Genomic DNA, 72,089 nt, shown 5'->3' with positions numbered 1-72,089 from the left:
CCTGGGCGGCTGGGGCACAAGTACTTGGGTCATCTTCCACTGCTTTTGCAAGGCCTTTAGCAAAGTGTTGGATTGGAAGTGCAGCAGCCAAGACTAAAACCAGTACTCATATGGGATGCTGGAGTCATAGTTGGCAATTTTACCTGTTACACCACAACAGCAGCTGCTGTAGGTGTTTCTTTAAGAAACAACTCCCTAGTTCTGGGTTTAGCTGTAGTGATCTTCTGCATAAATAGAAGGTTACACAGCCAGTTTCTGCATAGCTTTATCTTGCAGGTGCATCACCATTCTACAGTAGTAATAAAAGCAACATGCTAAAAAGATCTCTGTGAGTGAGATCCCAGTGGAAAGAACAGGTCTTCAAAGAGGGAGGTGCCTTTCTCTGAAGGGAGGAGAGAACCTCCACTTTGACTATGACCTTGTCTAAACAAGATAAGAGTCGGAGAACTCAAGGGGCTTCCATAGCCTTGGAAACTCATGACTGGTGCATAGGGAGATTATTGATGCCATAAACAGGAGTGTCAATTTGTAAAGTCAACAACAGGAGTCACTGTGCACTTACTCCTCATGTAGGATCTCTGTCCTTAATGTGCTGTACACTGAGGCTTAATGCTATAACGAGTACTCAAACAGTATATTTCACTTTGTGTTTCTATGGGGGTGCAAACGATTGAAATCTTTACTTAATGTACACTAAACTGATCTTCTGTAAAAAAAAAAAAAAAAGAAATTATCAATTCCCAACTTGACTCTCACTGGGATTAAACATGACAATAGGTCTGATCTGATTTCATCATCATTTAAATAAAATCATCTATTATTTTTCACTTTATGTTTCTGTGTGGGAACAAACTGTTGAAATCCTTACTTAAGGTATACTAAGCTGATCTTCTGTATATTAAGATAATCGAAAATGAATCTTGATGTGAATGGAAGGGGAGAGGGAGTGGGAAAGGGGAGGGTTGTGGGTGGGAGGGACGGTATGGGGGGGAAAGCCATTGTAACTCATGAGTCATACTTTGGAAATTTATATTCATTAAATAAAAGATAAAAAAAAAAAAAGCAACATGCTAGTATTTCTGTACCTCAAATGAAACCAGAGAAATTAGTGATTTTTCTGCCTGAAAATTTTCAGTTTAAAACCAGGAAGAGGGCCATGCCACAGCTCAGCAGGCTAATCCTCCACCTTGCGGCGCCAGCACACCGGGTTCTAGTCCCGGTCGGGGCACCGGATTCTGTCCCGGTTGCCCCTCTTCCAGGCCAGCTCTCTGCAGTGGCCCAGGAGGGCAGTGGAGGATGGCCCAAGTGCTTGGGCCCTGCACCCCATGGGAGACCAGGAGAAGCACCTGGCTCCTGCCTTCGGATCAGCACGGTGCGCCAGCCACAGTGCGCCAGCTGCAGCGGCCATTGGAGGGCGAACCAACGGTAAAAGGAAGACCTTTCTCTCTGTCTCTCTCTCTCTCACTGTCCACTCTGCCTGTTAAAAAAAAAAACAGGAAGAGTCACTGATTAAGACTTTGTGTGCATGAGGCTTCCACTTTAATGTAGAGGATAAAGCCACCGCCTGCCTTGGCAGCATCATATGGGCATGGGTTTGAGTCCCAGATGCTCCACTTCTGATCCATCTTTGATAATGCACCTGGGAAATGAGCAGAGGATAGCCCAAGTCCTGGGCTCCTGCAACCATTTGGGAGACCTGGAAGAAGCTCTTGGCTCTTGACTTGGGTGGGCCCATCTCTGGCTGTTGCAGCAATTTGGGGAGTGAACCAGCAGATGGAAGATCTCTCTGTCTCTCCCTCTCTCTCTTTGTAAGGCCATCTTGCAAATAAATAAATAAATATTTAGCAAAAATAAACAAGACTTAGAATGAGGTCAGACATTGCATTCTAAGACATGTTGAGTTCGGAAGCAGTCCACACAGCAGACTCATAGAATGACAATCATTTTAAATAGCATATAGATGTAGCATTAGGTGTGAGAATATTAAGTATCATATCTAGTTCTCATCTCTTTTTCAAAATGGGAGGGCACTCTAGAGATTGTAGTTCTAGCAGAGTCTTTTTGTGCCAGTTACTATCCATCATTCATTAAAAATCTTTATTTCTAACTTCTTTGCTTTATCTAATTTGCTTTAGAGTTCACACCAGTGACTCACTACATCTTGACTTTTGTTTCTTCCATGTGATCAAGATCTATTTCTGAAATCACAGCTGATCAATCATGTTCCCTCTGTCTCTTGTTGCAAAGTTGTATTTGACCTGGTTTTTCATGCAGACCCATGTCAAGATAGAAACATTTGATGAGAAGAAGTCAGTGTAAATATGTTTTTAGTCACATTTGATTAACAAGGAAGATTTAGGAGTGGTCTTCAGGCTAACTTTATCTGTAGTCCATTGTTAAACTTAGATCTATCTGTTCTGTATACAGAAGACGTTGCCCCAAAGTACCTAGCCAGGATTCTTTTGCTGGGAATTGTACTTCTGTAGAAGTATGCCATTGAATAGGCCCAAAGTTCAAAATAAAAGTGTTTAACAAAACCAACAAGATGATAACAAATTGAGTTACATCTATGCATATAAGCTATACAGGTTATATGTTAAAACAATGAACAAGGTTACAAGCGAATAGCAGAATACCATAATTAACATCATATAAGTACACAGGAAATGCTTATTAACCTCAGTGAAAGTTTTCAGGCCCATGAACATGGGCTGGTATTGTGGCCCAGTGGTTCAGCTGCCATCTTTGATGCCTACATCCCATACGAGTGCCAATTTGAGTCACTTCTTATTTGGCTCCATGCTAATGGGCCTGGGAAAGCAGTAGAAGATGACATAAGTGCTTGGACCCCTGTCACCCATGGGGAAGACTCAGATGAAGTTCCTGATTCCTGGCTTCAGCCTTGCCCCATTCCATATATTGCAGCCATTTGTGGAGTATACCATGGATGGAAGACCTCTCTTTCTCTGTCTCTCCCTCTTTGTCTGTAATTCTGCCTTTCAAATAAATGAAAAACTAAATCTTTGAAATAAAACAAAAACAATGAACAGAGTTGTGATCTGAAAGAAGGAGTATTACAGCGTGCTAACACTTACATTAAATGTGTATAATGTCTGATCCAAAAATTCTGAAAGTTAAAAATCGAATCCAAGACAGGCTTATATTTTCTTTTTTAACAGCAATATCTGGTATTTTCAAGTTTTGGGGTTCACTAAGAAGTGACAACTCTATTCACTAATTGCTAGGCTAGGAGTTCATGATGCCAGATATTCTGTGCATAATTTTTGTGTCTGCTAATGTTTTCAAGGATATTGTGGTATGATGATAATAGATTCTTCTTTTTTTAAATTTATTCATTTTTACTTGAAAGCCAGAATTACAAGAGGCAGAGGTAAGAGAGAGAGAAAGATGTCTTCCATCTGCTTGTTCACTCTTCCAAATGGCCACAATGGCCAGAGCTGGGCTGATCTGAAGCCAGGAGCTTCTTCTGGTTCTCCCACACTGGTGCAGGGGCCCAAGGGCTTGAGCCATCTTCCATTGCTTTCTCAGGCCATAGCAGATGGCCAGATCAGAAGTGGAGCAGTCGGGACCTGAATCATTGCCCATATGGGATGCCAGCACTGCAGGTAGCGACTTTGCTTGCTATGCCACAGTGCCGGCCCTGATAATGGATTCTTACTGAGCTCATACAATAACGTTGCCACAAGAAATCAAAAAAGTTTTGCATTTTAGAGGTAAACATTTCCATCTATTTACAAAACTATACTAAAGTATAATAACCTATAGAAATTGTAGAAATCTTCCTGAATCTAGATGAAACACTGAAATGCAGAACCAAAAAAATTTAAATAAAAGCATAGAAATCCATAAATATGATTAATTCAATCTCATGTAACTAATTCTATGTATTTGAAAGACAGTTACAGAGAGAGACAGAGACACACAGAGAGAGAGAGAGCACTTGCATTTGCTGGTTCACTCCCCAAGTGGCTGAAACAGTTGGAGCTGAGCTGATCTGAAGCTAGGATCCAGGAACTTCTCCTGGGTCTCCCATGTGGATGTAGAGGCCCAAGGACCTGAGCCATCCTCTGTTGCTTTCTCAGGAACATGAATAGGGAGCTGGATCAACAGTGGAACTCCCAGGACTCAAACTGGTGCCCACATGGAATGCTGGAGTGTCAAGCCAGGGCTTTAACCCACTGTGCCACAGCACTGGCCCCTCTACTAGCAGTTTAATGCGATTTTTAGTTTTTTTTCTTTCCCTCAGAATTCTGGAAATTAGTGTCTAAAGTAGCCTAAGATCTGTATTTAAGAATATTTTCTGTTAAACTGATTTCAAGTGTTTTTAGAGAATACAAAATTATGGATGGCACAAGTCTTTAAATATACATGGTTAAAATGAAATTGATTAATTGACATGAGCCATTTACATTCATCCCATACAGCATGTTACACAGCAACTAAAGAGGGGGCCAGCATTGTGGCATAGCATGTTAAGCTGCCACCTCTGATGCCGGCATCCCATATGGGATATACTGTGAGTCCTGGTTACTCTACTCTGATCCAGCTCCCTGCTAATGCACCTGGGAAAGCAGCAGAGGATGGCCAAGTGTTTGGGCTCCTGCACCCTTTTGGGAGATATGGGTGATCCTGTCAGACTGCCTGCCTTGCCCATGCAGGAGGTTGAAAGGGCATGGTGCACCATGCCTCCCGGGAGGGACCCCACGGCCTCCCTCCTGGCAGGCAATGGGATCCCTGGGTGCATTTCCCCCAACCACCACCAATCAGCTAAACTGCTCCTGGGTGTGGCCCAGGCCCACCTGGAAATCTACTCTTCAAGCTGAATGGAGAAGCATAGCAGTGCCAATGTCAGCTTCATCCTATAGAATTAGTATTGCCCTGAATTAGTTATGCTCCCGCTGCCTGCCCTCTCAAAAGTATACATGGTTGTTAATAAAGTAGACATGATCACTGAAGCCTGGCCCATCCTTGGCTATTGTGTCCCTTTGGGGTGTGAACCAACAGAAGATCTCTCTCCCTCTGTCTTTTCTTCTCTGGAATTCTGCCTCTCAAATAAATAGATAAATCTTTTTAAAAGGAAAGAAAGAAATGGAATGATTTTACAAACCTATTGTCTTCCTTAGTCCTCTGGGTCTCCTTTTTATCAAGATAACCATCATGACTGATAACAACACAACAGAACTATTAGATTTTAAAACTTATATAACTTTTAGGAAATTTATATATCAATGGTATATCTATATTAATATAATTTAAAACTGAGCATAATTTCATGACAGTACTTTACATACAATCTAAATTGCATAATCAAGTATTACTCTACAAGATAGGATATATCCTTTGAAACATCAAGGGTTCCTGTTGGAAATCTCAAAGTGAAAAAATTTAGAACCTTGATTCTGAGAAATCTGTTAAGGATGCCAAAGGGGCTTAAAATATTTGGTCAGCCAGCGCCACGGCTCACTAGGCTAATCCTCCGCCTAGCGGCGCCGGCACACCGGGTTCTAGTCCCAGTTGGGGCGCTGGATTCTGTCCCGGTTGCCCCTCTTCCAGGCCAGCTCTTTGCTGTGGCCAGGGAGTGCAGTGGAGGATGGCCCAAGTCCTTGGGTCCTACACCTCATGGGAGACCAGGAAAAGCACCTGGCTCCTGGCTCCTGCCATCGGATCAGCGCAGTGCACCGGCCGCAGTGCACTGGCCGCGGCGTCCATTGGAGGGTGAACCAACGGCAAAGGAAGACCTTTCTCTCTGTCTCTCTCTCTCACTATCCACTCTGTCTGTCCAAAAAAAAAAAAAAAAAAAAAAATTTGGTCAAAATAAACTCCCTATTAATTTTGAAATAGCATTCATCCACTTAGAGTGATCCAACCAGTTATAAATCAGATTTATTCTATCTGATGATTTTATAAATTTGTATAAATTATAAATCTGATGATTTTTATTTTATAAATTTGATAAATCTTCATTAGGTGATCAGTCAGATATTCTGAAATAAGTATACACACAACTCTTTTTTTTTTTTAAGATGTATTAATTGAAAGAGTTACACAGAGAGAGAAGAAAAGGCAGAGAGAGAAGGCTTCCACCTGTTGGTTCACTCCCCAATTGGCCACAATGACCAGAGCTGTGCTGATCTGAATCCAGGAGCCAAAAGCTTCCTCCCACTTGGATGCAGAGGCCTAAAAACTTGGGCCATCTTCCATTGCTTTCCAAGGCCATTAGCAGGGAGCTGGATCAGAAGTGGAACAGTTGTGACTCAAATCAGCACTATATGGGATGCTGAGTCACAGATGGCAGTTGTACCTGGTACACCATAACACCATCCCTGTAGGCATTTCTTTAAATAAAGTTCCTAGTCTTGGGTTTAGCTGTAGAGATCCTCTGCATTTTTTTCAGCTGGTACTAAGCAATTCAGCTTTTATTAATTTATATCTTGCATCTTAAAAAGGAAACAAAAAATAGATGAGTTAGCAGAGCCAGGTGAGCTCCCTGCACAAATGCAGACAGAGGCAGACAGGATTCATGAAGCTGGATGAGTACAAGGAGGCAGCACCCTCTGGGAGTGGGCCTGGGCCCAGGGGTGCCTCAGGATCTGGGCCAGGGGCAGTCACTCTGATGGCTGGTATCTCAGAAACCTGGATATCCAGTCTCGGGCTCCCAAAGACATTGTTACAGGAAACTTCACATCCACCTTCAGGATGCGTCTGTATGTCTCAGTGTGAGAGACGCTCTCGAAGGGTGGATTTCTCACTAGTTTTCATATGAATGGAACAGATTTCTGTATATCTTTTCCATCTTTCTTGAACCCAGGGAAGGCCAAAAATATGTCTTTAATCAATATTCAGACCATCAACATCCCTCTTTCCTAACTCAAGTCAGTGTGAATTGTGACTCTTACTTTCTCTTAGACATAGGCATGGGTGAGGGCTTTGAGTTTAGCATTCTGTGCTAAGATACCTTGTAGCAATGCTGCTCCTTCCAAAGTTTCCTGGGGAGTTACTGCTGCATATTCAGCATGTGATTCTTGTCTGTGAAGCTGTTTCCACCCATGATTGTTTCTGGTCTGTAGTTTCTAAGGCAAAGGACGTTTCTTCCAAGGGCCATCTGTATATCTATACCATTATTCACAGGCCATACCAAATTATCAATGTAAGATTTAGCCTGGGGGCCAGCACTGTGGTGTAGTGGGTAAAGCTGCTGCCTAAAGTGCTAACATCCCATATGGTCACTGGTTCAAGTCTTGGCTGCTCCACTTCTGACTCAGCTCTCTGCTATGGCCTGGGAAAGCAGTAAATGATGATCCAAATCCCTGGGCCCCTGCACCTGCTCAGGAGACCCAAAAGAAGCTCCTGGCTTCTGACATTGGATTGGCCCAGCTCCTACCATTGTGGCCATGTGGGGAGTAAAACAGTGGATGGAAGACCTCTCTCTCTCTCTCTCTCTCTCTCTTGCTTTCTCTCCCTCCCTCTGCCTTTCAAATAAATAAATAAATCTTTTAAAAAAAGATTTAGCCTGCTATAGGTTTATTGAATTTCAAATCCCATTTGCAGTAGCCTTAGCACTGTCAGACCAAGTGATTTCATGCGCTTTTTATGGCCTACACTATGGATGTTCCCTACTCCTGCTGAAGGGACATTTGTTAGACCCAGCCTGCTAGTACACACTTGTTGAATGTCATGATTATTCACATATATGTGTCCAGAGAGGTCTCATGGCAAGATGAGTGGACCATCTTCTACTGCTTTCCCAGGCAATAGCAGAGAGCTGAATCAGAAGTGGAGCAGCTGGGACTCAAACCTGTGCCCATATGGGATGCTGGCACTGCAGGCAGTGGCTTCACCTGCTATGCCACATTGCCAGCCCACTTTTATATAATTTCTATGATATTTATATCAATAACATATCCATATTAATATAGCAACATTTAGCATGATTTTGTATAACAGAACTTTATATAAAATCCAAAGAGACTAAGTAGCTATTACCTCTATAAGATGAGATGCATATCCTTTGACATATCCAAGGGTCCAGCTAGAAATCTCAAGGTCAAAATGCTTAGAACCTTGATCCTGAGAAATCCTATCAAGAATGCAAAAAGGGCTTCACATGTTTGGTCAAAACTTCTCTTGTCATGATCTGTATGGAATCCTCTCTGGATTTGGGGGACCAAAAATTGGGAATTTCTTACACCCAGCATGGCTCTAAGGCAATCACCATGTTGAAAAATGACTATGTTGACTCCTCAGGTACCCTAGTCTCTACTGTGGACCACGTATTGATTGTCAGAGTGCTTTGCTTGCACACTAGAGTTTCTCGTCTGATTTCACTCAGATTTAAAAGCTGTAGGAAATCATGGAAGTAGCCATTAGGAGTTTAGGTCTCCAGACATCACCAGTCACTGGGTTCCACATTCCCCTTCCTTCCCACAACTAAGTTCAGCTCAGTCAAAGAAAAAGGGTAGCTCTTTGTATTTCCTTTCTGAAAACATCAATGCTAAAAACATTTAAGTGAAATCTTCTTTAGAAATTTCAAGTTGGATGGGCCAGCGCCGTGGCTCACTTGGTTAATCCTCTGTCTGTGGTGCTGGCATCCCCTATGGGCACCAGGTTCTAGTCCCAGCTGCTCCCCTTCTAGTCTAGCTCTGCTGTGGCCTGGGAGGGCAGTGGAGGATGACCCAAGTGCTTGGGTCCCTGAACCCACATGGGAGACCAGGAAGAAACACCTGGTTCCTGGCTGCAGATTGGTGCAGCTCTGGCCATTGCGGCCAGTTGGGGAGTGAACCAACAGAAGGAAGACCTTTCTCTCTGTCTCTCTCTCTCTCTCTTTCTCACTGTCTATAACTCTACCTATCAAATAAAAAAGAAAAGAAATTTCAAGTTGGAGAGAACATTTACCCAAGGTCTATGATCTAGATAGCTGATTATTTTTAGCATCTTTGAGCAAGAATTGTTAATGAGCTTTTCATCTTAGATCACCAAAGTGTTCCAAGTTTCAGTGAAGCACCACAGAATTCAAAGGAAATCTCATCAATCTCTTCCTAGCAGTTTATTTCCTGACAGTCACCTCCCAATAAAAGCAGCCAAAAGAACTTCTAAGATCACAGACACACATTAATGGAGCCACATTTCCAAGTCCATGTTTATAAGTTAGCTTTTAAATGGTTGGGGATTGGGGTAGTAATCTTAAATCTCCATGCACAAGTCCACAAAACAAGACAAGCTGTGTGCCAAGAAAGAGGAGACAGAGCATGGAGCCACAGGCAGACCAGGTTTATTCAGAAGGTTGATTCACTCCAAGGTGAATGCGTGGCAGAGAGTTCCCAGCAAACACAGCAAAGAGAGAACCCCCTGTCTTACAGACTGGTGCTTTATATAGCACAAAGTGGTGGGAAGGAGCTTGGAGGTCTGAGCTAAAGCAGGGCTGCTGAGATAGAGAAGAGCTTGGGCTAGATTTAAAGGTCCTTTGAGGTCACAGTGTGAGCTGGGAGGGGTTTGGGCTGAGGCTGGGCTCTGAGGCTGAGCACTGAGATAGAGGGAGACAGCTTGGGAGGAGTGGGGGAGATCTCAGGCTGATAGCAGAGTTTTCACATAGTGTTGTGTCTAAAAGTTGAGGCAGAGCAAGGCTGGTCAAGGCAGGGGGGAGAGGCTGTATTAGCAAGACAGAGAAACAGGGGACTGCTTGTTGTGTAGGTGAGAGATCAACATGGACATAAGGGTTTTGTCCTTTCTCCATCACTGTGTATGACAAAGTCAGAATAAAGCAGACTTTGGGGGAAATTTTCTGATATAAATTCTATAATAAAATTTAGCCAATCACAATCTTTTGCAGTTTGGATAGATTTCTGTGGGTGATCCCATGGGACTGCCTGCCCTGCCCATGCAGGAGGTTGAGAGGGCATGGTGTGCTATGCCTCCCAGGAGGGACCCCACAGCCTGGCTGCTGGCAAGTGGCAGGAGCTCCAGGCCCATTTCCTCCATCCCCTCTTCCTGTTGGAAGCCTTGTGGCTGTGCTTTTGTGGTTCATAAACAGAGAGCTGATAAGCAACTCCCAGATGTGGACTGGTTGCCCAAAGGAGCCCAGGGGCCTATGTGTGCTACATGACCTATAACTCAATTAGTTAGAGGCCTTTTGGCATGTTGCCCCTTCTGCTCTATAGACTTGCTGTTGCCACCCAAGGTTTTTTCTTCCCCTCTTCCCCTATAAATTCTGAGCCTGATTGCTAAAAAACAGACAGGCTCATCAGGCCTGTCTCCAGTGTTTCTTGTGGAGAGACGCTGTTGCTCTTCCAGCCCGACAGCTGAGGGTCTCACGCAAAGAGACCACAGATGCCAGTCTTTAGATAATGGGATTCATGTTTGGCTGCCTTTCAGCTGGGAACCTGAGGAAATGTCTAGCAAGGGTGAATGCCATAGGAGTTGTCAGAGACCTGGTAGAGAAAATGATGTGCACCACCAAAGGCAAAATCCAGCTGTAATGACAGAACTCCCAATCCCCAATGTGGGGCCACACATTTAGCATCTTTCAAGTCAGCAAGGAGTACTTATATTTTGCAAGAACTCTCAGTCAAGTCTCAAGCTATGTGCATGCCTCTATTTGTTTTAAGAAAATATCATTTGTTGGGCCATTTGTAGGAAAGACAAGCAGAATATTAGCGACATTTGTCCCTATATTCACAAGTTCCTACATCATTACTGGCCCCAATTCAGATTTAAGAGGAGGGCAATTGCTAACCTTGGGTGTGCATCTTGGGGGAGGGGCAAAAGAGATGTAGTATTTCCTATCTCTGCTCATTTTCTAGTCTGAAAACCTCGCTTCCCCTTCTCTAGTAGCCCCAGGTAAGAAATCAGCCTGCTTCACTTGCTCACAGGTCCTTCTTGAAAATCCCATGGCCCACTCTCCCTCTGTCAGACCCTCACTCATATCAGGCATGTGGGTGAACACATGGGACAGCACCCAATATTGCACATATGGTTGTCGTTATGACCCACAACCTGCATACATTAACCAGAATCTCACCTGGTGGTCTCTCAGCATCACCCACCCAGGTTGTTGTGCTCAACTCAGGCTCATCTAAGTTCAGAGGAGCGTAAGGGGAAGGACATGTAGTCAGGAGGCCACCCTGCCTTGCAGGGCTACCCCTGCCACATCACCTTCTGAAAATATTGTTGCTATGGCAAGTTTTCAACCTTGAGGCCAGTGCTGCATACTTCCTCTGACTGTAGGTCTACACACATCCCTTGGCCTCATCAGGCACTCCAGGAGCAGACTCACTCCATGCATACTGCAGTGCTCACCAGGCAGAGGCTGGATTAGCTCTTCTGAAGTGTGAATAGGATTTTCTTTGTTTTCTTTTCTTTTCTCTCTCTCTCTCTCTCTCTCTCTTTTTTTTTTTTTTTGGCTTTGTAAGGAGGACTCTATGGTTGAACATGACCAAAGTCCCCTGCCTCAGTTTTCTCACCTTCAAGTACACCCATAAGGTGAGAATAGATTCATGAGTCTTCCATTTATATGACACCTCAAAATTCAGTTCATTCAGCTATTTGTTATCATGTGCCCTGTGATGTGGGTCTATGGGAAGTCTGGTGGCATGAGAGGTTTATGCTAAGAAGACAAGGCCAGAGAAGCCTTCCTATGAAAGAGGGAATCTCAGGGTTAAAAAGATTCTGGCTTCAAATATGGGGAGCTCCCACAGTCCCCTCAGCCAAGGCCAGAGATGATTTTCTCTTTCTTGGTTATGCCTCTCTGCCAAGACATGGGCACTAGAATAAAAAATGTTGGGAGATCCCAGCCTTGTCCAGGTTAATGATTGGTTTGACAGCCTGCCAGTCAAGATCCATGTGCTGATCACAGCTTCAGTTACCAAGCTTCTACCTACCATCTGCCAATTTTCATTTCATACAGTGGTGTCATTTCTGGGCTCTGCTACCACTGAGATCTGACCCTTTTTTTTAAAAAAAAAAAAAGATTTATTTATTTGAAAGTCGGAGTTACACAGAGATAGAAGGAGAGGCAGAGAGAGAAGAGGTCTTCCATACACTGGTTCACTTCACAGTTGGTGGCTGCAATACCTGGAGCTGCACTGCTCAGAACCCAGGAGCCAGGAGATTCCTCCAGGTCTTCCCATGAGGGTGCAGGGGCCCAAGGGCTTGTGCCATCTGCTTTCCCAGTCCACAGCAGAGAGCTGGACCAGAAGTGGAGCAGCTGGGAATTGAACCAGTGCCCATATGGGATGCTGGCACTGCTGGGGGTGGCTTTACCCTCTACACCACAATGCCAGCCTGAGATCTGACCTTAACCTGATGGTTCCTGCCTGATGGGCATGGCATCCACAAATGATGTAGGTGATTGTATAGTGCACCTACAACTTTTGTCACATTGTTTTTAATTATCTATGTCCTTGTCATCCATCCACCAGGACTGAAATTGCCTTTAGGGTAATCATGATATTCACATTATTCATGTTGCATCAGTTATACCCAGGAGAGTACCAGGCATAATGCAGACAAGTCACCCATGTCTCCATTCATCCTCGGCTCCTCATTCCCACAGTGCTAGGGGCTCTTGCTCTTCTCCTCCTCCACCCCTCCCTCTGCACAGCTACCACCACCACGAGACTCACACACCATGCTCCTCTACTCCCTCTGACCCCATACACTCTCCAGTTCCAGTGGATCCTAACAGGATGACATATCAAGTGTGGAGGTTTAGTTGTACTCATGAAGCGAAGCTACAGAGCTCCACTATCACTAAGTGAATTGTGGATGTTGGCCTTGAAAGCTCCGATTCTTGTGCTCAGTTCCATGGTCCTATGACAACTGAGGACATCGCAGGAATTAAGGAGATGCCTGCCTGCATATCCCATTCAGTTAGGAGCCACAGAGCTCTGCAGCATTGTTGTTGGAGCCCTTTCCATTTATTCACTGCTCAAACCTATTGCTTTCTTTTCTGTTTTGTGTCCATCCACTCATATCAGAGTAGCCAAGACAGAGTGAGTTTTTTGTGAGTCATGATGGTGAGCCAGTGGCTAGACACCTTACTTGGACTTTATAATGTGCATTTTGGCTATTCCAGGAAATTGTTTTTTGTTTTTTAAGATTTATTTATTTATTTGAAATAGTTACAGAGAGAGAAGGAGAGGAAGAAAGAGAGAGAAAAGTCCTCCATCTATTGGTTCATTCCCAATTGGCTGCAATGGCCAGAGCTGTGTCAATCTGAAGCCAGGAGCCAGGAGCCTCTTCCGGGTCTCCCACAGGGGTGCAGGGACCCAAGGCCTTGGGCCACCTTCTACTGCTTTCCCAGGCCATAGCAGAGAGCCTGATCAGAAGTGGAGCAGCCAGGACTTGAACCGATGCCTATATGGGATGCTGGCACTGCAGGTGGCAGTTTTACTCACTATGCCATAGTGCTGGCCCCTCCCTAGGGAAAATTTTTTTTACTTCTTTCCTGCTTAATTGTGCTTTAGTTACCTAAGGTTGGTGAATACATAAATTGTGAATTAGTGAGGTATTCCAAATTTAGCTTGAATTATATGATTTTGTGGGTTTTTTAACTTAACCTTGTTTATAAATATTGACCATTACTACTCTTTTTAAAAATATTTATTCATTCATTCATTTATTTATTTGAAAATCAGAGTTACACAGAGAGAGGGGAGGCAGAGAGAGAGTGATAGGGAGAGGTCTTCCATCTGATTGTTCACTCCCCAATTGTCCACAATGGCCAGTGGTGTGCTGATTTGAAGCCAGCAGCCAGGAGCTTCCTCTGGGTCTCCCGTGAGGGTGCAGCGGACCAAGTATCCTCTACTGCTTTCCCAGGCCACAGCAGAGAGCTGGATTGAACGTGGAGCAGCATCCACGTTCCCCCATATGGGATGCTGCACTTCAGGCCTGGGTGTTAACCTGCTGTGCCACAGCACCAGCCCCTGAATTTTATTTTTTTATTTAGACCTCTCTTATAGACATGGATTATGTCTTCTAGTTTCTAAGTAACTGCATCATAATGAGGACCATTGTAGATTGTAGCAGTTAAAAATATTTGGCTTGATGATCAACATAAGGCTTATAGATAGTAGCTACCCATGAGATTGTGTCTTGGATTTAGGGGAAGTTTATAAGTCAGTTGGAGGTAGCCTTTTATTACTGATGAACATTAATGTACTGAGAACACCTTGTCCATTAAATAATAAAACCCAAATGAAGATTTACACATGAGTTCCCTCCTGCCTTCTTCTACCACTGAAATCCTGTTGTTTCTGCCTTTTAGATCTCCCTGTAATCTGTTGCCTCTTCTTCATTCCCACTACCACCATACCTTGGTTCAGGTCCTACTAAATTACCTTTGATATACTTTTTAATTGACCTCTCTGCTTTTTGTTTTTCTTACCATTGTGTAAAGCCTCTTAGTTCATCCCAACCGTTTTCTGATTGCTCAGGTTCTCTTATTCCAATATCTAGGAAAATCATGTGGCTGGTAGTTCTTTCAACACACCACACAAAAGAATGCTCAGTAAATGCTTACTAAATAGTGAATGGAAAGCCTTACAAAGCTAGGGTGAACATTTAACCTGCTTGGCCTTGGATGGTTTCTGTTTATACATTTCAGCCCTGTGTCATTATTAATATATCTCTTTTATTATCAAAGTTATCTCTGAACAACAAATTATATATTCATCTAATTGTGTGTGTTATCAAATAGATATATATTTCATTATCTCTTCAACTAGGTAGTTATTGGGGACCAGAAATTGTATTTGTTTAATTTTTATATCCTCATTTATTCATTCAAATAAAAGAATGACTCTATCAAGATGCTGAGTTTCAATGTCAAAGCAAACATGTTTCTTGCCCTCCTGAATTTTCAATCTGGCAAGAAAAAGCAGTCTACACAAAGAATATTACCTGACATAATAAACATTAGTGTGAAATGAATGGATACATTAAAGCATTTCTAATCCAGTAATTCAAATCCCATGAATTATAGTTGACAGAAGTAATCACAAACAGAACTCCATGTCATCCTGCTTCCATTTACATTTCTACTTAAAATCTTAAAAATCAAACACCACACATATACCTAAGAATGCATACTATTTATATTCTATCTTGATATTAAACAGGAGAAAAATAACCATACAGCAATAGCAACTTTGAATCTCCTTTCTTTTTTCGATAAATTATAATCCTATGTGTTTCTCTACAATGAAGATTAGGATTGTAGATACTCTTCCTCTCCTTCACTTTTTATTTTAGAGATGAGAAATCTGGGGTTTTAGAAACTGAGCCCCAAGATAAAAGAAATATTTCTTTTTTAAAAGAAGATTTATTTTTTTATTGGAAAGGCAGAGTTACAGAGAGGCAGAGGCAGAGAGAGAGAGAAGTCTTCCATGCACTGGTTCACTCCCCAAATGGCTGCAATAGCCATAGTTAAGCTGATCCAAAGCCAGGAGCCAGGAAATTCTGGGTCTCCGATGTGGATACAGGGTCCCAGGCAATTGGGCCATCTCCTACTGCTTTCCCAGGCTAGACCAGAAAGATGGATTGGAAGTGGAGTAGCAGGGACTTGAACCAGCCCCCATATAGAATTTCGGTGCTGAAGGAAGAGGCTTAGTCCACTATGCCACAGTGCTGGTCCTGAAAGATTTCTTAAACCAATATTTCACTTTGGTTGGCCTTTAACCTAGACTTTTTTACCATACTTCCATGGGCAAATTCAATTCTAATCTCTTTCCACCTCAGATTTCTCTTTGTAAATTGAGACTACTGTCTCCAGAATTAACCCAAGGTATAATTGATACAATGTAAGGCATTTACTCTGTTAGTCTGGCCCCTAGAAGATACTTGGCAATGTTAGTCCTGTATCCAGTTCTCTTTTTTGTTTGTTTGTTTTTTGTACTTGGTGAATTATAGGGTGGTGTAAAATACTTTGAAAAGAACCACAAATAAAAGACACAAATAAAAATTGTATTCTCAAATCTAGATGTTAAACTATGCCGTGTACACCTGTGCTAAGAGTTACATTGAAATCCTTGTCATTCGTTACTTGAGAGAAGCTGTCCAGGAATAAAGCAGCAGGGGATTTTCCTGAGGGAAACAGCGTGTGTGAGGGAACTGGGATTTGGGACTCAGCAGCAGTGGCTGTCACTTCTTAAGATTTTGTTCAAGAAAGGAAGAACAGCAGCTGACCCTTGAGATCTGGGGTGGGAAGGAAGGGAAGGAGGGATGTAAACAAAAGCAAACGCTCTCTGGTTCCCAGCCTGTCTCCACCCACCCCGCACTGAAGCCCTAGGAGAGGGCCAGTAAGTCTATCCAGGAATGCCCTGGCCTGGACTCCATTTCCCAGAGTCACCCGGTGCTCTAACATTTTCCTCTCTGAACGCCAGTACGTGTGCATGTGGGAGAACGTGCGCATGCGTGCCTTTCCCTGTGGCTCGGGGCTGGGAACAGAAGTTCTTTTACTGATCAGAGAGGTCCCTGAGAGGCCGTGCTGCTCCTTCTCCCACATTCACTGGGGAGTCTTGCTCTGCGAGTGCAATTGCAGGCGGTTCGGGAGCACACACCCCGGACCTGCCGCCCGCTGCTTCTGTGCCTCTGCATCTGCCACCGTGGGCCCCAAGTTCCAGCGACTTCTGTCCCACACTCTCCGCTTTGCTCCCCGTGTGTCCTGAAGGAAGGGGATGTGCTCCCGAGATTTTCCACAGCAAGTATGGAGAACAGGAGGGGCACAGATGTGTGTGTGGGAGAGGGGTGGGTGCGATGGCGGGTGGCGGCTCCCAGACCTCAATCACTTGCTTCTCAGTGATGCTGGGAGCTTCTCCGGCCGAGTCAAGTCTGGGGCCCAGGTGTTGTGTCTCCCACCACCACTTCCCAGTCTCCCGATGCACGGCCAGTCCCACGGGCTGCCTCGCTCAAATTCTCCTTAAAGTACACTGGACGAGGAACAGCACCAGCAGGGCAGTTGAGAGCACACTGAAGGAAGGAGTCCCATTCCCTAGATTTAAATAAGCCCAGTTCTCACTTGGGTGGGTCAGAGAATGCCTTGTGGCTGGCCTCCGGCTATATCCCCTGGTAGTTCCAGCTGGGCGGGGCTCGGTGGCCCTGAGCCAGAGCCTGAGGCAGTAGAGAGGTGGAGATGGAAGATCAGAGTAGGCTCTGGCTCCTGGCCCCCATGCTGGACCCCGCGGACACATTTTCAGCTGGGGCGCTGTGTGTTCGGCTGACTTTCCCAGCAGCACGTGAAGCTTGTGCAGTAGCTTTGTGGATTGATCGCTCCTCCGTGTTTAATTAACAGACTCTTTTTCAATCTGGAGCTTGAGGCCATGGAAACCTACCTGATTTATTTTCCTGCTTTTCGATTTCTGTCTTCAACCCTTCTTTCTTCTCATGTAATTAGGGATGTCAACTTTTATTACCTGCTGCTAATCCCTTTGCAAAGTGAGAAGTGAACTGAAATTAATGCAAGTCTACCGTGTGAGTTAATAATGAGCTACTTCAATCTGCATTTTCATAGTGGAGAGCAACGAAAACATAAATACAGAAAAGTATCAGTTTTTCTTGTCTAGTTCTTTACAGTCACTCAATGCTCCACCAAGCTGATTATCTTACAGTCCATATGGTTTTAATTAAGAGGGCCAGTTACTTTTTTTTTTAATTTGGCACAGTTAGATAGTGAGACAGAGAGACAGACAGAAAGGTCTTCCTTCCATTGGTTCACCCCCCAGATGGCCACTATGGCTGGAGTGCTGTGTGGATGCAAAGCCAGGAGCCAGGTGCTTCCTCCTGGTCTCCCTTGTGGGTGAAAGGGCTCAAGGCTTTGGGCCATCCTCCATTGCCTTCCTGGGCCACAGCAGAGAGCTGGACTGGAAGAGGAGCAACCAAGACAGAATCCAGTGCGCATATGGGATGCTGGTGCTGCAGGCAGAGGATTAACCAAGTGGGCCATGGCGCTGGCCCATTACTTTTAAAAAAAAAATTATTTATTTATTTACTTGAAAGGCAGAGTTACAGAGAGGCAAAGACACACACACACACACACACACACACACAGAGAGAGAGAGCTCCCATCTGCTGGTTCACTCCCCAGATGGTCACAATGCCCAGAACATTGGATTTGAAGCCAGAAGCCAGGACCTTCTTCCAGGTCTCCCACACAGATGCAGGGGACCAAGCACTTGGGCCATTTTCCACTGCTTTCCCCGGCCATAGCAGAGAGCTGGTTCTGAAGTGGAGCAGCCAGGTCTTGAACCGGCACCCATATGATTTTACCCACTCAGCCACAACACCAGCTTCAAGTTACTTTTCTTATTCTTGGTTCTGTGTTTAACCCCAGGACATTTTCAACATGGGAAGATATTAGTGGTAGATTTTCAAAATGACTGCTCTGTGGAAGCCTTTGTACAAGGTGTTGATGTGAAGAGGAGTAAGGAAGAAAAGAGAAAATATGCCCCTCTCCCCCCTACAGAGATGCCCACACAGCACGGTAAAAGATGTGGCTTTGGGCTGGCACTCTGGCTCTCAGTAGGTTAATCCTCTGCCTGTGGTGCCAGCATCCCATATGGGCACCCGTTTGAGTCCCAGCTGCTCCTCCTCTGATCCATCTCTCTGCTATGGCCTGGGAAGGCACATGGGAGGTCTCCATGTGGGAGACCCAGAAGAAGCTCCTGGCTCCTGGCTTTAGATCAGTGCAGTTCTTCTGGCCATTTTGGCCAACTGGGGAATGAACCAGCAGATGGAAGACCTTTCTGTCTGCCTCATTATCTGTATTTCTACCTCTCAAATAAATAAATAAAACATCTTTTAAAAAAAGAGAGATGTGGTCCTAAAAACTCTTGCTATAGACTAACTTTCAGTATAATGAAGTTATCACTTGATTGACTGATTATAGATTCTGTTAGAGTCCTGCTGTCACCAGATTACTAATCTGTGAAAGTCATTTAGCATAGTAAGGTTACCTAGGAAGTAAAAATAGAAAGTGACTCCTGGATAGAGGTTGCTAGGGTGACAGCATTCTTCCTCTGAAACCCAGTGTGTTTTTGACCTTTTCTCGCATGTACTCCCTATCACAGTGCTTTCGAGTGGACAAGCAGTTATGTGTTTCTGCTGAAAAGAGCTGCTTCACACCCAGGAAACAACTGTAAGACACTTTCTCAGCAACTATGTTGTGTGTACATTAATACAAACTTGAAAACAGCCAAGAACAGGATTCCTGGACTACTCAGGCTAACTCACTGTCCTTGGCACATCATTCCCTGCTCTGCAATAAGTTTCTGGCAAGTTCTTTAAAATTTTTAGGAGAGACATATTTCATACAAGAGACATAATCTGGTAATGCAGCAGTGATGTCTTTAAGGAAAGGTGCCATATGCGGAAGCAGTCTTATGGTGTCCATTCATTTTCCCATTTTTTTTTTTCTGACAGGCAGAGTTAGACAGTGAGAGAGAGAGAGACAGACAGAAAGGTCTTCCTTCCATTGGTTTACCCCCCAAATGGCCGCTACAGCCAGCACGCTGCACTGATTCAAAGCCAGGAGCCAGGTGCTTCCTCCTGGTCTCCCATGTGGGTGCAGGGCCCAAGCACTTGGGCCATCCTCCATTGCCTTCCTGGGCCACAGCAGAGAGCTGGACTGGAAGAGGGGCAACCAGGACAGAATCCAGTGCCCCAACTGGGACTAGAACCTGGAGTACCGGCACCACAGGCAGAAGATTAGCCTAGTGAGCCAAGGCACCGGCCCATTTATCTTCCCATTAATAACTTTCATTGATGTCTACCACAGGGTGGCAGAAGCAATCCTCCTTCTGAATTGCATCAAGCCAGGAGGATTCATCTACTGTTTATCTGAGCTTTCTTTGTATGAGGGAATAACCAAAATACTACATTGTATACAGTGTATTTTCTTTTAGATTCATTTTATTTACTTGAAAGGCAGATTTACAGAGAGATTGAAAGAGAGGTCTTCCATCCATTGGTTCACTCCTCAGTGGCCACAATGACTTGGGCTGGGCCAGGTAAACCCAGGAGCTAGGAGCTTCTTCTGGTTCTCACACTTGATTTCAGGGGCCCAAACACTTGGACCATCATCCTCTGCTTTCCCAGGTGAATTAGTAGGGAGCTATATTGGAAATGGAGCAGCCAGGTCTTGAACCAGTGCCCATGTGGGGTGCTGGCACTGCCAGGGTCTGTTTAACTTACCATACCAGTCCCATGTGCATTTTTTCAATGGGGGAGGGGTCAATTTTTTTCTAATATGACTCTCAAAGATTATAATGTGTAGTAGATGATGATTTTGGTTATATTTTGAGTTTCATTAAATTTCTATATTTTTGAAGTTAATGAGTACTAGTAGTTATCTTTTTTAAAGATTTTACTTGAAAGTCAGAGTTACAGAGAGGAGAGGCAGAGAGAGAAAAGTCTTCCATCTGCTGGTTCACTCCCCAGTTGGCTACAGTGGTTGGAGCTGTGCTTATCCAAAGCCAGGAGCCAGGAGCTGTTTCAGTGTAGTAGTTATGTTATGTTATCCTTGCTTTGGATCAACAAACTCTCTCCCATCCCTCATTTAAAATAGGCTTATTTTGAGGACTGGCACTGTGGCATGGCAGGTGAGGCTGCCACCTACAGTGCTGCCATCACATATGTGTGCTTGTTTGAGATCCAGCTTCCTGCCATGGCCTGGGAAAGCAGTGAAAGATGGCCCAAGTTCTTGGGTTCTGCACCCACATGGGAGACCTGACAGAAGCTTCTGGCTCCTGGCTTCAGATAAATCCAGCTCTGGCTATTGCAGCCATTTTCAGAGTGAATCAATGCATGGAAGTCTTCTCTCTGTGCCTCTGCCTCTCTGTAACTCTGCCTTTTAAATAAATAAATAAATTTTTACATGCTACACCATGGAGCTGGCCCCAAGACCTAACAGGTTTTCTGGGTGCTTATCCTGGGGTTCACTTTGTGCACTAATCACAGTTATTCTGTATGACTGAATATTTCATGTTCCTTCTTATGGAAAAGTTTTTCTCATGTTCTGAGTGATTGGGCTACATCTGCCCATAGTGGAAACTAAAACTTAATTTGGCATTTGAACACCCAGAATGCTGATTCCTGTAATCTTCTGAATTTAACCAGAAAATGTGTTTTGAAACATTTGGTCTATGGGTAGGCAGGGCAGTTTTCCTGGATCCCTGTGAGAATTGATGAACTGATGGTGTTTTTCTACCCCACATTATATTCTGAAATTTACTTCATTTTATTTTCTTAAAATAACTATATTTGAAATTTGCTACCCCCTTCTGAAATGTTTGTGCTTCTGTCCTCCTTATAACCATGGACATGAGTAGCCCTTTTCCTTCTCTTTATGATGTTACAGGAGCAGTGGGACATTGCAGCTCTCTCCGCTGGCAGCACATCTCCCTCAGTACATCTCTTTGAATTAGACCCTGGGTTAACTTGGCTGCACAAAAGGCATATACCTAAAACCAGTGTACCTACTGAATGAAAGTAATCATAAAGTCAATATGCCTTGTAAACCTCTCATCTTTTGTTTTGAAATATGTTGTGAATGTGTCTTTTATGTCAGTGTCTGTAAGCCAGAGACTTCCCACTTAAGGCAGAAGGCTGCTGAGGGACAGCACAACTGTAGCTTTGCTCTGTTACTTTACTGTGGCTACTCTCTCACCTTTTCTCTTTACTTTATTAAGATTTAAAATTTTTATTTTAAAGCAGAGTTACACAGAAAGAGGCAGAGACAGAAGGAAGGGGATCGTGCATCTGCTGGTTCACTCAGGAGACTGCAATGAATAATGCTGGCCCAGCCTGGAAGTTCAACCCAGTGTCCCATGTTGGTGCAAGGACCCAAGTTCTTGTGCCATCTGTTTCTGCTTCCCCAGTTGAGTTAGCAGGGAGCTGGATCAGAAGTGGAACAGCTATGACTCAAACTGGCACTCATGGGGCTGGCATTGTGGCACAATGGGGAAAGCCACCATCTGCAATGCCAGCTTCCCAGATGACCAGTAGTTCATTTCCCAGTTGCTCCACTTCTAACCTAGCTCCCTGCTGATGGCCTGAGAAAAGCATCAGAGGATGACTCAAGTGTTTGGGCCATTGTAACCCGTGTGTGAGACCCAGATGAAGTGCCTGGCTCCTGGTTTCTGTGTGCTTCAGCCCTGGCCATTGCAGCCATTTCAGATGGGAGATCTCTCTTTTTTAGCATTTATTTATTTATTTGCAAGGCAGAGATAGAGAAAGGGAGGGAATGAGAAAGAGATTTTCCATCTGCTGGTCTACTTCCTAGATGGATGCAATGACTAGAACTGGGCCAGGCCCAAGCCAGGCACCAAGAGCTTCATTCAGGTCTCCCACTTGGGTGTCAAGGACCCAGGTATTGGACCATCTTCTACTTTTCCAGGGCCATTAGAAGAGAGCTGGATCAGAAGTGGAGTAGCCAGGACATGAACTGGTGCCTATACCAGATGCCAGCACTGCAGGCAGCAGCTTTACCTGCTAGTCCACAATGCCATCCCATCTGACTCTCCCTCCTCTCCATAACTCTGACTTTTTTTTAAGATGTATTTTATTTATTTGACAGAGTTACTGATAGAGATAGAGACAGATAGAGAGGTCTTCAGTCTGCTGGTTCACTCCCCAAATGGCCACAGTGACCAGATCTGAGCTGATCTGAAACCAGGAGCTATTAGCTTCTGGATCTCCCACATGGATATAGGGGACCAAGGACTTGGGCCATACTGTGCCACTTTCCCAAGCACATTAGCAGGCAGCTGGATTGGAGTGGAGCAGCCAAGACCCAAACTGGTAACCATATGGGATGTAGGCCAGGGCCTCAACCAGCTGTGCCACAGCACTGGCCCCCAAAACTCTGACTTTCAAATAAATAAATCTTTTTTAAAGGATGGACACACATATTGGATCCCAGCATTTTATTTGGTGGTGGTTTAATCTACTGTGCCACAAAGCCAGACCCACCCTTTATCCTGGTGACTTGTGTGTCAAGATCTGGGTAATATCTGCTGAACAAATGTTGGTATTATGGTAGACTCTTCTGTTTTATTTTGGTTCTCATTTGTTGAGTTTATTTTGACTGTCACTTTTGGGGAGCAAGCTGTGATGTCATCAGTGGCTAAAGCTGCTGTGTGTTAGGCTGGCACTGATTCTACCTTTCCATTTCTTCAAGCAGAAGTGGAAAATGAAATCCTCTCAAAACTAACATGCTACAAAGTAACAACTGGAAATCAAGCTTCCTTTCTTCTCACCTAACAGACCCAGCTGGTCTCTGTGTTTCTCATTTTAGCCCAAACCTACATCAGATTCCTAGAGCAGAAGGAAGCTTATTTTTTAATGCAGAATTCATAGATGTGGTTGTCCATTCACCTCTGAGAATTAAAGCCATCACTCTGCTTTTTGACTGGTTTTCAATTTGTGGTGGTGCCCTCTCTCACAGGAGGACAGATTCCTCACAGAAGAATACACCTAGGAGGAGAAAACTTCAAGGAGTGGGCTTTCCAAAGTGAAATGGAATTCTGGCCTGGACATCCTTGAGATCATGATCAGCAGAGTGGGGAAATTCTTGGCTATGTCCATTCACATCCTTTCCTTTTTGTTCATTGTATTCCTCCCTTACATAGTGCTCTGTGCTCTCCTTCTGTTGTACACATACAAGGCATGTCTGTGATTGAGGCTGTTTGTGGACCACTGCAGTATCTGGACTTGCCTTTGTCTCCATCTCTAACCAGAAACTCAGATGCAGAGTGAGGAGGGGACTGTCACCCTGCCACACAGGGTTTGGGCCCCTTGCTTCTTTACTTTTCTTCAGTGCAGGAGCAGCCTTAAACAGAGTTGTACTGGGTAGTATTATTTCTTTTGGATTTGTGTGCTTGGATAGCAAAAGAAATATATATATTTTCTTATAGAATGGATTGAGAAGGCACTACATAAAGTCAGCAGCAACTTTCTTGGCTCTTGTTACATATTCAGGGCCATTTGTTAATTTTTTTAAATTAAAGATATTTATTTATCTGAAAGAGTTACAAAGAGAGAGAGAGAAATGTAAATCATTTATCCACTGTTTCACACCCCTAATGGCGGCAGCACCTGGGGTTGAATCTGGATTAAAGTCAGGAGCAAGTATCATCTTCCACATTTCCCATGTGGGAGTAGGAGCATAGGCACCAAACTTTGTAGCTTTCCTAGGCACATGAGAGAGCTGGATCAGAAGTAGAGCAGCTGGGACATGAACTCATGCACAACATGGAATACCAGGATCACAGGCAACAGCTTTCCCACTATGCTCTACTGTCTGTTTATTATTATTATTATTATTATTATTATTATTATTATTTGAGAGAGAGAGAGAGGGAGAAAGGCCTTCCATCTTCTTGTTTACTCCCAGATGGCTGCAATGGCTGGAGCTACCCTGAACTGAAGCCAAGAGCCGGGAGCCTCTTCCAGTTATCCCACATGGGTGCAAGGGCCCAAGGACTTGGGCCATCTTCTACTGCTTCCCCAGACCTCAGAAGAGAGCTGGATCAGAAATGGAGCAGCTGAGACTCAAAGCAGTGCCCACATGGGATGCCAGCAGTGCAGGCAGCAGCTTTCCCTGCTGGGACACAGTACCAGCCCCTCTATCATCTGTTTTATGGAAATATGTATTTAAGGGATGTTAGAAGGCCATTCAGGCCCTCCCTACAAAACATTTTGAAATAATGATTGACAGTCTACAAGACTGCTTCCAAAGGGAGAGAGCTGCAAGGAGTGAGGAAGGCCGGAAGAAATCTTGAAAAGTATTCCAAAGGATAAAGTAATAGGACACAGGTCATTTGTGCAGGTTTCTATTATAGGGTTTTCCTTTTTTTTTTTTTTTAGAGATAATTTCTAACATAATTTGTGATATACTTGACTCACTTTTCAGTTTTCTTCTTACAGATAAGATGTGCTTGTAAGATGTAGAGGGGTGGTACTGTGGCTTTGTAGTTTAATCCTCTGCCTGTAGCACTGGCATCCTATATGGGCACTGTTCTAGTCCCAGATGCTCCTCTTCTGATCCAGCTCTCTGCTATCACATGGGAAAGTAGTAGAAGATGGCTCAAGTGCTTAGGCCCCTGTACCCAAGGACGAACAGAGAAGAAACTCCAAGCTCCTGGCTTCAGATCAGTGCAGCTTCATCTGTTATAGCCATTTGGGGAGTGAACCAGCAGACAGAAGACCTTTATCTCTGTCTCTTCCTCTCACTGTCTATAATTTGACCCCTCAAATAAATAAAATCTTAAAAAAATAAGATGTAGAGAGGTACTGGAATTAAATGCAATAGTACACTCTTAAATATGCAGTTATAATTAAATTTTTGTTGAGAAAAGGATGAGCTTGACTTTATGTGTGTCTTGCTTAGAGCAGAATTTTTATGACTGAATTTGAGATAATTAAAAATCAGTTTTATATTTGAAACATTGACCATTTTTACTGCTGCAGCCTCCCCCTCACTCTGTATCCCTATGCAGATAGTCCACATGAGAGTACAACAGAAAGAGAGGCCTGCATATCTGGAGTAATGCAAATATGCCCTTTGCTTAAACCAGGGGATTGATCGACTGGAGTTCTTTGTGGTTCTGTTTGCATTTTTCTGTAGGGTGAATTATAGTGATTTGGGTAAAGTATCTTGTCTTCTAGTAGATGATTCCAATGGCTTTGTTATCCACCTACCTGGCATCACAGGTGATTCCCAAGAGAGGTATTGGGCTCTATGGAAAAAAAAAGTAGCCTCTTCAGAGTTGATGTATTTCTCCTGGAAAATTGGAGAAATATTTTGTAAGAAGCAGTTCATGGAGGAAGTGTACTTCCCTAGAAATGAGACTGAAGTGATTCTCTTTACTTGCCCCTCCCTGAGCTAGTTCCTGAGGCTGATTGATCAGGGCAAGAATGCTAATATTTATAGGCCAATTATGAATGATGCATGTTTGTCTTACACATGAGATGTCTACAGATCTGTTTCTCAAGGCCTTTAGATAAAATAAGAAAACTTTGCAACAAAAGAGAAGGTTGGCATTGCCTATTGCCTTGGTCTAGGATCTGTGCATTTATTACCCACTTAGTACTCTGACTCCTATTGTGCACATCTCCTTATGATTCTTTTTTGGCCATTCCTGTGTCCAGATTCCTTAATGGGTGACAATCTTTGGCCAGACTGCCAGTCTGATAACTCAGCCCAAATTGGAGTTGACTAGATTGTGTACCCTCTTCCAGATTAAGGTGGTCCAAAACTGCCAGTGCCCAATGACTGGGCTGCCTTTATGCTCACTCAAGAGATGAGACTCTGGACACAGGTCCCAAGTGGCTTTGCTTGGTCCTCTTCCCTTGATCTCCCTGGTGACTAGGCTGATTCTCAGATAGGCAGGGAACTTGTTGGCTCACAGAAGTCTCCAGATTTCTGCTTTGCACTCATTTGCAAAATATTTGAGTTTTCTCTTGGATCTCAAAAGTCCTGAGTAGGGAGTTTTATTTTGTATTGAGATGTGTCTTTATAAAGACAGGTGTCACTGAAGACTGTGTGTCCTCAGAATCAACTGAACTCACCCAGGCCTGCATGTAGTCCTGGGATCCTGGCTTCAGGCTGAACATTGCCTGCTGTTGTGACCATTTGAGTGTGTACCAAAAATGGAAGAAATCTCTCTCCCTCTCCATCTTCCCCTGCCTTTCAAATAAAATGAAAAACAGATAAAAATTGGAAAAAGTGTGTTTTGCCTTGTGTCCTAAGGAAAAAGTAATTACTGTTGTTAGAGGTAGAACTCATTTGTACACTTAACAAATACTCACAAATCTCAGGTTAAAGGCTTGGTGGTCACTACTGGCTGGGCTGCCTACTCAGCTCCCATTCTGTAATGCATCCCCTTCTTCATCTGAAGTTCACTTTGGGTGCTCATAAAACACCAAACTGCCTCCTGATTTTGCAGCCCTGTGTTCTTTATACATAGCTTGGCAACAATCTCATTTTCTTTAGCAGCATGCTAATTTTTATGAGTACTTCATAGGCAAAGAATAATGGGGACATTGATTTTTTCTGAGCTTTAGCCCTAAGTGGTTTATTTTATGAAGCTGATTCTGGGTACTGTATAGAACTTTGCTGGATCAGAAGTTGGGGTGCAGAGGTTGACATTAGAGAAATAGAGCTAGCACTGTCACTTCCACCCTGCAACCCATGCCTGCCTTTGGTTTCTGCTTTTATAGAGTGTTGGAATGAGGCAGTAATGATGCAATAAAGGAATGAACTTTCAGTTGTTAAACATTTTTATTTGTATTAATACAAAGAGAAAAGATTGCATAAGATTGTAATTCCAGAATAACATAACCATACTTCTCTATTTCCTACTCCTTTCTTCCTTTCTCTTTTTAAGGATTTAATAAGCTGGCTTTTTTCCCTAACCTAGTCTTTACCCCTTCACCTCTAGTCTTCCTGTCCATTTGTTCCTACTTTACAATCTAGTACTTTAAGCTTTTTCCCCCTTCTTTCATGCATGTTTTTGCCTACTCCTACCCCAATTCCAAAAAAGGAAAAATGAATAAAAATCATGAGATATTGATTCAAAGACAGGAATCCTATCCAGAAATACGGAAAAAAAGTTACCTCCTTTTTCTTTTTATTAACAATTTATTTATTGATTTACCTTTCTGGAAGAGGCAGCTGGAAGTTCTCCGAGGTCTGTCCTTAGAATGTGAGGAGAGCCAGAGATATTGGATAGACTCTTTACAGTCTGTTTTACTGTGAGAGATGTTGTTCCACTTGCCTGTGGCAGAAAAAAATGAGATTTCAATGAATTTTTTCTGCATTTCTAATTTTTATGATGAGTCTCTTCTTTATCAATGGATAGAGACCTGTCAAATTTGCCAAGAGCAAAAAATTTCACAGACACAACTGCTTCCAGAGGAGATGCATGCCTCTCCATTCCCACGTGACCTTCCCCTGAGATCTCCAGGTGGCTTCCCTTAGTCTCCTGGAAGCAAAGAGAAGATTCCAACCACAGAAAAAAGCTCACTATGACTGTGGTGTTGTTTCTTGGAAGTTCCTGTCCAAAAAGTAATCATTTAAGAACACCAGGGGCATTTTATTAATTTCACATGACTCTCTTCTTCCTGGCTTCAGTGGAGAGGAAAAATAACCACAGTTGAAGCATGATTCTAGGCAAAGCACAATTATTTATCTGCATAACAAAAATCCTCATGTTTTTCTGCACATTGTTAGTCTTACATGGGTTAGAAAAAAATGCCATTTAATGTCTTAGAACTCTCTAATGTTAAAAAGTGCAAGAATTAAAAATTGCTATTATTTTATGCTCTTATAAAGCTGCAAAAGCATAAACATTGTGCATTTCTGGGTGATTTGAAAATTATAAATTTGAAATCAATTGCATTGACTGGCTCTGCAGAGTAGGAAGAAAATAACTGGCTTATTAATTATTTATAAAGAGAGACTATGAAAGAAGCTATTCATTGGTACCAATTGTCTAAGCTTTAGTATTTATGAAACTATGATTATTTATTTGTTTATTTATATTTGACTGGTAGAGTTATAGACAGTGAGAGAGAGACAGAGAGAAAGGTCTTCCTTCCATTGGTTCACTCCCCTAATGGCCACTACAGCCAGTGCTCTGCCAATCTGAAGCCCGGAGCCGAGTACTTCTTCCAGGTATCCCATGCAGGTGCAGAGACCCAAGCACTTGGGCCATCCTCCAGTGCCCTCCTGGGCCCAGCAGAGAGCTGGATTGGAAGAGGAGCAAACAAGACTAGTACCCAGCGCCCCAACTGGGACTAGAATCCAGGGTGCTGGTGCCACAGGCAGAGGATTAGCCAAGTGAGCCATGGCATCAGCCTATGATTTATTTTATTTTGTGAGCTATGTCCACTTGAAGTTGTGAAAGAAAACATACAATGGTGGTTGTAATTCACTTTAACAGACTTTTTGAAAGATTTTATTTATTTCTTTGAGAGGCAGAGTTACAGACAGTGAGAGGTAGAGACAGAGAGAAAGGTCTTCCATCCACTGGTTCACTCCCCAAATGGCCACAACAGCTGGAGCTGCTTGATCCAAAGCCAGGAGCCAGTGCCTCTTCCTAGTTGCCCATGGGTACAGGGGCCCAAGCACTTGGGCCATATTTTACTGCTTTCCCAGGCCATAGCAGAGAGCTGTAGTGAAAGAGGAGTAGTTGGGACTAGAACCAGTGCCCATAGGCGATGCCAGTGCCACAGGTGGAAGATTAACCTACTGCGCCATGGTGCCAGCCCCACAATTCTCTTGAAAACAGAAACATTTATTCCTGAGGCTTTTGATGAGTTAGGCCAATGAAGTCCTGACAGGGAACATATGTCTCTAGAATTAGAGGAGTGCTCATCATTCTCATACTGTGTTCTGTTGCTGTTCAGCCTGTGACAGTGAGACATGTAAATAAAAAAACAGATATTCAGCATGTGGTTACCCCACAAGGAGTCTTATCTTGTCTGCATCTGAATAATTTTGATAGCCAGGTGTTTTAAAGTTGCTAAATATTCTCCTAATTTGCATTTATTTAAATACTATTAACTCAGTACTACAATTTTTGTTATAATAATGTGATTGCCGATAAGGAATTTACAAATTCATACCTTGACTAGAAGTTTTACTTTGTAACAATCACAGACTAGCAGAAGTCATAAACCATTAACCCTCATTTTTTCTAAAATAAGAGGTTGTAATTAATATGAATATATAATGAATATATTTTTTAAGATTTTATTTATTTATTTGAGAGGTAGAATTACAGAGAGAGAGGGAGAGACAGAAAGGTCTTCCTTCCATTGGTTCACTCCCCAGATGACTGCAATGGCCAGAGCTGCACGGATCTAAAGTCAGGAGCCAGCTGCTTTCTCCTGGTCTCCCATGCCAGTGCAGGGGCCCAAGCACCTGGGCCATCTTCCACTGCTTTTCCAGGCCATAGCAGAGAACTGGACTGGAAGAGGGGCAACGGGGACTAGAACTGGCACTCATAAAGGATGTCAGCACCACAGGCAGAGGATTAATCTCTGCATCACATCACCAGCCCCAAGTACATGAAGAATTTAGAACAGAAAATCTACCAACCCCATGGAGTTTATCTCCCTTTCAAAACTTTTAATAACCTTTGGGATGGAGAATGCTAATTTAAGGTACTATAATTAAATTCACACAAACAAAAGATGTTTTAGGATGTTTTACTTCATTATTTAAGTTAGATACTGTAGGAAATTCTAGATTATTTTGTGGGTAAATTGTAATTTATTTTCACAAGTGTATTTGAGTAGAAACACAAGCTTTTATAATCAATTATTTATGTTTAAAACATATGCTTATGTATGTTTTGTATTAAAATAACAGCATTTTATGAAGTTTAGAAACATCTTGTTCAATACAAACCTTAAACTTAAAAAACTTAAAAAAAACTTAAAAAAGTTTTTTTTACAAAGAATCTTTGTATTTATTTTTTTAACACAACAAATTCGGTGACACATAAGTCCATAATTTCCAACAAAATTCATAAACTTAACAACTGAGAACCTTAAGGCTTGTAAGTCTTCTGAATCATTCATAGTTATGCACTCGATGGAACGTACTCCTCAGCAGCTGAGAAGAATCTTTACTTAAAAGCACCAACTCTTCAGGCATCTCTACAGGTGTCTATTTTTCATTCTCTAAGACATGCAGTCAGACTGCTGATGCAGCAAATACCAATTCGCCTTAAGCTTCAATGTATAAGAAAAAGCATTTGGGAAACCAACATTATTAATATTAAGTCTGAAAGCATTTCTACCTCTTTACTGAATGACTTTCCCTTCTGTCAATGTTAAACTCTAATGAATAAAAATTGTGTTTTGAACATAAGTTTTTCAGGTTAATCTAGCACTTTAGGACATTTGTATTTGTTTTATAAGCCTTAAGGAAAACAAAAAGATAATCTCTAATCTAGACAATTCTGGAATCTTTTATTAGATTTAGAATTTTACAGCAAAGTAATATGATCTATTTGTCCAAATAGTATGGCTTTTAAAAAATTCTCTTCATGTATGTAAATTAATAAAGCTTATTTCCAATATATATTTTCTGTGTTTTCATTTGCTGAAGCAGGGTTCAAAGGTGTTTTTAGAATCTTACCAACATCAGCCCTATGTACCCATAAATTATCAAAGCCATTAAATGGACAATAAAAACTGGTTGAGGCTACTGATGAATGCTTCAAAAGGAATCTGATACACACAGATTTTATCATCATATTCAACTCAACTGAAGTCTTTCTTGAAACTGTACTCTTGATAGGCTGAAGATAGGGTAATGGAGTTAGTTCTTTATGCCAAAGATACATGGATCTGTTGTATAAAGGCTTCATTCTCTGTCAGTCATCAGTAACTTGAGGTCTTTCTGTAGATTCTGAATGGCAGTGCTTACATCTTCATATTGCAAAGCACTGGCAGCATATTTGCAGTATTTCTGAGCTCTCACAAACTCCTCAGGGGTGAGGTGGATATGGCCTTGGGAAACCATACTGAAAAGTGCAGGATCAATGGCTGGAATAGTCTATAGAGTAGGTTGGATGGTATTCCTTGTTACACCCATGCTATGAGGCACTTTCGCTGGTGTGTTGGCTGGGGCATGTGCACCCAGAGGAATCTGTATTCAACTATAGCTGTCTGATGGCATGCTGCCTGGGTCAACTGCTGAAGATGATGATGGCTGAGGTGTGTTGAATGGGCAGAGATGCTACTACAGCATCTTCATTTTCTTCACCATCAGTATCTTCCTCAATTGCAATAGGGCCTGCTTGAGGAGTCTCCTCATTCTTTAGGCAATTATGGATATATGTTACCTTCCACCTTGCATACTTTGTGTGTTTCACATTTTCATCAGTGTTATGTCGAACACGGTTATGACATCTATTAAAAAATTTACAGCGTAGAAGAACTTGACCATGTTTTTTTGTGAAATAGCCCAGCACAATGTTCACTGTCTGCATATATAAACATTATCCAAGAATAATTCCCCAAATGGGCAGAACCAACTGCTCCTTAGGTAATAGCTTCATTATCACCCAACTGTTTCTTTTTGTTGTTGTTGTGAAGAACCTGAGCCTGGATCAAGGCACAGCTATTTTAGACTAGGCCTCCATCTTGTAACTCAGGCCTGACCAGGCCCTGAACCCTAAGGCAAAAGCTCCTGAAAGAAGAAAAATAAACTCCCCTTGTGATAAACTCCCCTAGCAACAGCCAATCAGCAGATAGCAGGGAAATACCTGCTATCCAGGTGTCTTTTTAGACCATTAAGGTGATTGATAACATCCCAAAACCCTGCAGTTTGGAACATACACCCTTGCAGCTTGGACCCTACACTTTAGCCAATCATTTTAAAAAGCATCAACCCCAAAGCCATCTAACCACCTTTACTAGGTCTATTCCCACCACTGGATTTACTAATCAATTTTATGAGATGTTCTTTAAATTCTCACAGAATGAGATGATTTGCTGAATGGTGCTATAATGTATAGCATGTCTCTGAAAACCCTATATAAACCCCACAAAGGAAATGACCTCTGTCATGATTGGAGGAGTTGACCCTAGATTGAGCTAGAACAATAAACCTCTTTGCTTTTGCATCATTGAAGTCTCTCATTGGGATAACTGAGTCCCATCCAAGTCTGGTCTAACAGTTGTTGTTGTTATGATTTATTTATTTTTTATAATGGCAGAATTACAGAAAGAGAGACAGAAAGAGGATCGGCCTCTGTGAACTGCTAGTTCACTCCCCAAATGGCTGCAATGGCCAGAGCTGTGCTGATCTGAAGCCAGGAGCCAGGAGATTCTTCCAGGTCTTCCACATGTGTGCAGGGGCCTAAGGACTTGGGCAATCTTTCTGCTTCTTTCCCAGGACAGAGCAGAGAGCTGAGTCAGAAATGGAAAAGCTGGGACTTGAACTGGAGCACATATGGGATGCCAGCACTGTAGGCCAGGGCTTTAACCTGCTGCACCACAGTGCCAACCCCCCAACTATTTATTAAAAGCTCCTAACTGACCTGTTAATTTTGATAAAAATTTATGACACTCAGGAGTTTTATTATCAATCTTCATTCTAGTTTGCATGGCATATAAATGACCCCCTTGGTGAAATACATAATGATCAAACAATGGCTGACAACAAACATCCCTCAGATCAATTCTTGAGCAACTATTCAGTAATAGGCCACCACAGGGTCCTACTTGTCATGCTTCTGAACCATCAGGTGATGCTGTATGGTCTTTTATTTTTTAAATTTTTTAATTTTATTTTCTTATTTTGACAGGTAGAGTTAGACAGTGAGAGAGAGACAGAGAGAAAGATCTTCCTTCAGAATGCTGTTGGTATTTTGATTGAGAGCACATTGAATCTGTAAATTGCTTTTGAGGGGCTGGCACTGTGGGATAGTAGTTTGAGCCTCTGTCTGTGGCATTGGCATCTCATATGGATGCCAGTTTGGGTCCCAGCTGGTCCTCTGATCCAGCTCTCTGCTCATGGCCTAGAAAGGCAGTGGAAGATGGCCCAAGTGCTTGGGCTCCTGTATCCACATAGGAGATGAGGAGGGAGCTCCTAGCTCCTGGGTTCAGATCAGCCCAGCACCAGCCATTACAGCTATTTGGAGAATTAACCAATAGTTAGAAGGCATCACTTTTTGTCCCTCTGTCTCTCTGTCTATAACTTCCTCTCAAATAAATAAATGATTGTAAAAGTAAAGTTAAAAATAATTTCTTTTGGTAGAATGGAAATTTTGATGATATTTGTTCTTGCAATTTATGAACATTGAAGATTTTTCCTTTTTCTGTGTTTTTTTTTTCTTTAATGTTTTGCAATTTTTCTTATAGAGATCTTTCACACCCTTGACTAAATTTATTCCAAGGTAATAAAAAATTTCATGGTTATCGAGAATGACACTGATCTGATAAGTTATTTTTCAGCCATGGCATTTTTGTGTATATAATGGTTATTGATTTTTGTGTGTTGATTTCATATTTTACAACTTTACCAAACTTTCTTGTGAGTTTCAATAATATCTTGGTGGAGTCTTTTGGTTTCCCAATATTTAGGATCATGTCATCTGCAAACAGATTATTGGACTTTCTCCTTTCTAATTTGTTTTCCTTTGATTTCTTTTTCTTGCATTATTGCCATGGCTAAAACTGTCAGTAGTGTATTGAACAACAGTAGTGTGGGAGAGCAATTTTGGTTTCAGATCTTAGTGGAAATGCTTCCACGATTTCCCATTCAATATGATGTTGGTTGAAGATGTCATATATTGCCTTGATTGTGATAAGGAATGTTCCTTCTATTCCAACTTGCTTAAGGTTTTTATAATGAAAGGTTGTTTTTTTATCAAATACTTTCTCTTCATCTATTGATCATCATGTGGTTTTTATTCTTTAGTTTGCTAGTGTCACATATCACATTTATTGACTTGCATATGTTGAACTATCCCTGCATACCATGGGTACATTACACTTGGTCCAAGTAAATTATCTTTATGATCTGTTGTTGGATTTTATTAGCTAGTATTTTGTTGAGAATTTTGGAATCTGTAGTTATCAAGAGATATTGTTTTTTAATTCTCTTTATCTATTGTATCATTTTCTGGTTTAGAAAATAAGGTGACACTGGCCAAATAGAAGGAGTTTGGGAATACTCTTCTCTTTCAATTGCTTTGAATAGCTTAAGAATAATTGGAATTAGTTCTATTTTTAAAAGTCTGGTAGAATTTAGCAGTGAAGTTTTCTGGTCTTGGGCTTTTCTTTGGAGGGTTTTTGTTACTGATTCAATATCTGTCTTGGTTTTTGGTTTGTTCAGGTTTTCTATATGTCTTCATGGCTCAATTTTTTTACCTAGCATGTGTCTTGATTTCTTCTAGGTTTTCTAATTTGTTGGTCATTGCATGTGATGCCCACATTCTATATTGCAGTGCTAATGCAAGTTTTCAGTGTTTCACTTCCAAACTAGTTTCCTGCTCAATATCTCTGGGAAGCATGGGGTAGTGGCTCAAATTCTTCAGTTCCTTTCACCTAAGTGCAAGAGCTACTACTTATTAGGGGACCTGAGAGCCTGGTCCAGCCACAGCTGTTGCAGACATTTAGAGAGTGAACCAACATATGCAAGACCTCTCTTCCTCTCTCTCTTCACCCACTTTCTCTGCCCTTTCTAAAATCATTTTAAAAGTTATTTACTTCTTTATTTGAAAGTCATAGTTACAGAGAGAGAGAGAGAGATCTTCATCATCTGATTCACACCCCTGGTGTCTCCAATGGCCAGTGTAGGGCCAGGTTGAAACCAGGAGCTTCTTTTGAGTCACCCATGGAGGTGGCAGGAGCCCAAGTACTTGGGCCATCTTCCACTCTATCAGGCCATTAGCATGAAGCTAAATCAGAAGTGGAACAAGTGTGACTTGAACCAGTACCTATATAGAATGCCAGTATAATGGATGGCAGCTTTGCATACTGCAGCACACTGTCCCCCTCTCTGCCTTTCAAATAAACAAATCTTTAAAAAAGAAATGAAAATGTCCTTAATATAGTAAAAGTAATCAAGACTGAGCACTGAAGAATCTATTGAAATGATTACATTTAAAAGATCTATTTATGTATTTGAAAGGCAGTGTTAGAGTGAGAAAGGGAGAGACTGATCTTCCTTCTGGTTTGTTCTCCAAAATGGCTGCAATGACTGGGGCTAGACCAGGCTGATCTCATGAGATAGGAGCTTCTTCCAGATATCACATGGGTTCAGGGGCCCAAGCATTTGGGCAAGCCTTTGCTGCTTTCCCAGACACTTTAGCAGGGAGCTGGATAAGTTTGGAGCATCAATATCTGTGACATCCTCCTTGGAGTATAAGGACATAGTAGACATTGGAAGCCATCCCCTTTGCCAAATGGAGTATGCCAAGTTTGGGTCCATCATTTATTAAGGAGGCCTTAGTGCCATCCTCACATTTTACTGTTATATATCCATGGCCAAAGTCCTACTAGACAAGAAGGTTTGGAGAATCACAGGCTCAAGGTGTGTAGGTGACTGTTTTTCCAATATAGCACAGTTAATAGCCATCTAATTTAATTTTACTGGCACATAGCAAGGTTCCAAGAGAGGTTATTTCTTGTATCACAGCCCTTGAGAAGTAATGATCCAAAGAATTTAGAAGGCATATGAGCTCCACAGTGAAGAAGTCACTGAGAGCACTAATGATAGTGCCTACAGAATTTAATTTGACTGATTTTAGCACTTTTCATTGGAAAGCTGGGCTGATTTGTAGCATCCATGACAGTTTCTTAAATGAGGCATGCACTGCACCAAAACCCAGGAAGGACTAAAAGGTATTAACATTGTATGTTCTTCACAAGTGTGTCAAACAGTCTCATTCAGGGAGGAAGTAATCAATGTGATATATTCTGTGCTCCTGATAAAAGGTGGGTAGTTAAACTCTTTGCAAAAATTGTGTTTGATGGCAAAGTCAATGTGATGCTCATGTATACCCTAGAAGAAGTGTCTTTTCAAAGTGAAGGCAAACTAGACTAAGAGGCTGTTGGAAAAGCTTTGAAAAAACACATTTGCCAATTTTGTAATAGTTAAGACAGGTCATTTATCTACTAAGAGGCATCAGATATGTTAATATTAGATATAAAGTATGGTGGACAGAATCTATGGCATATAGCATTAAGATTTTAGTAATCTACCATGAGATGCCATTTACTTTTTCCCAGATCCAACAGGAACAATTGGGCTGCCAAGTGGGAAAGAGCTGTAATAATCACCTTTTTGTTAATTAAGTCTAATGTAATAAATTTTAATGCATGAAGACATTGAGTTTCATTTTATTATGTCATCTTAATGATTTTAGTTTGAGACCTGTGGAGTATTATTTTCCCTAGTTAAATTGTAGCTTAAAATTTTTATTTTAATAATTGCTGTGTTAGGCCATCTCTCCCACCTGTGGGATTTTTTGAGTACATCTGACTATTGGAAATTTAGGTAATACTATAGTTAAAATGAGATTTACCAAATAAATTATTTTTTTCTTCTGATACATATCTTGGAACTTTTCTAAAATGGTATTGAGTAACTTGTTTAAATTTAATGGGATCCCCTGGGTAAGACTGTTGTTTGAGCCACATTACTGATTATATCTATGAAACTCTGTGAATAAGTGCATCTAGAACCTGGAAAAGTTGATGTCTTATGCTGAAGAGACATAAGAATCAATGTCTCTTTATCTTTTTCAGTTATATAATTTACAAATAAATTTTAGATGTCTAAAAGGATGAAATTATGTACTTTTCAGAAATTTATACCTATATACAACTATAATTTATACATTTTACATTTTCCTTCTTTAGGTTTTTAAGAAGATTTATTAGGGCTGGCACTGTGGTGTGGGTAGAGGTCCACACATTTGGGCCATCTTTTGCTGCTATTTTCCCAGGTTTAATAACGGAGCTGGATCAGGAGTGAAGAGATTGGGACACAAACTGGCACAAATATGGGTTACCATTCTCATCTAGTAAAACTTGGTCAGATAACACTGGTTGTTTCTATTAGTGACATTTCTATTAGTGATAAGTAGCTCAAGCTTGACCTCAATTTTAGTCCTTATAGAATCCTGAATTAGTTTCACTCTGTGATCCTCACTCTTTTTATTTCTTAGGGGCAATATTTTTCATTATTGATTCAGTAAAATCAAGTGTTAGAGCTCCTGTTTCTAAGTGCTTGAAATTATAAATACTGGTCATTACTCAGAAGGTGTATGTAGGGGTTGTTGCCGTGGCTTATTTGTTTAATCCTCCACCTGTGGTGGTGGCATCCCATATGGACACTGGGTTCTTGTCCTGGTTGCCCCTCTTCCAGTCCAGTTCTCTGCTGTGGCCCAAGAGGGCAGTGGAGGATGGCCCAAGTGCTTGGGCCCCTGCACCCACATGAGAGACGAGAAAGAAGCACCTGGCTCCTGGCTTCAGATCAGCACATTGCTGGCCATAGCAGCCATTTGGGGAGTGAGCCAACAGAAGAAAAACCTTTCTCTCTGTCTCTCTCACTGTCTATAACTCTATTTGTCAAAAAAAAAAAAAAAGATGTATTTAAAACCAGTGAGAGAAAATGAATTGTAAAAGATCAATCAACAACAATTGAGTGTTGTGTGCTGCCTGCCCACTTTCTTCTCAGGAATCCCCACAGAATTTACAACCGTAATTCTAAAATCAGCAACTCCTGCTGTCAGAAGTGTGTGGCTACCACTATAGGGAGCAATAATTTTTAGAAAGAACAAGGGAATCCACTATTTCATGATACTATTCTTGTTTGATGCATAAAACTTCATTTTCTGTTTACATCGTATGAAGCTGGGAACTAAGTAATAATTTCCTTCTGGGTCTGAGATGAAGTTATTTAAGATAAAAGTTCAAAACTGACGTCCCTCAATTTGTAGAATGAAGTCACTGAAAGGCAATTACCAGATCAGTGCTGATATAGGCATTTGAATAGCACAATTCATACACTATACATAGAAAAAATGACTAATAGCTGTGGGCCAACAGTCAATGGCCCATGAGACCATCACTCAAATCCTCAAGAGTTTGACTATAATTTCACACCAATTCTCATGTAGACAAGAAGAGGAGTAAAAGCAGGAGATCCATGATACCCTAATATTTGTCTCTTTGCCTAATATTTGGCAGAAACTGCAACTTAAATGCAGTTTTTTTTATATAGCTTTGTTAAAAATATGCAGATAACTGGATTGATGGACAGATGAATTTCAGGAAGTTTTGGGTAAAGAATTATTAGATAGTGCAGTTTTAAATATTCACAAAGATTTTACAAGGCATTCACCCTGTTTTCCAGCCATATTAATCCACCAAATTATTACTCTTTTACTGTGAAATGTGATCCACAAATTATTTTAGTAGGTAAGATCAAGCATCATTTTAAAGGATTAAAAATGATTTATTCGGAGGCCGGCGCCATGGCTCACTAGGCTAATCCTCCACCTTGCGGTGCCGGCACACGGGGTTCTAGTCCCGGTCGGGGCGCCGGATTCTGTCCCGGTTGCCCCTCTTCCAGGCCAGCACTCTGCTGTGGCCAGGGAGTGCAGTGGAGGATGGCCCAAGTCCTTGGGCCCTGCACCCCATGGGAGACCAGGAGAAGCACCTGGCTCCTGCTATCGGATCAGCACGGTGCGCCGGCCACAGTGCACTGGCCGCGGCAGCCATTGGAGGGTGAACCAACGGCAAAGGAAGACCTTTCTTTCTGTCTCTCTCTCTCTCTGTCCACTCTGCCTGTCAAAAAAAAAAAAAAGTAAAAAGAAAAAAAAATGATTTATTCGGGGATATTATTTTCTTCTTTAGATACTAAAGTTAAAAAGAGTCCTTGGAGGTTTTTTCTAAGTATCTGTAGAAGTATTTGATGTTTTAGAACCACAATTTAATTATGAGAATTGAAAAAATAATAGTATATTTAATGACAATTTCCAAAAATTCTATCCACATTTTAATTTCTCCACTTAGAGTATGTTTCTTTTCTTCTTCTTCTTTTTTCTTTCTTTCTTCTTTCTTCTTTCTTCTTTCTTCTCCTTACAGGCAGAGTTAGTGAGAGAGTGAGAGAGAGACAGAGAGAAAGGTCTGCCTTTTTCCGTTGGTTCACACCCCAAGTGGCCGTCATGGCCAGTGTGCTGTGCTGATCCAAAGCCAGGAGCCATGTGCTTCCTCCTGGCCTCCAATGTGGGTGCAGGGCCCAAGGACCTGGGCCATCCTCCACTGCACTCCCGGGCCACAGCAGAGAGCTGGACTGGAAGAAGAGCAACTGGGACAGAATCCAGCACCCCAACCAGGACTAGAACCCGGGGTGCCGGTGCCACAGGTGGAGGATTATCCAAGTGAGCCATGGTGCCGGCCAACTTATATTATGTTTCTTTCAAATGTATTTACCAAGGCAGGAATTAATGAGGAATTGGAATATTATGTGAGCACTTCATGTGGTTAGACAAGTTTTTATGTATCCCTGCTGTATCCTAAGAGGTTGATTTTCCAGCAAATTTATTCCTAATGGAGCTGTGCACTGTTTTACAGGGAAAGTAGTTTCATCAGCCCGTGATGTCAACAGGGAAAGATCATGGAAAGTCTCCTTTGTTTTCCTTCTCAGCATATGCAATTGCAACCACTGCCACCATCTTTAGAGAATTTCTGGTCCTGAAGCTGTCCTCATATTGCTCAAGGACTGTGTGATTGGTTTCTATGTCTGTGAATGTTAGTGTGGGGGTAAAGGGAACTTTGGAGAGCAGGGCAGGTTCCTGTCTCTTGATGGCATAGGTGCAGTTGTAGATTGGAGGCATTATAATCTCTCTTTCAGGTACACCCTATAGACCTTGGCTGGTTCAGGAAGGGATACCAGTGGTAGATCCTCAGTTCCAAAGCCATAGAAGAAATGAATAATGTTGGATTTTCAAGGATTTTTTTTTTTTTGTCAGAAGATGAGGGGCTAGTGCTGTGGCTCAGTGGGTTAACGCCCTGGGCTGAAGTGCCAGCATCCCATATGGGCACTGGTTTTAATCCTGGAAGCTCCTCTTCTGATCCAGCTCTCTGCTGTGGCCTGGGAAAGCAGTAGAAGGCAGCCCAAGTCCTTGGGCCCCTGAACCTGTGTGGGAGACCCAGAAAAAACTCCTGGCTCCTGGCTTCAGATTGGCACAGCTCTGTTGTGGCCATCTGGGGAGTGAACCAGTGGATGGAAGACCTCTCTCTCTGTCTCTACCTCTCTCTGTAACTCTGACTGTCAAATAAATAAAAATAAATCTTAAAAAAAAAAAAAAGTAGATGATGTGTCTGACAGAAGACCAGTGGGTCTCTAGGTATACAGAAAGGGGTTCTAAAATTTCTGTAGACAACTCATCTCATACAAGATGGCCATGGGATGGAGATGGATATTCAGACCATTTGAGCTGAATTGTATATGAGCTGAATGTAGGTTGCACCTCTGTCACTGTTTACTCATCTTTAAGATGAGTATAGCAACAATACTAGTGAAATGTCCTTACTGTGAGATGTGTGCAGACTGACTTACACTGTGTTGCAGTTGCATTTATGGGGTTTCTGGTGTATCTTCTGTAAATGAAGTTTCTCATTTCCTGCACTGTATAGCCTGCCCAATACTCCTCATTTGAGGATACAGAATTTATACAATACCTAGTTTCTGGGAACATGGAAGTTTGGGTACTGGGGGACAGTCCCATTTCCTTTGCAAGTGAGAAGTTGTTATGGTATTTGAAGAAGAGAGCTCAACAAATAGGAATCTTTTCTAACAGAATACAACTTAATGCTCTCTGAGATAACACCTTAAGGCTAAGAGCAGAGAAAAGAGTCATTAAAAAGTAAAGATCCTAGTTGCATGGTCCAAGCAGTATGGATCATACTGACCAGAGTGAATAAGATATACTTGATATTACCTTACCTCATCCATTAGTTTTCAAGACTTGGTGGTAATAGAAGTTCTGGACCAGCATTCAAAAGAGAGTTGTGAATGGATTAGAAAGATAGTGGTCTTAAGGGCGCAGCCAGGGGTGGAGGAATAACCTCTCATATCTGAAAGTCACTATCTGCATTGCTTCCTTAAGTAAAGCTTTCAAAAGTTTGCACCCATACAGAAACACAAAGTGTAAAATACTGTTTCAGTACTAGTTATAGCATTAATTCACATTGAACAACACATTAAGAACAGAAATCCTACATGGGGAGTAAGTGCACAGTGACTCCTGTTGTTGATTTAACAATTGACACCCTTGTTTACGGCCTCAGTAATCACCCTAGGCTCTTGTCATGTGTTGCCAAGGCTATGGAAGCCTTTTGAGTTCAACAACTCCAATCTTATTTAGACAAGGTCATAGTCAAAGTGGAAGTTCTCTCTTCCCTTCAGAGAAAGGTACCTCCTTCCTTGATGGCCCATTCTTTCCATTGAGTTCTCACTCACAGGGATCTTTCATTTTCATTTAGGTGTGTGTGTGTGTGTGTGTGTGTGTGTTTGTGTGTTTTGCCAGAGTGTCTTGGCTTTCCATCCCTAAAATACTCTCATGGGCTGCCACAATGCTGTTTAGGACATCTGCCATTCTATGAGTCTGCTGTGCATCTTGCTTCCCATGTTGGATCATTCTCTCCTTTTTAGTTCTATCAGTTAGTAATAGCAGACACTAGTTTTGCTTATATGATCCCTTTGACTCTTAATCCTATCATTATGATCAATTCTGAACTGAAGCTGATCACTTGGACTAGTGAGATGTCATTGGTATATGCCACCTTGATGAGATTGAATTGGAATCCCCTGGCATGTTTCTAACTCTACCATTTGATGCAAGTCAGATTGAGCATGTCCCAAATGGTACCTCTCCTCCCTCTCTTATTCCCACTCTTATATTTAACAGAGATCACTTTTCAGTTAAATTTAAACACCTAAGAATAATGGTGTGTTAATTATAGGGGTCAACCAATAGGATTAAGTAGAAAAAAAATACTAAAAGGGATAAACTATTAAGTTGTTCATCAACAGTCAGTACAAGGAGTGAGCAAGTCACTGTTTCTCATAGTGTCCATTTCACTTCAACAGGCTTCAATTTAGATGCTCGGTTAGTTGTCACTGATCAGGGAGAACATATGATATTTGTCCCTTTGGGACTGGCTTATTTCACTCAGCATGATGTTTTCCAGATTCCTCTATTTTGTTGCAAATGACCAGATTTCATTGTTTTTTTTTTTTTTTTTTTTACTGCTGTGTAGTATCCTATAGAGTACATGTCCCATAATTCCTTTATCCAGTCTACTGTGGATGGGCAATCAATTTAGGTTGATTCCATGTCATAGCTATTGTGAATTGAGCTGCAATAAACATTAAGGTGCAGACCACTTTTTTGTTTGCCAATTTAATTTCCTTTCAGTAAATTCCAAGGAGTGGGATGGCTGGGTTCAATGGTAGGTTTTATTCAGGTTTCTGAGGTATCTCCAGACTGACTTCCATAGTGGCTTTACCAGATCGCATTCCCACCAACAGTGGGTTAGTGTCCCTTTTTCCCCACATCCTCTCCAGTATCTGTTGTTGGTAGATTTCTGTATGTGGGCCATTCTAACCGGGGTGAGGTGAAACCTCATTGTGGTTTTGATTTGCATTTCCCTGATGGCTAGTGATCCTGAACATTTTTTCATGTGTCTTGGCCATTTGGATTTCCTCTTCTGTCTATTTTGATCCTTGGCCCATCTCTTGAGTGGGTTGTTTGTTTTGATGTTGTGGAGTTTCTTGATCTCTTTGTAGATTCTGGTTATTAGCCCTTTATCTGTTGCATAGCTTGCAAATATTTTTCCCATTCTGTCAGTTGCCTCTTCACTTTGCTGTTTCTTTTGCAGTACAGAAACATCTCAATTTGTTGCAATCCTAATTGTTAATTTTGGCTTTGATTGCCTGTGCCTCTGGGGTCTTTTCCAAGAAGTCCTTGTCTGTGCTTATATCTTGCAGGGTTTCTCCAATGTTCTCTAATAATTTGATGGTGTCAGGTCATAGATTTAAGTCTTTAATCCATGTTGAGTGGATTTTTGTGTAAGGTGTAAAGTAGGGGCCTTGGTTCATGCTTCTACATGTGGAAGTCCAGTTTTCCTAGCACCATTTATTGAATAGACTCTCCTTACTCCAGGAATTGGTTTTAGATCCTTGCTCAAATATAATTTGGCTGTAGATGTTTGGATTGATTTCTGGTATTCTATTCTGTTCCATTGGTATATCCATTTGTTTCTGTACCAGTACCATGCTGTTTTGATTATAACTGCCCTGTAGTATGTCCTGAAATCTGGTATTGTGATGCCTCCAGCTTTGTTTTTGTTGTACAAGATTGCTTTAGCTATTTGAGGTCTCCTGTGTCTCCATATGAATTTCAGCATCATTTTTTCCAGATTGAGAAGAATGTCTTTGGTATCTTGATTGGTATTGTATTGAATCTATAAATTGCTTTTGGGAGAATGGACATTTTGATGATGTTGATTCTTCCAATCCATGAGCATGGAAGATTTTTCCATTTTTCAGTATCCTCTTCTATTTCTTTAAGATTTTGTAATTTTCATCGTAGATCTGATTGTTTTTGTAGCTATTGTGAATGGGATTGATCTTAGAAGTTCTTTCTCAGCCATGGCATTGCCTGTGTATACAAAGGCTGTTGATTTTTCTGCACTGATTTTATATCCTGCTACTTTGCCAAACTCCTCTATGTGTTCCAATAGTCTCTTAGTAGAGTTCTTTGGGTCCCCTAAAGAATCATATTATCTGCAAAGAGGGATAATTTGACTTCTTCCTTTCCAACTTGTATCCTTTACTTTCTTTTTCTTGCCTAATATCTCTGGCTAAAACTTCCAGAACTATATTCAATAGCAGTGGTGAGAGTGGGCATCCCTGTCTGGTACCAGATCTCAGTGGAAATGCTTCCAACTTTTCCCCATTCAATAGGATGTTGGCCATGGGTTTTTCATAAATTGCTTTGATTATATTGAGGAATGTTGCTTCTATACCCAGTTTGTTTAGAGGTTTCATCATGAAAGGGTTATATTTTATCAAATGCTTTGTCTGTATCTATTGAGATAATCAAATGGTTTTTCTTCTGCAGTTTGTTAATGTGGTGTATCACATTGATTGATTTGCAAACATTGAACCATCCCTGCATACCAGGGATAAATCCCACTTGGTTTGGGTGGATGATCTTTCTGATGTGTTGTTGCATTCTATTAGCCAGAATTTTATTGAGGATTTTTGTGTCTGTGTTCATCAGGGATATTGGTCTGTAATTCTCTTTCAATGCTGCATCTTTTTCCAGCTTAGGTATTAAGTTGACACTGGCTTCATAGAAAGAATTTGGGAGTATTCCCTTTTTCAATTGTTCTGAATAGCTTGAGAAGAATTGGAGTTAGTTCTTCTTTCAATGTCTGGTATATTCAGCAGTGAATCCATCTGGTCCTGGGCTTTTCTTTGTTGGGAGGGCCTTTATTACCGTTTCAATTTCTGTCTCAGTTATGGGTCTGTTTAGGTTTTCTGTGTCTTCATGGTTCAATTTAGGTAGGTTGCATGTGTCCAGGAATCTATCCATTTCTGATAGATTTCCCTGTTTGCTGGCATACAAGTCCTTGTAGTAATTTCTGATGATTCTTTTTATTTCTGTGGTGTCTGTTGTTACATTTCCTTTTTCATCTCTGATTTTATTGATTTGGGTCTTTTCTCTTCTTTTTGTAGTTAGTTGGGCCAGTGGTGTGTCAATTTTGTTTATTTTTTCAAAAAACCAGCTCTTCGTTTGGCTGATTTTTCGCAGTTTTTTTTTTTTTTTAATTTAATCCTGTTGATTTCCTCTCCGATTTTAAATATTTCTCTTTTCCTGCTAGTTTTGGGTCTGGTTTGCTGCAGTTTTTCTAGGTCCTTGACATGAATGGAAAGCCCATTTATTTGGTGCCTTTCTAATTTCTTGATGTAGTCACTTATTGCTATAAACTTTCCTCTTAACACTGCCTTCGCTGTATCCCATATGTTTTGATATGATGTGTTGTTATCCTCATTTACTTCCAGAAAGTTTTTGATTTCTCTTTTGATTTCTTGAATGACCCAATGTTCATTCAGGAGCATGTTTTTCAGTCTCCATGTGTTTACATATGATCTAGGGATTCCTGAGTTGCTAATTTGCACCTTCATTCTGTTGCAGTCTAAGAAGCTGCATCATATGATTCTAATTCTTTTGAATTTGCTGAGACTTGCTTTATGGCCTAGTATGTGGTCAATCCTGGAGTAGGTTCCATGCACTGCTGAGAAGAATGTAAATTCTTTAAGTGTAGGATTGAAAGTGCTGTAGATTTCTGTTAGATCCATTTGGGGTTTAGTGTCAATTAAATCTGCTATTACCTTGTCGATCTTCTGTCTGGTTGATCTTTCTATTTCTGAGAGTGGAGTATTGAAGTCCTCCAGTACTATTGTATTGGAGTCTATGTCTCCCTTTTAAGTCCCTTAACATATCTTTTAAATAAACCAGTGCCCTGTAATTAGGTGCAGATACATTTATAATAGTTACATCTTCCTGTTGAATTGATCCCTTAATCATTATATAGTGCCCCTCTTTGTCTCTCTTAACAGTTTTTGTGTTAAAGTTTATTTTGTCTGATATTAATATGGCTACACCAGCTCTTTTTTCATTTCTGTTGGCATGGAATATCTTTTTCCAGCCTTTCACTTTCAGTCTGCATGCATATTTGGAAAGATGTGTTTCTTGTAAGCAACAAATACATGGGTTGTGTTCCTTAATCCACTCAGCCAGTCTGTGTTTTTTAACTGCAGAGTTGAGGCCATTAACATTCAATGTGACTCTTGATAAATAGTAACTTTTTCCTGCCATTTTCCCAAAGATATTTCTAATATATACTTTGAGCTTCCTGTGATCTTTTACTGGGAGGTTTTCTTTCTTTACCTTCTTTCATATTGATGGCTGTGTTTCTGTGTGTAACACATCTTTAAGCACCTTTTGCAGGGCTGGATGAGTGGCCACAAAGTCTTTCAATTTCTGTTTGCTATGAAAGGTCTCTATTTCACCTTCATTCACAAATGAGAGCTTTGCAGGATACAATATTCTGATCTGGCAGTTTTTTTCTCTTAGTACCTGAGCTATGTCTCGCCATTCCCTCCTAGCTTGTAGGGTTTCTGATGAGAAGTCAGCTGTGCGTCTAATTGGAGATCCTCTGATAGTAATCTGACATTTCTCTCTTGCACATTTTAGAATCTTTTCTTTGTGTTTTACTTTGTTGAGTTTGATTACAATGTGTTGTGGTGAGGATTTCTTTTGGTCATGTTTATTAGGGGTTCTATGAGCTTCCTGTACTTGGATGTCTCTGTCTTTCTCCAAACCTGGGAAGTTTTCTGCTAGTATCTCACTAAAAAGGCCTTCTAATCCTTTCTCTCTCTCTATGCTTTCAGGAACTCCTAGAACCTGAATGTTGTGTTTTTAATCATATCTTGTAGAGTCCCAAAAATATTTTTTGGATTTTCTCTTCTTTGGTTTTTTTTTGTTTTGTTTTGTTTTTTTTGTTTTTTTTTTTTGTTTGTTTTTTTGACAGGCAGAGTGGACAGTGAGAGAGAGAGACAGAGAGAAAGGTCTTCCTTTGCCGTTGGTTCACCCTCCAATGGCTGCCACGGCCGGCACGCTGCAGCCGGCGCACCGCGCTGATCCGATGGCAGGAGCCAGGAGCCAGGTGCTTTTCCTGGTCTCCTCTTCTTTGGTTTGACTGTATACTTTCCTGTCCTCTGTCTTCGAAGTCCAATATTCTCTCTTCTGCTTCACTGATTCTGTTTTTAAGGCTCTCAAATGCATTTGTCATTTGATCTATTGAGTTCTTCATTTCATTTTGATTTCTCTTCACTATCACAATTTCATGTTCTACTAGTTGCTTCATTTCATTTTGATTTCTCTTTAAGATTTCATTTTCATGAGAGAGATTTTCTACCCTGTCCAGTAAGGATTTCTGTAGTTCAATAATTTGTTTTTGAGAACTTCTAAGTGTTCTTATCATAAATTTTTTGAAATCCATTTCTTGCATTTCTTCTATCTCATCACCTTTGTAATCTTGAATTGGGGTGTCTTATTCATTTGGGGGCATCATCATTTCTTTCTTGTTCTTGTCTCCTCAGATCCTGCATTTGTTGCTTGGCATTGTGGAGATATTCTTTGTTTTTTTTTTTTTCTTTTTTTTTTCTTTGTTTTTTTGATGTGGTAGTTTTTCTTGTTATACTATGACTCAATTAAAGGGACTGTCTGCTTTTGGCGGATCCTTAGAGGCTTATGATGGGTGTGGCCAGAGAGCTGTTTGGTTCTTCAGGGTTAAGGGTGACACACCCAGATTAGGCATAGTAAATTTTCTCTCTCTCTCTCTCTTTTTTTTTTTATTCAGAAGTGATGTAATTCCACACAGCTGAGCAGAATTGAAGGCAGTCAGCATCTGAGCTCTGGCCCCTGTGGGTCTGCTCTGTCCCAAGGACCACACAAAGGATCTGTGCAGTCCTCTGTGTCAACTCAGTTTCCCTTGCAATCTCCCACCAGGTTGCTAAGGTTACCAAGTTTGCAGCGTCTCCTGAGAGTACTCACTCTCAGACACTCCATTAATTTTCTCACACACCCTCATTTTTTTTTCACAGTCACAGTTCATAAGCTCCACTCATTCACTAGGTCCTAACCTCTTGTTATTTCTCCCCACCAGAGTCAGGTTTTTCTGGTTAGTTGAGGGCAGGTGCAGCACTGAGGTGGTGCAGCTTTTACATATGTCTAAAATGGTGCCTGCTCTTTTTCTCACTCACCTTTGTAAGGTGAGTGGAGAGAGAGAATCGTGTCCATATGGGTCCCTTTTATTTCATTTTATTTTATTTGTTTATTTTTCTCTCTTCTAGTTAGCCTGGCAGACTTTCCCCCACAAGGCTTCAAACCTCATTCCCTCTAGGCTCTTCCTGCCACTTCCCTGCATGTATCTTGAGCTACTGAGGTTTCACCTCACCTTCCTTTCCAGCACTGGTGTGTAGACTCAGCAGCTGGGGTCCCAAGCTGTGGGCACCCATGCCCTCCATGCAGGTCCACCATGTCCCACTAGTTCCAGAAGAGTTTCCTATGCAGTTTTTTTTTCCTAACTCTTCCCTGAAACTACAGTATCTCCACTTTTATTAAACTATCTTTTCCCGGATTATCAGTGTGCTTCCTCCCTAATCCGCCATCTTGGAGGACTCCTGCCCCCTGTATTCTAATAGTCCTTCCTGGTAGCTCAAGGAAGTTTTACCAGGATCTCTGTAAAAAAGATGAAACAAATTGTTTTTCAGGAGAAAAGTGCTTTGTGTCATGTCACATGATTTGTAAATACCTGGCACCCTAACTTCTGTGTAATGTTCTCTATCTTGCCACACTTAATTAAAAAACAATTATTTTTCAGATCCATTTCAGAAATTGTCACCAGTTCAATTAGTACTGCTTTAGAAAACTTTCATGAGCATGTCTTCCCTTTTGCTACTAATGCTATGTTTGGAGTGTGTGACTTCAAAAAGCATATCATGAGGCCAGTGCTGTGGCACAGCGGGTTAATGCCCTGGCCTAATGTGCCCACATCCCATATTGGCATGGGTTCAAGAGTCAGCTGCTTCACTTCTGATCCAGCTCTCTGCTATGGCCTGGGAAAGCAGAAGATGGTCCATGTCCTTGGGTCCCTGCACCCACGTGGGACATCTGGAAGAAGCTCCTGGGTCCTGGCTTCAGTTGGTGCAGCTCTGGCCATTGCAGCCATTTGCAGAGTGAGCCATTGGATGGAAGACCTCTCTCTCTCTCTCTGCCTCTCCTCTCTGTGTAACTTTGACTTTCAAATAAATAAATAAATATTTAAGAAAAACAAAAAGCATATCATAAAAATTTCAGTAATTCTTCTTTTACAATATGCAGTATACATGCAGCTACAGAAAATTACTGTGAACCTTTATCCTGCCTTATGAGATAGTAAAATTATATTAAATTAGATTTCATATGATAATAAGCTTCTTAAAATATAAACCAAAAGAACACAGTGACCATATATAAGCTGAAATGTGAAGAACAAACTTATGGTCTCCAGATAATTTATCTTTATGAATCCCAGGACTTTTTTTTTTTAATATCAGCAGCTTTTCTAAGGTCTAATTGATAGGCAAAGATTGTGTTTATAGGAGCTTTTTTCTAAGTTTTTAAAAAAATTATTTGAAAATATTGTATATAGAGAGACCCAGAGAGATCTTCCTTCTGCTTGTTCACATCACAGGTGGCTGCACTGAGCAGGGCCAGGAAAGAATGAGGCCAGGAACCAAGATCTTCATCTGGATCTCCCACATTGGTAGCATTTGCCCAAGTATTTGGATCATCTTCCATTGCTTTTCTCACACCATCAGCAGGAAGCTGGATCAAAAGCAGAAGAGCCAGAACATGAACCAGTGCTCATATGGGGTGCTTGTATTGCAGACGGCAGGTTTACATGCTATGTGACAATGCTGGCCCTGTTTTATGGGAACTTCTAAATGAAATTTTGAAGTTGTATGCATTGTAGTTTGCATGTAATTCAACTTTCTGCCATACTTACTGATATATATCAGCATTCGATGTAGGACAAATCAGAAAACACAATGGCTTAACAAATAGCCATTTGATTTGCAGTTCTGACTCTGAGTTATGGGCTGTACTCAGCTGGGCAGTTCCTATGATCAGTCCAGGAGCAGAAATGAGAGTTTAGTCATTTGGGGAACTGATTGAGGCTTTACTTAAGTGTCTGGGGTTTGTGGTGAATCTTGGCTACATATTATCTCTCTTTTTTTTTTTTTTTTTTTTGACAGGCAGAGTTAGAGACAGAGAGAAATGTCTTCCTTCCATTGGTTCACCCCCCAAATGGCCGCTATGGCCAGCATGCTGTGCTGATCCAAAGCTAGGAGCCAGGTGCTTCCTCCTGGTCTCCATGTGGGTGCAGGGCCCAAGCACTTGGGCCATCCTCCACTGCATTCCCAGGCCACAGCTGAGAGCTGGACTGGAAGAGGAGCAACTGGAACAGAACCAGCACCCCAACCTGGACTAGAACCCGGAGTACCAGTGCTGCAGGAGGAGGATTAGCCTAGTGAGCCACAGTGCCAACCTACCTACTATCTCTTCAACAGGCAGGCCCCAGAGTTTTTCAGAAGATAACTGTCATAAAAAGAAAATCTGAGAAGGCAAATACTTTACCAATTCTCTATTTCTGGGGCTGGTTCTGTTGCATAGGAGGTAAAAGCCACTGCCTGCAGTGCCAGCATCCCATATGGGTGTCAGTTCAAGACTCGGCTGCTCCACTTCTGATCCAGCTCTTTGCTACAGCCTGGGAAAACAGTAGAAGATGGCCCAAGTCCTTTGGCCCCTGCTCCCTTCTGGGAGACCTGGAAGAAGCTCCTGGCTTATATCTTTGGATCTACACAGCTCCAGCCATTGCAGCCATCTGGGGAGTGAACCTGCAGTTCAAAGACCTCTCTTTCTCCCTCCCTCCATCCCTCCCTGTCTCTCTCTTTCTTTTTCTCTGCCTCTTCTTCTCTTTTCGTGTAACTTTTTCAAATAAATAAATCTTTTAACAAATTGTCTATTTCTATCACATTTACTGGTATCTAATGGGGTAAGTCAAGTGAAATGGTGAAATTAAGGGTCTTTTTTAAAAAGATTTATTTATTTATTTGAAAGAGTTACACACACACACATACAGAGAGAGAGAGAGAGAAAAAGAGAGAGATCTTCCATCTGCTGGTTCACTCGCCAGTTGGCTGCAGTGGCCAGAGTTGTGCCTATTCAAAGCCAGGATCTAGGAGATTCTTCTGGGTCTCCCACATGGGTATAGGGGCCCAAGGACTTGGGCCATCTTCTACTGCTTTCCCAGGCCATAGCAGAAAGCTGGATCAGAAGTGGAGCAGCTGGGAATCGAACCAGTGCCTATATGGGCTGCCCGTCTGCAGGTGGCAGCTTTACCCACTAGGCCACAGTGTCAGCCCCAATCCAGGGATTTGTGAAGGGAAAAGATCTATTTAGAATCATTACTGGTAAAGTGCACTGCATTAAATATACATTATGTGTATTTGTTAATTTTCTTTAGTATAAACTTGAATAACAATGTAATGTTTATCTCTGATAACCTCATTTATTTGAACACTCAACATTTCTTTTTATTTTTCCACTATGATTTTAAAAAATATGTAGATAACGCTTTCATTAAACCAATGATAACTTCTATTTAATCTCTGTCCCAGTATACGAGTTAATTAAAATGGAAAATATGGGGCTGGCTCTGTGGCTCAGTGGGTGAATGCCCTGCTCTAAAGCATCCGCATCCCATATGGACACCAGTTTGAGACCCTGCTGTTCCACTTTTGCTCCAGCTCTCTAGTATGGCCTGGGAAAGCAGTGGAAGATGGCCCAGGTCCTTGGGCCCCTTTACCCATGTGGGAGACCCAGAAGAAGCTACTGGTTCCTGGCTTCAGATTGGTGCAATTCCAGCCATTGCAGCCAACTGGGGACTGAACCAGCAGATGGAAGACCTCTCTCTCTCTCAGCCTCTCCTCTTTCTGTGTAACTGTGACTTTCAAATAAATAAATAAATATTTTAAAAAATTTTAAATAGAAAAACATAAAATTTGCTCTCATGGAATATACAGAAATGAATTATGAATTTGGCATGATTATGAAACATTACTGTCATCTATATTAATGCAGTTTGGTCTCTTGTCTTTCTGTTGCTATAGCAAAATATATATTGGTTACATGAATTGAGTTGAAACTAAGCACAATATGCTACCTTTTTGGGGTCATGTTGTCTGAAACAGTCTAAACGTAGATGATGTACTGAGCAGTGTTTTAGTGCTACTTATGAAGTAAACACTTAGCATTCTGCAAGAGGAAGAGTTACCTAGTGCTAAAACACAGATAAGTTAAGTTTGTTTTCAAATTGTTAGAGTAATGGAGTTCTTAATACCTTTGAGAAGCTGAATTGGATTCTGGAATAGGATAAGGAATGTGTGGAGAAAAGAATCTACTGGAGGCTCATTTATTTTTGAAGATTATTTATTTGAAAGGTGGACTTACAGAGATTGGGAGAGACAGGGAGACAAAAGGAGATATATTCTATCTACTGTTTCATTCACCAAATGCCCACAATGGCTGGGACTGGGCCAGGCCAAAGCCAGGAGCCTGGGACTCATCTAGGTCTCCCGCACTGGTTGAAGGGTCCAAATACTCAGGCCATTTTCACTGCTCTTTCAATCAGATTAGCAGGGAACTAGATTGGAATTGGAGCAGCAAGGACTCAAGTCCTCTGTTTACATGGGATGCCAGCATTGATAGTGGAGGCTTAGCATGCTGAATCACAATTCTGGTGACTATTGCAGGTTCTTAAACAAATCTCTAAGCATTTTTCTCAGTGAGTCACAAATGCAGATTGTACTGCAGACATTCCCAGGTTCTCTTTTTGGGCAAATAATTCCATTGCTTTCACTTTAATTATGTATAATGTTATTTCAAATGTTTATCATTTGAATGTTTTGGGCAAGTATTTCCATTGCTTTCACTTTAATTAGGTATAATGTTATTTCAATTGTTTATCAGTAGAATAATCATAGACAAGGGCAAAAGCTAATTTGTATTCTTTGTCTTACCTGTATTTTCTCTCTTACTTAAAATATTTATTAGCTTGATAGAGAAAGAAGTTGATGGACTGAGAGATAGAGAGCTTTGACACATTAATTCACTTCCTAGATAACCATACCAAACAGAGGTGGGGCAGGACTGAAGCCAGGATTGAGGAATGGAATCTAGGCCTCCTTCATTGGTGACATCACCATTGCTTCCCCAGGTTTGCATTATCTGGGAGCTAGAAACTAGAGCTGGCATTAGAAATCAAACATAGACACTCTGAGGTGGCATCATAAGCACTAAGCTAAATGTCTGCCCTGTTTTTTAATATATTTTTTCTCTGACATATTGGAAATGATATGCATGGTGTTTTCCTGGAAATTGTTTTCTGTTCGTTCCCATCATAGTTTCACTGATGGTTTCTTGCCTTTTTTCCTCAATGCTTCTACATACTTCTCCTTAACACTGCCTATTTAAGAGTCAATATTGCCCCTCTTTTAGCCTGCTGTGCAATTCCCCTTGACAGATGTGGCCTTTGTGATTTGAACCTTCTGTTTCCCTCCAGCTTGGGCATTTCTCATAGCCTGTAGATCATGGGTTTGGCTCTGTTGAATGCTCTGTGTGGCTTTCTAAATACTCAACAAGTCTAATGTGAAACCATATCCTTCCTTTTTCCCTTCATATCCCTACACAACTGTCAGTGTTTGTTTTGTGACAGAGTTAATATGTTGACTGGAAGTGTAATGTTACAGGTGATGATAGCATTTGAAGACCTGGCTGTGTACTTTACATGGGAGGAATGGCAGAAAATGAACAATGCTCAGAAAACCCTGTACAGAGATGTGATGCTGGAGACCTACAGCAACCTGTTCTCCTTGGGTGAGTGACACCCATCACATGCCCAGTGATAACATTTTCTTGCTTTTTGACAAATAATGGAACACTTTATAATGTTTAATATTGGGCAGGATTAGAATTTGAGTCCATGAATAATCTGAATATCTACCATCTAAGAAAAGATTCAGATTGGAACATTTGTTGCATAGCTCCTGGACCAAGCTGTAGTCCTTTAAATAACCCAAGATAGTGATTTTACAAAGTCTTACTTTGTTTCCATTAATAGGGCACTGCATTACCAAACCTGAGTTAATCTTCAAGTTGGAGCGAGGAGCTGAGCCATGCATGGTGGACGAATGCTTGAATCAGAGCCTTTCAGGTCGGTCTGCACATAACAGACAGGGAGGCCAAGGCAGAGTGTGCAGATGTTGACTGGTGTTCTTTCCATTAATTTTTCTCAAGCCTTACTCCTGATGACAGCTGGTTTTGTGCATCAGACACAGGCATTTAGAGATACTAGTATCTTCCTAACTTTTGTTCTTAGTAAAGATGTTCTCTTTTTTTGAGTGTTTTTTTTTTTTTTTTTTTTTTTTTTTTTTTTTTTTTTTTTTTTGGCAGGCAGAGTGGACAGTGAGAGGGAGAGACAGAGAGAAAGGTCTTCCTTTGTGTTCTTTGATAAAAAAAAAATCCAGTCATTTTCTGATGTTACTAAGGCTTTTATTTAGGTTTGATACATTCCCCAAATTCTAACTTGTCCTTCTCCACACTTTCATATCTTTTCCTTCATGCACTTACTAATTCATTCAGTGCTTGTTATTTAGGCAACATACAGAAACTTATTTTTTTTAATCTTAATGCTTCTGGTTTTTCTGTTTGTTTTTTGACAGGCAGAGTGGACAGTGAGAGAGACAGACAGAGAGATAGGTCTTCCTTTACTGTTGGTTCACCCTCCAATGGCCACCATGGCCAGAGTGCTGTGGCTGGCACACTGCGCTGTTCTGAAGCCAGGAGCCAGGTATTTCTCCTGGTCTCCCATGCAGGTGCAGGGCCCAAGGACCTGGGCCATCCTCCATTGCACTCCTGGGCCACAGCAGAGAGCTGGCCTGGAAGAGGGGCAACCAGGACAGAATCCAGCACCCCAACTGGAACTAGAAGCAGGTGTTCCGGAGCCGCAGCAGACAATTAGACTATTGAGACATGGCAGCAGCCTGTTTCTGTCCTTTTTTTTTTTAATGATTTATTTATTTATTTGAAAGTCAGAGAGAGAGAAGAAGAAGAGGCAGAGAGAGGTCTTCCATCCACTGGTTCACTTCCCAATTGACTGTCATGGCTGGAGCTATACTGATTTGAAGCTAGGAGCCAGGAGCTTCTTCTAGGTCTCCCACATGGATAAAGGGGTCCAAGGACTTGGGCCATCTTCTGCTTTCCCAGGCTATAGCAGAGAGCTGGATCAGAAGTGGAGCATCTAGGACTTAAACTGGTGCCCATAAGTGACGTTGGCACTGCAAGTGGTGGCTTTACCTGATATGCCACAACACCAGCCCCCAGAAACTTATTTCTAACTCATTGCTCAGATTGAGTTCCCACTCATGATTTTGCCCAGGCATAGAACTTGCTCAGGACTGAATCAAGAAATGTGAACTCTCTCTTTTTTAGTCTCTTTCTTTTTTTTCCTCTGTGCCTCTCAAATAAATAAGAAGATTATAGTCTGTTGGAAACATTTGAGGAGTGAGCCTACAGTTGACAAACCTCTGTTTCAGTCTGTCTTTATCTCTCATTCTGTCTCTCTGACTCTCAAGTAAGTAAATAAGTAAATGCTAAAAGATGGTCATGTGGCTGGCACTGTGCTGCAGTGAATTAACACCCTAGCCTGAAGCACCAGCATCCCATATGGGTACCAGTTTGAGACGCAGTTGCTCCACTTCTGATCTAGCTCTTAGCTATGGCCTGGGAAAGCAGTAGAAGATGGTCCAAGTCCTTGGACCCCTGCACCTGAGGGAGACCCAGAAGAAGCTCCTGGCTCCTGGCTTCAGATCAGCACAGTTCTGGCCATTCTGGCCAATTGGGGAGTGAATGATTGGATCAAGGCCTTACTCTCTCTTTGCCTCTCCTCTCTCTGTATAACTCTGACTTTCAAATAAATAAATAAATCTTTAAAAAAAAAGATGGTCATGAGTAAGCCTCTGTGCTGTGACATCAGAAATTATGAAGCTGGGAATGATACTGTGGTGCAGTGTGTTAAAGTTCCAGCCTGCAGCACTAGCATTGCATATGGGTGCCAGTTCAAGTCCCAGCTGATCCTCTTCTAGTCCAGCTCTCTGCTAATGCACCTGAGACAGGAGCAGAGGTTGGCCCAAGTCCTTGGCCCCCTGTACCCATGTGGGAGACAAGAAAGACACTTCTGGCTCCTAACTTCATCTTGGCCCAGCATTGGTTGTTGTGCCCATATGGGGAGTGAACCAGCAGATGGAAGACTTCTCTCTGTCTCTATCTCTCTCTATAATTCTAGCTTTCAAATAAAGTAAATCTTTGAAAAAAAAGAAATCATAAACTAAGCATGAACTTGTATAAAACATGAAAATAAGTGATCCTAGACTAACCAAGAAAGTAATGATATTTTGTGGCCCAAGTTCAAGTAGCCTCATGGGTTTATGTTGAGTGGCTCAGATTTTTTGAAGGGTGGAGTTTGAAGAATGATTTCTCTCTTATTTTTCAGTATCATTGAAAAATAAGCAAATAAAAAGATAAAAAAGCATAGGAAATGAAGCTTTCAGTGAAAATAGGAGGCAACTGATCAAAAGCCTCCAGAAATTCAAATTATCACACAGGAATGTTTCTAGAAAGAATTTAGAGGAGGTAACCAGCACTGATGATTTCAGAGTGAGCTAGAAAACACTTTTCAAAGAAGATGAGCACATCCCGGTTTGCAGAAACGAATTCTTCAAACTGATTGGGAGTGTTTAACTAAAGTGGTATATTGGGAATTTTCTGTACCTGTTGTACTTCTGAGAAGCTGAAGGTGTTGGGTGTCCTTAGAAATTTGGGGAAGCTGTCATAGAGTAGAGACAAAGTAGTTTTTCATTTGAAAAATCCCACAACTGATGTTTACCTAGGAAGACTGAACATGAGACATTCATAGATTCAAATCCTACTCCTTAAATGTTGTCCTGCTTAAAGTACAGGCACATTTCACTCTTCTCCACCTGCAAGTAAATGATCAGTACAACCTTTTCATGTTTATGGTTGAGATATCAGAGAAGCAAAAAGCACACAATTTTTATAAAAATAAACTGGAGAAAAAGGACAGAGAAAAAATTGTTGCTAGGTAGTGGGTGAATATTTTTATTAAACATTTGTCCTTCTTTAAAATATTTTATAGTTATTTCATCTTTGTGAAGGCAGAGTGATAATGAGAGGAGAAAGAGAGAGAAAGAGGTCCTCTATTAGCTCACTTCCCAGATGCCTGCAACACTTAGGTCTAAGTAGTCTGAAGCCAAAACTCTAGAATTCCTCTAGTCATCCCTGGTGTCTCACAGGTTCCCAGGCACATGAACCATTATCTGGTTCCTTCCAGTTTACATAGGCAGAGAGCTGTACTGAAAGCAGAGTAGCCAGGGCTCAAACTGACACTGTTTTGAGATGCAGGCATCCCACACTTCATAGCACAAATGTCATTCTACCATCCTTGACAAATTCCCATAGCAAAAAGGATCATGTTTGAACATTGGGAAACCTCATGGTATATTAATGTATTAAGGAGAAAAACCATATAATGGTCACAAATAAGAACCTCATACTGATTTTGTGAACATCTTATGACACTTGGATAACAAGTAACTTCATTCCCTTTACATGAGTATGCCAGGAGAAACAGTTACATGTGATTCAGTGACATGATTGCTTTTTTCTCATTTCAGTGGTCATGAAAAGGGATGACCTGATTAGGGTCAACCAGGAAAGTCAGGACACAAATCTGAATCAGGATTTTATGAAAAATAACAAGACATCAGCTCTCAAGAGAGTTGAATTAAGAAAAACCCTTAGTTTAAATTCAAGCCATATTCCAACACTGATTATTAAAAAGGGAATCTATTCAGGATTGAAGCCTGAGGAATGCAATAAATGTCACACTGTGTATCCCCCCAGTGGGCCTGAACAACTACAAGCTGGAGAGAAATTTGATAACACTAAGATACCTGGAAAATTTCTCCAGTTCTGTGAGCCTCTTAGTCAGCATGACAATATTCACATCATGAAGCGACCATTTGGACCCACTGGACAAGCAAAAGTCTTCACAAGAAAGATGCTCTTTAAATCTGAGAGGGTTCATATGGCAGAAAACTGTAATAAGTCAACTGTCACTTTTGGAAAAGTAACTCAAATAGAAAAAGCTATCCATGAAAATTCTAGCCTCAATATGCATCAACAAACTCACACAAGAAAGAAATTTTATAAGTACATTATGTATGTTGAACCTGTCATTCACCAGTCACATCTTGCAATAAATCAGAGACTAAATACAAGGGAAAAACTTTACACATGTAAACCTTATGGAAAATCACTCAGTTTTGATTCACCTTCTGAATGTAATGACTGTGGAAAAGCCTTTGGACAAAAGTCAGTCCTCAGGAAACATCAGCAAATTCACACAGGGAAGAAACCTCATGAATGTAGTGACTGTGGAAAAGTCTTTACACAAAACTCATACCTCATAAACCATCAGCAAATTCACACAGGGGAGAAACTTTATAAATGCCTTCATTGTGGAAGAGGCTTTCTGTGGAAGTCAGTCCTCATCGTACACCAGAGAATTCACACATGGAAGAGACCCTATGAATGTAATGACTGTGGAAAAGCCTTTGGACGAAAGTCAAACCTCGAAATGCACCAACAAATTCACACAGGGGAGAAACCTCATAAATATAATGACTGTGGAAAAGCCTTTAGACAAAATTTAAACCTCGTACTGCACCAGAGAATTCACACAGGGGAGAAACCTCATGAATGTAATGACTGTGGAAAAGCCTTTGGAAGAAAGTCATACCTCATAAGACACCAGCAAATTCACACAGGGGAGAAACCTCATAAATGTAATGACTGTGGAAAAGCCTTTGGAAGAAAGTCATACCTCGTAAGACACCAGCAAATTCACACAGGGGAGAAACCTCATAAATGTAATGACTGTGGAAAAGCCTTTGGAAGAAAGTCATACCTCATAAGACACCAGCGAATTCACACAGGGGAGAAACCTCATAAATGTAATGACTGTGGAAAAGCCTTTGGACAAAAGACAGACCTCATGAAACATCAGCGAATTCACAAAGGGGAGAAACCTCATAAATGTAATGACTGTGGAAAAGCCTTTGGACGAAAGCCAGACCTCATAAGACACCAGCGAATTCACACAGGGGAGAAACCTCATAAATGTAATGACTGTGGAAAAGCCTTTACAAAAAAGTCAAACCTCATCATACACCAGCGAATTCACACAGGGGAGAAACCTCATAAATGTAATGACTGTGGAAAAGCCTTTGGACAAAAGTCAGACCTCCTCATACACCAGCAAACTCACACAGGGGAGAAACCTCATAAATGTAATGACTGTGGAAAAGCCTTTGGACAAAAGTCACACCTCATCATACACCAGCGAATTCACACAGGGGAGAAACCTCATAAATGTAATGAATGTGGAAAAGCCTTTACAAAAAAGTCGGACCTCATCATACACCAGCGAATTCACACAGGGGAGAAACCTCATAAATGTAATGACTGTGGAAAAGCCTTTGGAGAAAAGTCAGACCTCATCATACACCAGAGAATTCACACAGGGGAGAAACCTCATAAATGTAATGACTGTGGAAAAGCCTTTAGACAAAAGACAGACCTCATGAAACACCAGCGAATTCACACAGGGGAGAAACCTCATAAATGTAATGAATGTGGAAAAGCCTTTACAAAAAAGTCGGACCTCATCATACACCAGCGAATTCACACAGGGGAGAAACCTCATAAATGTAATGACTGTGGAAAAGCCTTTGGAGAAAAGTCAGACCTCATCATACACCAGCGAATTCACACAGGGGAGAAACCTCATAAATGTAATGACTGTGGAAAAGCCTTTACAAAAAAGTCAAACCTCATCATACACCAGCGAATTCACACAGGGGAGAAACCTTATAAATGTAATGACTGTGGAAAAGCCTTTACAAAAAAGTCACACCTCATCATACACCAGCGAATTCACACAGGGGAGAAACCTCATAAATGTAATGACTGTGGAAAAGCCTTTGGACAAAAGTCAGACCTCATCATACACCAGAGAATTCACACAGGAGAGAAACCTCATAAATGTAATGACTGTGGAAAAGCCTTTAGACAAAAGACAGACCTCATGAAACACCAGCGAATTCACACAGGGGAGAAACCTTATAAATGTAATGACTGTGGAACAGCCTTTGGACAAAAGTCACACCTCATCATACACCAGAGAATTCACACAGGGGAGAAACCTCATAAATGTAATGACTGTGGAAAAGCCTTTGGACAAAAGTCACACCTCATGAAACACCAGCGAATTCACACAGGGGAGAAACCTTATAAATGTAATGACTGTGGAAAAGCCTTTACAAAAAAGTCGGACCTCATCATACACCAGAGAATTCACACAGGGGAGAAACCTCATAAATGTAATGACTGTGGAAAAGCCTTTACAAAAAAGTCAGACCTCATCATACACCAGAGAATTCACACAGGGGAGAAACCTCATAAATGTAATGACTGTGGAAAAGCCTTTGGACACAAGTCACACCTCATGAAACACCAGCGAATTCACACAGGGGAGAAACCTCATAAATGTAATGACTGTGGAAAAGCCTTTGGACAAAAGACAGACCTCATGAAACATCAGCGAATTCACACAGGGGAGAAACCTCATGAATGTAATGACTGTGGAAAAGCCTTTGTATGAAAGTCACACCTCTTCAGACACCAACGAATTCACACAGGGGAGAAACCCCATGAATGTAATGACTGAGGGAAAGTCTCTGGATAAAAGTGAATCCTTTGGAAACATCAGAATTCACACAGGGAAGAAACCTCATGAATGTAATGACTTTGTAAAAGCCTTTGGACAAAAGACAAACCTCATATCACAGCATAGAATTCACACAGGGTAGAAAACTCATGATTGTAATAACTGTGGAAAGCATTTAGTCATAAGTCAACCTTCATCATGCATCAGAGAATTCACACAGGGCACAAACCTTATGAATGTAATGACTGGAAAAGCCTTTGGACACAAGACAAACCTCATAATGCACCAGAGAATGCACACAGTGTTGAAACTTCATGAGTGTAATGACTGTGGAAAAACTTGATTTTAAGTTCCACTCCAAATGCATCAGAGGATTCACACAGGGAAATAACCTTATAAATGCGATGACTGCAGAAAAGCCTTTTTCTATAAGTTATAGTCATATAAAAACAGAATTCACACAGGGCAGAAACCTTATAAATCTAATGAGTGTGGAAAAGCCTTTATAAATCATATGTTATTAATCATAGCTCGTATCACACCAGAGAATTCACACCGGGGAGAAACTTCATGAATGCGATGACTGTGGAAGAGCCCTTGGCAATAAGTCACATCTCAGAATGCATCAGAAAATTCACACAAAGAGAAACCTTTTGGACATAATGACTTGGAAAGCTTTTCCCATAATTCAGCCCTCATTGCACATCATCTAATTCATATGGGGGAAAACACTTTGGGTATAATGCATGTGGAAAAGCCTTTATCCATAAGTAACACCTCATAAAACATCAGAATTCACATGGGGGAGAAACCTTATGAATGGAATGAGTGTTGGAAAACTCTGCCAAAATCACACAATATAACATCAGAGAATTTATTACATGGTGGAAATCTTGTAATAAATGTGGGAAAGCCTTTTGTCAGAAGGAATACCTCATAACACATGTAGTTCAAACAAGGGAGAGAACTTAAGAATATAGTAAATATGAAAGACTTTTTCAAAAATCAGCATAAACATGTGACAGAGCCTTTTGCAGGAAATTACATCCCTTACAATAGGCACTCCCATAAGGAAGAAAGGTTGGGACCAGCGCTGTGGCACAGTAGTTTAAAGCCCTGGCCTGAAATGCTGGCATACCATTTGGGCACCGGTTCTAGTCCTGGTTTCTCCTCTTCTGATCCAGCTCTCTGCTATGGCCTGGAAAAGCAGTAGAAGATGGCCCTGCACCCACGTGGGAGACCCAGAAGAAGCTCCTGACTCCTGGCTTTGTATCGCTGCAGCTCCAGCTATTGCATCCATCATGGGAGTGGACCAGTGGATGGAAGACCTCTTTCTGCTTCTCTATCTCTCTGTAACTCTGTCTTTCAAATGCATAAAGTAAATTGTTAAAAAAAAATGAAGAAGTTCAGAACTATTATTAGTGTGACAAGAAGCCATTTGCCAGAAATTGATCATTATGCATCAGAAAATTCACACAAGGGGTTTCTTAGGAGTGTAATGAATGTGGAAGTATATTTTCATGGAATTCAGGCTTGCATAAATATGCAAATCAAAAAAGGTGATATCTTTCAAGTGCAATAGACCTCAAAAAACCATAGCCAGAAATTAAACATCAGGCCGGCGCCATGGAGCAATAGGTTAATCCTCCACCTGCTATGCTGGCATCCCGTATGGGTGCCAGTTCTAGTCCCAGCTGCCCCTCTTCAATCCACTCTCTACTGTGGCCTGGGAAAGCAGTAGAAGACAGCCCAAGTGCTTGGGCCTCTGCACCCACATGGAAGACCAGGAAGAAGCACCTGGCTCCTGGCTTCAGATCAGTGCAGCTCTGGCCATTGTGGCCATTTGAGGAGTGAACCAACAGAAGGAAGACCTTTCTCTCTGTCTCTCTCACTGTCTGTAACTCTACCTGTCAAATAAATAAAAATCTTAAAAAACAAGAAATTAAACATCAACTAATACCAGAGAATTCATACAGTAAAATGTCAATTTAATGAATGTGAAAAAACTCTTCTGCCATTAATCAATTCACATGAAGAAACTGAGAAATGAAAAAACACATGCATAGAAAAGTCATGTACCATATGTCACCTCTCAATGGTTACCTGACAACTTACAGAAAGAAAAAATTCTGTGACTGTATTGTAATGGGAAATACCTTTATTATTAGGCAGACTTCCACAGAACATAGCAAGATTACAGAGAGAAGTCCCTGAAGTATAATTTGTCTGGAAGAATTCTTTGGTGGAATCACACCTTAGTGAGTATTGGGCAGTTTTCATGATGAATTGTGACAGAGAGTGGTTAACCGCTCTTCAGAAATTTTTCTCTTATACAACCTGAACTTTTGGTTTCTCATTATTGTGAATGCGATCAAGTATATGAACTGAACTGTGCTCTCTTGTGTAAATTTTGTTAATAAATATTTAAAAGTTGAGTAACAGTTATTTCAACAGTTATTTGGAATACCATCTTCATCAATTACAAAGTTATTTGTTTTATAGCTGCTTTGTTGGCCACCCAGGATTCTTTCCCTTCATTATTGCAGTGTAAACCTGTGATGTGACCATAGGCATATCAAGTGACAGCCATATAGTTCCAGCCATAATAGTGTACCCCAGCCCTGGATAATAAGTGTTGTGTGCAACACAAGGGAATGAGTTTGTGGTGACCTATATACCCATGAGAAATTTCAACTTATCTGTGTGAACTCTGGATTAGACTCCACTACCCAAGGTCTATTTGAACATGCAAGTAGATGTTGCCACACACATTACCCTCATTCTTTAAAGGGACAACCTCAAACCCTATAAGTTGCAACACTCTTCTGAATTTTCCTGTATTACTGAATGCATAATGCCTTTTTCATTCATGATGTCCCTTTTCTACATTTTTTCATTCTGTTCCTAATTGCCTTGAGACAAGAACATGGAATTAAGTAGTACCCATTGCAACAGAGAAGCAGGTGCATAAATGTAGTATACTTTTTTAAAAAAGATTTATTTCAAAGTCAGAGTTACACAGAAAAAGCAGAGGCAGAGAAAGAGAATCTTCCATCCAATGGTTCACTCCCCAGTTGGCCACAATGGCCAGAACTGTGCTGATCCAAAGCCAGGAGTTTCCTTCAGATCTCCCAAGTAGGTGCAGGGGCCCAAGCACTTGGGCCTTCTACTATTTCCCAGGCCATAGCAGAGAACTAGATTGGAAGTGGAGCAGCTGGGTCTCGAACTGGCACCCATATGGAATGCCGGCACTTCAGGTCAGCTATTAACCTGTGACACAGTGTTGTCACTGTAATACACTTTTGTATTAATTTAACATAATTTTTATAACCTTTGTTTTGTTGTATTCCCTGCTCTTGCAGGTGGCCCTCATTTTTATTGAAAATGTATGTTTTTATTCCTTCTGATTTACAAAGTCCTTTCTGGATTTATATAAATCTGATTTAGATTCAGTTAATTCCACAGGATACCCTCAGGAGGAACAATTTTCCTAGGTTGCATGGCTATCCCATGATAACAGGGCTACAAATGCTATGATGCATCTAGCTGCAGTAGCTCTTTTATTTCCCATCTAGATAATAGCTGTGCAAGTAATGCATTCCACCTCCCTTACTACCTGTGGGGAGCAGCCCGGACTGGACTGAGTTACTGGAATTAAGACTTATTCTATGCATCTGCTCTCCCACAATATGGCGCTGGGAGAGAAGTAAACAGCTTCCGCACAGCTGCCTCCAGTTCAACCAATAAACTGTAGGACTTGCTCCTGATTGGAGAGCAGCGTACTCGGCGTGTGGGCAGCCGAGTTAGGATTGGCGGAGGAGGACTATAAAGGAGGAGAGAGACGGCATGCACCAGGAACATCTAAGGGGAACATCTAAGGGGAACACCTGTGCAGCCCCCGAGAGAGCCGGCCGGCGGTGTGCCGCTCCCCTGCGGAAGTGGGGAATGTGGCCAGGGGGAACTGCCCTTCCAGGGAGGTGGAAGGGATAGTAGCCAACCCGGGAAGAACCAGCAGCAAACCCGGGGAGGGCCGAGCAGACGAAAGAACAGCGCAGGGTCCTGTGTCGTTCCTCCATGAAGAGGGGGAGCGACATAATGGTTCCGTGACTCGGATATGAAGCCTAGCCAGGGTTTAGTGTCGTTCCTCCGTGAAGAGGGGGAGCGACACTACCCATGAGAAATAGCTCTTTATCCCTGTTTAAGTCCCCACAGCTTCTTACAAGTGTTCATCAAATTAAATCTTATAAACATATTTAATAGAAAATGAATGATGTAGCTGCTGGTAGTTTCAGTGAGGTTGAATGATTTGCTGGACTGCTGTTTTGTCTGGGTTATCTTTCATATTGCTTAGAACTATTTTTTCACAATATTGCTTGCCTGAGCACTTTTTCCTAGGCTCCCAGCTAAACAGGTATTTGAAGACTAGATTTACTGTTAATTCTCACTAAGGACAGAGGTCCCACATGGAGAGCACAGATCCTTATGTGGTCCTTGGGACATAGTGAATATTATACCCACCTGATTTAGTACTCAGGCACTTGTCTCCATTGAAGAGAAGAACTCAGCTGAACAGAATATAACTCCCTTCTGATTAAAAAAAGAGATTTACCATGCCAAACCTGGGTGTGTCACCTTAGGCATACCCTTTCCCCTTGAAAACTGAACAGAGCTTGTGGGGAGCAATCCGGACTAGACTGAGTTACTGGAATTAAGACTTATTCTATGCATCTGCTCTCCCACAATATGGCGCTGGGAGAGAAGTAAACAGCTTCTGCACAGCTGCCTCCAGTTCAACCAATAAACTGTAGGACTTGCTACTGATTGGAGGAGAGCAGCGTACTCGGTGTGTGGGCAGCCAAGTTGGGATTGGCAGAGGAGGACTATAAAGGAGGAGAGAGACGGCATGCACCAGGAACATCTAAGGGGAACATCTGAGGGAACACCTGTGCAGCCCTCAGAGAGCCGGCCGGCGGTGTGCCGCTCCCCTGCGGAAGTGGGGAATGTGGCCAGGGGGAACTGCCCTTCCACGGAGGTGGAAGGGATAGTAGCCAACCCGGGAAGAACCAGCAGCAAACCTGGGGAGGGCCGAGCAGACGAAAGAACAGCGCAGGGTCCTGTGTCGTTCCTCCATGAAGAGGGGGAGCGACAGAGCTCTCTGGCTACACCCACTACAAGCCTCCAGAGATTCATTGAAAGCAGAAAGTCCATTTATCTACAGTCATAATACAATGATAAAAACTGTCAGGAAAAAAAAAAAAAAGAACCTGATGAGTATCTCCACAAATGCAAACAAATGCAAGAATCCAAGAAGCAAGAATAAAGAAAACATCATCATGCCCCCAAAAGAACATGACACTTCAATACTAGATATACTAGATCATGAAGATGATGAGATAGAAGAAATGCAAGAAATAGAACTCAAAAATTTGGTCATAAGATTACATAGAAGTAATCAAAAGCAAATGCACAAACTACTGAAATCCATGAAGGACATGAAAGAAAATCTCTCCCATGAAATTAAAATTATCAGGAGGAATCAAGATGAAATGAAGAATTCAACAGAACATGAAACTGTAATATTGAAAAGAAACCAAAGTGAAATGAAGAATTCAATAGAACAAATAAAAATGCAGTGGAGAGCCTTAAAAATACAATCAGTAAGGCAGAAGAGAGAATATCAGACTTAGTAGATAGAGTACAGGAAAGTATTCAGTCAAACGAAACACAAGAACAGGAGATTAGAAATACAAAAAAGACTGTTGGGAATCTGCAGGATACTATAAAAATAAAACATTCTGGTTCTATGAGTTCCTGCAGGCATGGAGAGAGAGAAAGGATTAGAAGGCATTTTTAGTGAAATACTAGCAGAAAACTTTCCGGGTTTGGGAAAAGAAAGAGACATTGAAGTACAGGAAGCACACAGAACTTTGAATAGACATGATCAGAAAACATCCTTGCCATGACACATTGTAATCAAACTGCCACAGTGAAACAAAAAGAGAAGATTCTAAAATATGCAAGAGAGAAATGTCAGATTACTCTCAGAGGATCTCCAATTAGACTCACAGCGGACTTCTCATCAGAAACCCTGCAGGCTAAGAGAAAATGACAAAATCTAGCCCAAGTCCTAAGAGAATAAAACTGTCATCCCAGATTATTATACCCTGCAAAGCTCTCATTTGTGAATGAAGGTGAAATAAAGACCTTTCATAACAAACAGAAATTGAAAGAATTTGCCACCACTTGTCCAGACCAGCAAGATTTCTTCTTTTTTATTTTTTTCCACTGTGGAGGAGTTTATCTTTGTACTATGACTCTATAGATAAGTGGACTTTCTGCTTTCACTGAGTCTCTGGAGGTTTGTTGTGGGTGTAGCCAGAGAGTTCTGTTCAAGCTCCAGGGTTAAGGGTGTGCCTCAGGTGACACACCCAAGTTTGGCATGTTAAGTCTTATCTCTCCTGTTTTTAATCAGAAGGGAAATATATTCTGCTTAGTTGGGCTCTTCTCAATGGAGACCAGTGCCTGAGTACTAGCCCCAGTGGGTATAATATTTGCTCTGTCCAAAGAACTACACAAAGGATCTGTGTAGTCCTCAGTATAAGTTCAGATTTTCCAGAAATGTCTCTCATCAGGTAACCAGGAACCCTCAAGCTTGTGGCCTCTCCCACTGAGAGTGCTCAAAGTCCCAGCCACACCACAAGTTTTCCCACACACCCTCAGTTTTTATTTTTTCACAGTCCTGCTTCAAAAGTTTCACATAGCCACAAGTTCCTAGTTTCCTGTTATTTCTTCCTACCAGCATCAGGAGTCTCCACTCGGCTGCTTGCCTGATGCAGACACAAGCTGGTGCAGATGTTATGTATGTCAAAAATGGCCCCTGCTCTACCAGCTTGCATGCCTTTGCGAGGTGATTGGAGAGAGAGAAATGTTTCTGTACTGTCCCTTTTTTTTCTCTTCTCTAGTTTGGCTGCAACACTTTCCCTCAGATATTTAAGCCTCATTCCCTCTAGGTTCCTGGCACATTTTTGCTGGTGCCTCAGGCTACTGTGGTCTTGTCTCACCTCACTTTCCAATTCTGGTGCATAGGCTCTCAGCTGTTGGAGTCATGAGCCGTGGGCACCACGTCTTCCATGTGGGTCCATCCTGTCCCTCTAATGTCAGTAGAATTTCCTCTGTCATTTTTTCCCTAGCTCTTCCCTGAGACTACTCTATTTCTACTTTTTAAGAACTATCTTCTCCTGGGCTAGAGCAGTAAGCTCCCTCCCTACTCCACCATCCAGTTATTAGCCCATCTGTATATGATTATGACTCTGTTTCTGCCAAATTACTAATTTATACACCATATAATCAAAATTAAATGTCATTTACTACTGTCACCTGCACGTGTAATGAATAACCCAATTTTATAATTGTATGGTCATCAATTCACTCTAATTGCTGGAAGTTGTCCCAGCAACTGTCATGTGTATAGGATTTGAGTACGTTGCAGTGTCAGCACTATCATCTTCATGAGCATAGGATACATTCTTAATGTTTCTAGATGGTCCTAGAACTTTAAATTATTTTCTCATTGTGGAAATTTTCTAAACTACAAATCTGTATCATACTGTAATTTTTCCAGTTTATTCTGGACTGTTTTTTCACCAAATATTTTCCACATATTTGTTTTTTAATTATGGCTCACATTAAAATATACATTGTTACTAAGGGCAAGGCAAAGTTTTAACTTCCATGTGCATCAGGTTTCTATATTTTGTCTTTCATTTTATTAATTTCATCTGAGTATGTCAATATCCACATGGAAAGCAATCTTAGCACTGCCAAGGTATGAAGCTTCTTTTGGGCACTTATATTTTCATGTCATGAATGCACTAAATAATGTTCAAATTGTCTTAGCAACCTCCATCTTTATGGCCTATCAAACAATTTTAGAACATTACATTCTTTTACACTTTCAAGGACACTTTTTTATAGCTTCTTTATATTTCGAGAATCAAAATTGTCATTCTCTTTAAGATTTCCATGCATTAGATCAAGACAATTTTATCTTGGTTTTAAAATTACTGAATTCAATGGCATAAGCTTTCTTTGATTTAAGAGAGCACAAATTTTCTGTATTTAAATGTGTATTTAGGGCGGAGCCAAGATGGCGGAATAGTGAGGGCGCGCACCGATAGTCCGGGAAAATTTAGTTTAATAAAAGGGGAGTTACGGTAGCCGCAGAAAAAAGAACCAAAAAAAAAATTTGCAGGGGAAACCCTTCTGGATGGAGCAGCTGTGAATCGGAGGACCTACTGGGAGAACAAGGTCGCCCACCACGTGGAAGCCAAGTCGCGGGACCAGCCGCAGAAGCCCCAGGGTCTGCGCGCCAGTGCTCCAAGGGGAGTGCATGCCACACAGACAACAGTGGGGAGACTTGGGATGCTCAGGGCTCTGAGTCCACACATCGGCGCTGGAAGGGGAGGTGAGCTCAATAACCCGAGACATTGGTGGGGAAACGGGGGTCAGAATCTAGAGGGGGGCCGGAAAGTGCAGCAAACTCACTACCGGAAAGAAGGAAAAAAAAAAGCTTCGGGGTTTCTCTTCCCCCTAACCTTGCAAAGGTTACAAGGCTGCAAGGCTTGAAGAATTCCCAAGAGACAAAGAGCAGGCCTCCTCTCTGGATTTACATATCAATGGGGGAGAGCTAAGGAACTGAGTCACTACAATTCAGTAGCCTAGGCAACCCAGTGGGAGTCCAGAGGAGCCAAAGACTGGAAGCTAAATACCATCAATTCTGCACAGCCCTGCCCTGCGGTGTTACTTACCCCCTGAATAAATAAAATAAATAAATAAATAAAAAGAGAGATTTACCATGCATAACCTGAGGGTGTCACCTTTGCACACCCTTAACCAGGAAGAACCAGGCAGAGCTCTCAGGCCGCACCCATCTCAAGCCTCCAAGGCTCCTCCAACAGCAGGCAGTCCACTTAACATGGACGCAGTATAAAAAAAAAAAACGCACAATGACGCAAGAAGAATTAACTATGCCGAGTAACAAACACAGAAATAGAGGGAGCAAGATCAACGATGACACTATGATGCCTCCAAATAAGCAAAACACCCCAAGCCAAGAGTATGAAGATGATGAGATAGAAGAAATGCAAGATACGGATTTCAAAAAATTTATGATAAGAACATTTAGAAGTTTTCAAAAGCAAATCCTTGAACTACAGAAATCCTTAATGGACAAGATTGAAAATCTCTCTCATGAAAATGAAATTTTAAGGAAGAGTCAAAATGAAACAGGAAAGTGTAATAGTGAAGAGAAATCAAAATGAAATGAAGAGCTCAATAGATCAAATGACAAACACATTAGAAAGCCTTAAAAACAGAATGGGTGAAGCAGAAGAGAGAATATCGGACTTAGAAGATAGAGCACAGGAAAACATACAGTCAAACCAAAGAAAAGAAGAGGAAATTAGAAATCTAAAAAATATTGTCGGGAATCTACAGGATACTATTAAAAAACCAACATTCGAGTTCTAGGAGTTCCTGAAGGCATGGAGAGAGAGAAAGGATTGGAAGGCCTTTTTAGTGAGATACTAGCAGAGAACTTTCCAGGTTTGGAGAAGGACAGAGATATCCTAGTACAGGAAGCTCATAGAACCCCCAATAAACATGACCAAAAGAGATCCTCACCACGACACGTGGTAATTAAACTTCCCACAGTGAAACATAAAGAAAAGATCCTAAAATGTGCAAGAGAGAAATGTCAGATTACTCTCAGAGGATCTCCAATCAGACTCACAGCTGACTTCTCATCAGAAACCCTACAAGCTAGGAGGGAATGGCGAGACATAGCACGGGTGCTAAGAGAGAAAAATTGCCAGCCCAGAATATTATATCCTGCCAAGCTCTCATTTGTGAATGAAGGTGAAATAAAGACCTTTCATAGCAAACAGAAATTGAAAGACTTTGTGGCCACTCGTCCAGCCCTGCAAAAGATACTTAAAGATGTCCTACACTCAGAAACACAGAAACACGGCCATCAATATGAAAGAAGGGAAAGGAAGAACACCTACCAGTACAAGAGCATGGGAAGCTCAAAGCATATACTAGAAAATATTTCCGGGAAAATGGCAGGGCAAAGTTACCACTTATCAATAGTCACATTGAACATTAATGGTCTGAATTCTTCAGTTAAAAGACACCGTTTGGCTGACTGGCTCACAGAACACAACCCAACTATTTGTTCCCTACAAGAAACACATCTCTCTAACAAAGAGGCATGCAGACTGAAAGTGAAAGGTTGGAAAAAGATATTCCATGCCAACAGAAACCAAAAAAAAGCAGGTGTAGCCATATTAATATCAGACAAAATAAACTTTAATACAAAAACTGTTAAGAGAGATAAAGAGGGGCACTATATAATGATTAAGGGTTCAATTCAACAGGAAGATGTAACTATTATTAATGTATATGCACCTAATTACAGGGCACCGGTCTCTTAAAAGATATGTTAAGGGACTTAAAGGGAGATTTAGATTCCAATACAATAGTACTGGGGGACTTCAATACTCCACTCTCAGAAATAGACAGATCATCCGGACAGAAGATCAACAAGGAAACAGCAGATTTAATTGACACTATTGCCCAAATGGATCTAACAGATATCTACAGAACTTTCAACCCTACATCTACAGACTTCACATTCTTCTCAGCAGCGCATGGAACCTTCTCTAGGATTGATCACATACTAGGCCATAAAGCAAGTCTCAGCAAATTTAAAAGAATTAGAATCATACCATGCAGCTTCTCAGACCACAGCGGGATGAAGCTGGAAATTAGCAACTCAGGAAACCCCAGAAAGTATGCAAACACATGGAGACTGAACAACATGCTCCTGAATGAACACTGGGTCATTCAAGAAATCAAAAGAGAAATCAAAAACTTTCTGGAAGTAAATGAAGACAACAACACAACATATCAAAACTTATGGGATACAG

General features: G+C 41.4%; 1 protein-coding gene and 2 pseudogenes across 1 annotated transcript; 2 read left to right on the top strand and 1 right to left on the bottom strand.

Annotated features, from left to right (window-relative positions):
• Window positions 1-16,120: 16,120 nt before the first annotated feature.
• On the top strand, window positions 16,121-63,542 carry LOC138848192 (uncharacterized). The gene is made up of 4 exons (XM_070067764.2): window positions 16,121-16,718; window positions 53,984-54,110; window positions 54,355-54,447; window positions 57,986-63,542. Exons 1-4 carry the CDS (start codon window positions 16,692-16,694, stop codon window positions 61,033-61,035), a joined length of 3,297 nt encoding a protein of 1,098 aa, XP_069923865.2. The 5' UTR covers window positions 16,121-16,691; the 3' UTR covers window positions 61,036-63,542.
• LOC149120006 (apelin receptor early endogenous ligand pseudogene) lies at window positions 27,804-27,968 on the top strand (annotated as a pseudogene).
• LOC138848189 (vacuolar protein sorting-associated protein VTA1 homolog) lies at window positions 31,391-33,262 on the bottom strand (annotated as a pseudogene).
• Window positions 63,543-72,089: the final 8,547 nt, after the last annotated feature.

Source organism: Oryctolagus cuniculus, chromosome 20 (genome assembly GCF_051225735.1).
Source record: "Oryctolagus cuniculus isolate XC-2025 breed Fujian yellow rabbit chromosome 20, ASM5122573v1, whole genome shotgun sequence".
Taxonomy (NCBI): domain Eukaryota; kingdom Metazoa; phylum Chordata; class Mammalia; order Lagomorpha; family Leporidae; genus Oryctolagus; species Oryctolagus cuniculus.
This window is presented reverse-complemented; position numbering and strand designations above follow the sequence as displayed.

What these genes read in the sequence shown, in the direction of transcription:
- LOC138848192 (XM_070067764.2), top strand. Translation starts at nt 16,692, where the DNA reads ATGTGCTCCCGAGATTTTCCACAGCAA. An exon ending in CCCGAGATTTTCCACAGCAA is followed by an intron (nt 16,719 to 53,983) that starts GTATGGAGAACA and finishes GTAATGTTACAG; the next exon opens with GTGATGATAGCATTTGAAGA. An exon ending in CTTGAATCAGAGCCTTTCAG is followed by an intron (nt 54,448 to 57,985) that starts GTCGGTCTGCAC and finishes TTCTCATTTCAG; the next exon opens with TGGTCATGAAAAGGGATGAC.